Raw genomic sequence first — 72089 nt, forward strand, 5'->3', positions numbered from 1 at the left:
ATTTTGAATTTGAATGTAGTAACCGTTTTTGGCCACATTCTTACATATGGCACCTTTAAACATTTGACAATTTACATTAAAAAAAGAGCAACAAATAGAGTGCAAGAAATAAAGATTAAAATTAAATAAAATAGTACAAAGCCCTTGTTTAAAACAAGAATGACAAAATTAGCTTCTAATCAGAATATCATGATGTTCACGATGATATTGCACAGAATTTCAGAATAAAAGTGTTTGTTATGACTCTAATAAAAACACTAAACGTGCACATATTTATATTGTTTTTCAAAACATTAAATACATTTACAAGTTTGATTCATATGATATTATAATAAAAATATTGCTCACTGTTGCTAACGATCATATTTAGTATCATATTCTGTCTTTAGTAACAGGTAGAGGAAGTCCTGGGTCAGTTCTCACTATAAATTGATATTAATGGGTGAGTTTGAGACGTCTGCTTTATACGTGCAATTTATATGTGCAATTTACGATTATTGGATAATGTTTCTCAATTTCAGCCTTGTTACATTATATTCTTAATGTATTATAAACAGATCATCAACAACAACAATAATAATAATAAATCTATAAGTATTCTCTGTTAAATAGACTCACCCGCTCACAATTCACCAATTCGACCTTGAGTGTCTTGAAAGGCGCCTTAAATATAATGCATTATTATTATTATTATTATAAAGTGGCAGGAAAGCTAAAACTACCTGGAGTGGTCTTCTGCTGTTCGTTCTCCGACCTCAGGCATCAACTGCAGCTCACTGAATATTCTCTCTTTTTTTGGACAATTCTCTGAAATCCCGAGAGATGGTTGTACATGAAGATCTCAGTTTCTGAAATACAGCAGCCGCGTCAACCAATCACTCTCAAAATCACTAAAATGACCTCTGGTTGACCATGTTGACATGCCCTAATGAACTGAGTTGCTGCTCTGTGATTGGCTGATTAGATATTTGAGTTACCAAACAGATGAGCATGTGTACCTAATAAAGTCATTAGAGTTAATCTCATACAGTTTTCTCGTCCTGCTGATGTAAATACTCACAAAATCAGTATCAATCCTTTGGTTAAAATGGTTGTGTCAATGTATTGATGTTTGATTAACATTTTACTAAAAAGCATCTCGCTGCTTTAAGAAGTCATTTAACCTTAAGATAGATTTCATTATGTTATATATTGTGTGTTTACAGTATCAGAGATGGACAGGAGTCTGACGTTAGCCCTGCTGCTCAAATGTAATGTGTTCAGAGTCAAACTGATCATTAGTGGGGAGTTGTTGTGTTGATGGTGATCACATCACACCACAGCTGCCTCATGAAACCCAGCACAGCATCACCCTGTTAAACAACTGCCTGCCTCACATGGTTTCACTTTTCCTTTCACTTCACTTTATGATACGGAAAATGATTTCCAAAGACCGCATTTTAAAATGAAAATGTTTTTTTTATATATATATATATATATATATCTGCAGTGATAGTGGCATAACTAAAGGCTGTTTCCTCTAATCCTTACACACATGGTGAATCTGTTTCCAGGCATCTCTTAAACGTGCTCGCTCTCTCAAGCAGAGCTCCTCCGTCCCTCACTCACTCACTCACTGCTGTGACATTGCTCGGAGGATTTGGCTCTGCTGAAGTTGAGCTGAGCTGCAGAGCAGCACATCAAAGCCCCACCCTCTGTAGGTCCACCAGATGTCCCGTGGTCATTTTTAAACTCACACCCTGCCGCATGACATGGAGCAGTGTGTAAGCATGTAGACAGAGGTGGATGGGCTGCTTGGAAATTAGAAAAGGAAGCCTGTATTTATGAGGTGGTTTGAGGTGCTGTGTTAAGACAGGCTTAGCCGACCACTCTCCCTCTGACAGCCCCGTTTCCCCCCTGAGCTGGGGTGACCAGAGACGGAGAGAGGTGAGGGAGTGAAGGCCTGTCAAAGCAGGTCCAGACCAGAGCTTGGACCTGTGGTGAGCAGACTCTCAGGCAGGTGAAGCAACAAATCACAGAAACGGGAGACGTGGAGCTGCAACCGGGTTCATTTTTGGACACTGTTTAGAAGTATTCCTATATTTTATGTGATGTTGTATTGTTTCTGTATCAATATGGAAACTGTCTTTAAGGGTGCCATATGTAAGAATGTGGCCAAAAAAGGTTACTACACTCAAAGTCAAAATACAGAGGTCTTTTAGGTTTCGTTTTCCGACGTAACTGGCAACCCGTGGTTGCTCGGCAGCTGAGACTCTACTGACTGCAATGATTGGTAGACGGCGGTAGGTGGCGCCACATGCCAAAACATGATTTCAAAACATAAACATGATTTGCAGTCTGCAAAATGTTTTTTTTTATGCAAATATTTTGTCTGTGCGGTGAGTTCAGTTTGTTAAATGAACATTATTCCTGAGTCTCTGTGACATATTAGGAGGATTTTATGGCCAGTTGCTTTAGATTTATTACATAATGCACCTTTAATAATGGTTTACTGTTGTATTTAAGCCCTCAACCACTAGTTGGCAGCAGGTTCTCTCCCCACCTTACACTCCTATTACTAAACAAAAACATTTGTTTATCGTTGCAGTCACCATTGTTGTTACTAAATGGATAGATTTTTTTTTAAAATAGACTATTTTGGGGGTGGGAAATCACAATATATCACCTTGCTTATAGTTTCCCAATATATTGCAAAGTATGGCATCATCAGCACTGTGTCGGGATATGGAACTTATTTCCAGATTCTTGTCAGTAATGAGCCTCAGTTTCCAAATGTGATTTCTTGAGAAAAAGTAAAGGAAACTACTTGAATTAATCAATAAATGCATTTTTTTTTCCTGTGAAACAGAGACAAAGCGCTGGCACTGAGTCAAACTGCCTTGGAGAGAATTAAGGAGGAAGAGGTCAGACACATGTGGTCTTCTCCACACCAGCACCTTAACAAAGCCCCTGCACTGCAGTCCGAGGGGAGCCGCACTTTATATTCGTCTTTCTGTACCTTAGCTCGAGGTAAGATGAGTGATATCCCAGAGCAGAGATCACTCTTGTCCATCCCACACAGCGGCTCTCCTCCGCTCTCTCTCTGCCACAACGTCCAGCCCATGTGAGTCAAATTATTGTAATTGAGCAAGTATGGAGTCGGGTGTGAGGTGATCTCTCTCTTCATGACCTCCTTCCCTCCCTCCCCCCCTCTCTCTCTCTCTCTTCTCTCTCTCAGATATTTCTGCACATGTTGTGAAATGACCAGCAAGCATCTTATATTCTCCCCCCCCCTCCTCCCGTACAACGCTGCCAAATCAATTAACTCCTTTCAAGTCAGATCAAAGGCCCAATACACCATCCAGGTCTCTGTACAACCTGCAGGACAATTAGCTCTCCCTGTGGACAGCGACCAGACCGGGACCGCGCTGCCACCGCTGCTCACGTTCACGTGAAGTAGTCGTAAACAAGGGGAGCGATGGCACAGTCCGAACACTAAAGCTGTAGTGTGTATCTTGTTGTTATTGTCATTATTCTGCCTCTGTTTGAGATTAATCTAACATTATTTATCACATGTCGCATCTTTCATTTCAAAGCAGACCTGACTGAGTTGTGTAAATGGCAGTGCAGGAGCAGAGAACAACAAACAGGTCAGTTTCCATGTCTTTATATCTCTCATTCCGTGCGTCTTTTGTATTTGTTTAGCCTCTTTACACAAGTCCTTCCAGCCTCAACCCACAGTACATGGGTTAAATAATCCTAATGGACACGGTGGCAGCACCACATATGACATCAAACTGATCATACATGGTGGGGGGGTGGGCAAGTGGAGCTTTCGTCCACAGACAGGTGCACTGACCCTGTCCACCCTCGAAGGTGCCACTTGCATTTTATTGGACATTTATGGCTGACCAGCATTTTTTAGCAGCCATCTGGATGCAATAAAGGGCCAGCTCCTGAGCTCTGGCTGCCCAGAGGATTTCCCAGCAACTCCCGTGGGACCTCCGGCTAGTTAAGATGTTTATTAAGCTGAAAGTGGTCCAGTGGGAAAACACAGCACTTCTTAGAGATTCGGGCCAGCAGTTTTCTTGTTAGGTTGGAGCGATCCCCGGAGGATTGGGTTTCTTTTCCTTTCAAATCTCAGAGGGAGGACATGGTCAGTTCACAGGGCACGAGGTTGACCGACTGGTAACTAGGCAAATGAACCCAGCAAGGGGAATGTCTCAGGACCATCAAGGTCAGCTTGGAGTGATTCCCAGAGATGCCTTTTAACAGAGCCATCCATGCAAACTGTGAATAAAAGCGAAACACATCCTGGTTATAGCTCAGAGATAAAGCAAAATAGCCACTGTGGGAAGTTAATACTTTTCCAGGAAGTATCGTGGCGAAGCAACAACAAGAATAATGATAAAGAAAATGAATAAAAAAGGTTTGTTTAAGACAATGTGTTCTTAACAAATGTGTGAAAAATGTATGGCAGTGAGAGTAAAAGGCAACTTCAACACAAAGCTTTTTATTCTGAACTTCTTTGAAGACACGTTTGTCTCGGGCATGTGAAGTTAGTTCTGCTTGGTGCCATGACCTCACTAAGCTCTGCTGGACCTCTAGTTCAAAGCCTTGGTCTTTAGCCTCAGGCTCTCTGCCCTAATAACTTCAGTTAGTCCGTTATCCTTTTGTTTTTCTTCTCCAAACCTTTATCAGCCCCGTTGAACTCAAAGGGGAAAAGTTTAGAAGACAATAGTGGAATTGTGCCGTTTCCATTTGTATCTCTGCTGCACAGCGTGATGGATATTTTCTCCTTTTGTTCTCTCATTTAGTTTTGAACTTCTCGGAGCCAAACTCCAGAGCCTGCGGTGAGCACATTGTGAACCGAGCAGCACATGCAGCCAGTGATGGCTTTTTAGTGCTTTCTGCCTAATGTTCAGGACAGATTAGAAATGTTTGCATGTGACAGATGCTGTCTAGTTCTTCACTATCAGATCCACCCAGCTGCACAACATCTGCTGGATTTCTACCTTTTTTCTCTGAAGTGCAGCCTATTAATGACACACTCGTACATGTGCGCGCGCACGCACACACACACACATCCAGCGTGTTTGCTTGTTTGACGGAGAGGGGAGAGAAAAAATCACACATATAGTTATTTGATTATAAGGATTGTTTTCTGCTGTTTTCTCTTTATTGCGGTGACGTTTATGGAGAACATGTAACGCATGGTTTAGTGCTGATCCTGCACCAGATTCAACTGATTCTCCCATAAAGCACCAGCCAAAGGCGTTCGATTCCTGTGCATGTACTGTATCTATGCAGACACAGACAGACGGACAAATAGCTCCGATTCAAACGTTTTCATTTTTCTCTGCTGCAGCCGCAAAGTATGCGAGCACATGAAATTTATTTACCAGAGACAGAACTTATACATTCCACATGAGGAGCGAGGGCCGATGTTTGTTGTTAATGGCACACATCCTAAAATCATGCTCCTCGCCTCCCGCTGCTCCAACTTCTTCCGTGGAGGAAAGAAGTTGTTTTTATCATCTGATAAAAGGTGACACTGAGCTGTGACAACAACAAATGCCACATTTCCCACTGACATGAGGATATAATACCAGTTTTTTTACATGCACATAAGACATAAAAGTGTAAAAGTGACTTTTTCTACTAAATTAACCATTGTTTCATTCCCATGTGACTCCTCCGTGTGAAATCATGGGCGTGTGTTGCACGTAGACATTTGGAGACAGTGGTTAAATTTTTTATTTAAATGAACCACGCAGTATAAGTCGTTCCTCATGTGTGAACAGCTCAGGCTCACGTGAAGACTCGCTCGTCCGTGAGCCTGAGAGTGGGTAAGTCAAACTGAACCCAAAGGGAGATTCCCCACATCACAGTATAAAAAGGTGTTATTGTTATTGCTTGGATTTCATATCTGTTACCATCTGTTATCCAACTTTGAGCAACCCTCAGGTTTTCACCAAACATTACATTGTTGTTTTATTAAGGCAACGCAGAAGGTAACTTTTTGGGACTGGAAAATGTTTTAGGAAAACACAGAAATATATATAAAAAAAATGTCTTTACAGTAAAATTATTTTAATATTAATTAAAGCAAATTTGAAGGAATTAAATAAATATTTTAAAAAAAGAAAAAAGGTTTGTTTGTATTCAAAGATAATTTGTTAAAAAAAGTATTTTATTTATTTTAACTTATTTTAACAAAATCAGAAAAAAAACATTATAATTATAATTACAAAACACACCACAACAACAACATCAAGACAAATACACAAAGGAGAGAAAAGTAAAACATAATTTGTTCAAAACAAGTAATATTCATAATATATTACACTAGTAAGTAAAAGTATTATTAATGGATAGTGAAAAGGTTTATTTAATAAGACAACACAGGACCAGCAGTGTTTACCTAATGCTCTAGATGTGGTGTTTTATATTTTATTTTTAGTCTCAAATATGGGACAAATATGAAGTTAATTATACAATTTACAAAAGATCCAAACATAATCTAGATTATTGTAAATTGAAGAGTTGTGAAAATAAAAGCCTGTAATGTGTAAGTATAGGTAAACATGAGAGAATATTATTATAATCACTGTTACAGTTTTTAATAACCTGGTGTGACACTATTACACAGTGTGTGTTTTCCTCGGTTAGTGATGTTGACCAGCTTTGCCAGTGAATTGTACTGCCTAATTTGGTCCAGCAGGGGGTGGTGTTGTAATTCAAATCATGTTTTGTTTTTTTTCGCTAGGGGGTTTGCGTTTCAACATAAGCTTGGTTGAATCGGTGCAAGAGAAGAGCAGATAAATCAGATCTGGTGCTGCTCCTTCAGCTTCAGTCAGGTGAAGAGTGATGATATGTTTTCTGGATTTTCCCCTATGAAAAAGGCATTAAATGTAAATTCACTGAAGAAAAGCTGCTTTTAACCTTTGCCAGTTTACATTTCTCATGGCTTTGATTTACATTAGTTAAAATATATATATAGATATATCTCAATATATAACCGAAGAAAATTATGTTTTCCATGTGTGGTTGTGCACATGTGTTATTATTCACATGTTTCCCCACAGTTTCTGCAACAACACGTGCAATGTTCGCTTAAAATATTGTATAAATGTATTTAGATTTGTTGGTGAACTCGCCTCACTGTTCCCTTGTGTGTGTTGGAGAAAATCGAAACTCAAACGATATTAAGTTTGTCCACTGCGGGCTCAAGTCGAAACATTGGGGTTTAAAATGGAAAAAAACAAAATAACTCATACAATCAGGTGATTTCTATAAAAACATATATAATTACATCAATGAGTATATTAAGTATAATAATTATAACGCAATGGACCAATAATGTTGATCATTGAGATCTAATAGAGTATTTTTGAGGTTGTAAATGTTAATTACATGCATCATAAATGTCTTTAAATCATCGTTGTCAGTCAGTAACATTAATAACACCAGGATGTTTTTTATTTATCCTATTATATATACATCTGTGTGTATATATATCAAAGAATGTCAGTGTCAAAGTATCAATACATTTGTCAGTGCCGAGGACAAAATAAAAAAAAAAAAATCAAATAAATCACCCATCAACAAATCTATCCGCGGGTTGACAGTGCTGTATTATAGTCTGTGTTAATCCTCGGGGAGTTGGGATTATCCCGCACTATCATACGTCTGTGTCTGCCTCAGAAGCCTGGATTATAAAAAACAGTACAGTGTGATATAAATATCTCTTATATTTAGCTCATCTGTGAGTTTAAATCACCGTTGTTCATTTTTGAAATGACACAAAAATCAGGAAAAAACTGAGAGGAGTTTAGTTTGGCGTTTTTTCGGCCTGTGGAGCAAACATCACGGTGCGACAATAATATTCACACCACGAGGAATAAAACGCGCTCACACTGAGAGCAAAGACCGCGGGAAGAGCGCGAGTGTCGGCGGTGACACGTGAGCAGTGAGAGCGCGTGATCACCGTAAATCCACCTTTTCTTTTTCTATTCTCATTCTCGAGCAGAGAGGATTTTATTCTGCTGTTTGCAACTTAAATTGTGTTTGTGATTTTATTATAATGAATATAATTATTATTATGACAAGGAGAACCGTTTATATATATATATATATATTTTAAAACAGTCATCAGAAGATGAAACTTAATGAGTGTTTTAATTTTATTCTGAAATATTTCTCACGCTCTTTCCTGGACGAGTGATTTCAAATCAAGTAAATTTGACGATTATTGGAATAAGATAAGCATTTCTTTTCTCCCAAATAATTTACGTTTAATGCGTAACGATTTTACGTATGCAAATATTACACTTCTATACTCCCCCCTCCGCCACATTGACGCAGTGATGATGGAGCTGCAGCCTGAGGCCTGACTGACACATGCAGCTGCAGCTCGCTTGAAAAATGAATGACAACAGCGAGACGTAAATGAATATAAAGAATATGAAGGAGGGGAACAAAAAAAAAATCCATTCTTCATTTTTTTTGATTAATTTAACGAAAGCGTGAGTAGAGTCATTTGGAGTTTATTTACAAGTTTGCAAAAACAACACGTTTTCATATTCAAGGTAATTATAATTAGAATGTAAACATAGGTAATGACATAATATTTACCTTTATATATGTGTGTGTGCGTGTGTGTGTGTGTGTTCGTTTACTATCAATTCTCCGGCTCTTGTTCCCACAAATAACAGTTTTTTTTTAACTTTATATTTCATACACAGCAAGATCATTTATTACCCTCTCTCTTATAATTAGACACCATTTTGTCTCCTTCGTTTGTGCTTCCTTCTCTATACACACAGTCCTTATTAAACAAACAGCAGCAGACACACACACCCACACACCCACAGACACACACACACACACACACAGACACACAGTGATGCAGGAGTGTGAAGGATATTAGTGGAGCATTAAGAGGAGGGAGGAGGAGTTGGTGTATCTTACCTTTCCGATGGACGACACAGTTCTGCTTATACTTACTTTACATTGTTTGACTTTAGGCAGCGGTGGTGTGTGTGTGTGTGTGCGCGTGCATGTGTGTGTGTGTGTGTGGGTGAGCCGCACACCTGCTGCAGCCTTTTCCTCGCGCTGCCTCTCACGGGGCGAGGGAGGGCCTCATTAAAAACACCGCGGGCTCAGAGTTGGCGGATTGATTTATTGAATGAATGTTTGATGTCCTTTTCCACTCACGTGACCCAGCCAATAACTGCTGAAGGCAGGAAGGAAGGAAGGGGGGGGAGAGTGGGGAGAGGCTTTATTTATAATGTTGTTGTTGTGGTTTTTTTTTTTTTAAATGCATTGATTATGTAGTATTGATAGTGTTCGGCTCATAATGCTGCTTAGTGGGGAGATAATCCAATATTAGTGTGAGGCGGAGGTAATTGACCTCACGCTGATAGAAGTGGTGGAAATAAGAGGAGGAGGAGGAGGGAAAAACAGAGTTAAGCCGGAGGTGGATGACTTCATGAGTGGCAGGTGCGGACTCATTTCAACAAAAACAAATGTGTCTAACGAAAAAAGATAGAATCATCTCAATTTTCCGCAGAGTTTCTGTGCACTTTTTCTTTTTTTCCTTGCGTGTGTAGTAATGTGTGTGGTCGTTTAAATCCCGTTTCAGACCAAACAACCAGAGTGCTGTTCCGTCTCTGACCGATAGAGGGCAACGCCAACAATCTCTGCTCTGTTTTTTTTTTTTGTTTTTTTTCCAAATTGGGCTACAGGTCATCAGGCTTGACGCTGCACAAAGGACATCAGAGAGAGCACGCGCGCGCGCGCGGGACTTTAGTTTGAAGGCACACGTGCACGCGCGCACACGTGCACTCTCTCTCTCTCTGTTACCATGTTTACAACATCTGGATATGTTATTGTTTTAAAGTGCTGTATGCACAGATAAATGCCAAATATTGTCTTAATATGTATCATTATTGTTATTTTTATGAGTATTATTATCATAATTATTATTATTATTATTAGTATAAGTATTACTAACCTATAAATCCCTGGCTGCCACGTCAGGATCATGTTAGTCTCACACCTTCATCGTCTTTATTTTTCTGCATATTATTTTTATTGAAATTTACCCACAGTCCTTTTTATTTTTATTTTTTAGACAAATACAATCTACGAACTAATACGAATAATATAATAATAAAAAAAGACATATTCAGTCACGTGTCTTTAAAGCTCCGTGTGTCCTCTCGATATCATTTGGACCTGTAGCTGTGCAGCTTTGTGTTTTAGGATTATCATTTTAATGATAATCTGCCTCTTGCGTGTGATTTCGTGTGATTTTACACTGCACTGTTTCTTTAAATGTCTTCATCGTCATCAAATCATGACGAAAACAGAAGTGATTTTTATGTTATTATTTTGTTATTGTAGGTATTATTATATGATATTTAGACAGACGGTTGTATTTTTTGCCTCAGATCAAAGATCGGCCGATGACACGAGCTGATCTACAGCTGATTGTCCTGCAGAATAATCACACAATATTCACTCTTATCATTATTAGAATAATCATGATTGTGGTTGTCCTTATTGGGGGGGGGGGGGGGTTATTGTTGCTCTTTATGACCTGTTGGCAGCGTCCACCTCAGACACACACACACACACACACAGACAGACAGACAGAGCGCTGTTATCACCACTGATCGCCAGGTGCATCAGCTGAAAGCAGCTTCAGCCAGAAACAATACACAAAAGAGCACAGGGAGCGAGAGCATGCTGTAACACACACACACACACACACACACACACACACACACACACACACACACACACACACACACACACACACACACACACACACACTTTAAATATTATAATGTTATTATAAGGACTTTCATGGATAATGCTTAGATATGCTGTCCAAATTTGGACAGCCTAATGCAAAGCACTATCCACTATAGCCACTTCCTCACAAATGAGTATCTGCCTCATTAGGACCAGGTTTTGGTCTCCATGAGGAGTACTGGTCCTGACAAGGTCAGTGTTTATGTCAGAAAAGGAACCAGCAAATACAAGCACACACGCACTCACACTCACACTCACACACACAGTTGCACCATTATGACCCATATCATTAATATTCAAGTGATTTTTTTTCAACTCTTCTGCACAAAATGTATGATTTTATCAGAGAATATGTTATACGATCAATATAATACAAATCTAACAATTATTATAAATATAATCATAATTATTATTATTATTATACATCTAGGCCTTGCAAATTATCTTTCCCCTCCCTTCTTCTTCTTCTTCTTCTGTGTGTGTGTGTGTGTGTGTGTGTGTGTGTGTGTGTGTGTGTGTGTGTGTGTGTGTGTGTGTGTGTGTGTGTGTTATTGCGCTGCACTCTGCTCCAATCGCATCCGAATGGCGGTGAATGTGGGAATGAAAAAAAGTGAAGCCATGCATGCAGGAGTGGGAGGATCCACTTCGCTTCAATCTCGAACTCGGAGTTTTTGCAGCGACAGAGTAACACACACGCTGCCGGGACATCTACACACACACACACACACACACACACTCACACTCACACACAGATCTGGATTTGTTGACAACTTTTCTCCTGCCATTTTTTTTTTGTGTGTGCGTCTGTGCTGTGTTCTGTGTTACTTTGAAAACACATCTCGCGCCTCCTTTTGACGAAGACATTTTTTTCCTCCTGCTTCGTCCGTCGGCCTGAGGAGGAAGAAGAAGAAGAAGAAGAAGAAAGTTCCTCGCTCCTCTGATCAGAACAGGTGACTGCTGAAGACATTTTTTTATTTCGCTTGTTGTTTTGCTTTGCTTTGTGTTTCCGTGACACAGCAGAAATCATCCTCTCACTGACTCGAGCATCAGACTCCAGTTGGTTTGCATTTACTTTATAGTTCACTTTCTCAGTCTGGGCTCTGTCCCACAGCAGCAGCAGCAGCATCAGCAGCTGTAGTCCTCTCTCTCTCTCTCTCTCTCTCTCTCTCTGTGTCTGTCTCTCTCTCTGTCTCTCTGTCACATTCACAGCTTCGGTCGCTTCCAACAGGTCGCTGTGCCTCCGCACACACACACACACACACACACACACGCTCATCTGAACTCAGCTGATCTGATCCGAGAGGATTTCTCTCTCTCTGTCGCGTCTCACCGTCTTCTTATGGATATTGCCACAGGTCTGGTGTCACTGGAGCGCCTCTCCGCGAGAGAACAGTCCGACACTTGCATCATGCTGGACGGCATAAAACTCGAGGATCACCCGCTGCGATCGGGACAGGCCACGCTCGGAGTCATGCTCGGTAAATGCTGCTGTTTTTCTTTTTATTTACTCCACACTTCCTCCTCCTCCGCCTTATTATTATTATTATTATTATTAGTTTACACTTTATTTCCTGCAGTGTCACACTGTCATTCGTGCGGTGGATGCCGTTCTCCCTGCACTGCATGCCCACAAATTAAAGTCTGCAGAAAATGTAGCTTTGTTTCCATGGTCGTTGTCACAGAAACGTAGTCCTGCAGGACAACTGGACCCTGGATTATAGAGCTTTGACGAGAACCATGAAATTAAAACGTTGAAATGATGACACTTTGGTAGTTTAACTGTGTTATAAAACACACACACACACCGCAGAGCTCTCCTCTTGTTTCCTCGCGGGCCTCAAACTCCTCTTTTTTTTTCTCTTGCAGGGAGCGATTGCCACCATCCGTCCGTGTGTGAAGGATGTCAGCGTCCCATATCCGACCGCTTCCTGATGAGAGTCAACGACTCGTCGTGGCACGAGGAGTGCTTGCAGTGCACCGTGTGTCAACAGCCGCTCACCACCAGCTGCTACTTCAGAGAAAGGAAACTTTACTGCAAACACGACTACCAACAGTAAGAGCAAGCGTCTCTCTCTCTCTCTCTGCATTTCTTTGGTTGGTGTGCAGCGATTTTTAGTTTAAAAAAAGAGAGAAAGAAAGAGAGATTGTGTGATGGCTTTGGCTGTTGGCCTGCAGGCCTCTGTATGTGTGTGTGTGTGTGTGTGTGTGTCGTCATCATCATTCAGCCAGTGTGTATAGTCTTATTTCAAATTTGACAAATTCTGTCACAAATGTGATCAAAAAAATCCTCAACGTGCGAATTTGACTCCATGCTGTCATTTTTTTTCACTTGGGATGATTTTATTATAAAAGATTAACATAAGGTGAAAAATGCACACTTTAAAAATAAATAAATAAATAAAATAACATAAATAATGTTTATTAAAAAAAACAAAACCCCAAAAAAATAGCATGTTTTAATTATGATTATTATTAAAAATAAATATAAATATTTTAAATTTTAAAAAGTTCCTGACAAGTGAGCAGATATATCAGACTGGCTGGATGACGCTCGCATTATTGTTGGGTTAATTATTGTCACCATATTTATATGTCCACCTTTATCTCTGCGGAAGAATATTTCATTTATCACACACGCAACACAAACACGAGAAAAAATCATGCACGCAGGCCGTCACTGTCGGCTTTTTTTTATTATTATTCCGCTCTCTCTCTCTCTGTCATTTATTTGCGTTATTTACACAGGTGTCAAATTAATTCAAAAATAAATGAATTCAAAACGTCGTTCACGAGAAAATGAAAACCAGCGCAGTGTAGATTTGACTTCATTTATTTATTATGAAAATAACGTGGCTGATTGCTGTTAAATGTTAGATTTAATTAATTTTATTTATTTGCATCGAACGGATGTTTTTTTTTTTATTCATATACATTTATTACATTATAATTATTATAACATATATATTATTGAAGGCTATTTTATTTTATTTTGTTGCATTCGGCCTTTATGAGGCTACAACAACTTAAAGGTTCGATTAAAACAAATGATCTTCTTTTATTCTCTCATCTTTTTACCTCATAGGAATTCAGTCTTTATGTTAATGTAGGTTCATTTAAGTACAAATAATTTTAAGTACAGCTATTTGTACACGTGTGATACAACACCACACACACACACACATATATTGTATATATATAGTTGTAAGGGCAATTGTTGTATTGGTCTTGTGATCATTTGCTGAAATGACACAAACACAAACATGTATTTTAAAGTAGCCATAATAAATAAAACCAACACAAAATGTAAATGTTATGAAAGAAATGGTGAATTGCAATAAGGTTTTACATTTTAAAATCAAGCCTTTTTGACAACCTTTTTTTTTTTTTTTTCTTAAATAACTGCACTGAGGTTAAATTCCTTTGCATGACAGCCATTATTGGTGGAGTGAGATAACTGTGTGAATTGAATCAGTGAATTATCAGATATGCTGAATAACACAAGGTGCTGCAGTGTTGATGGTTGCTGTTTTGGCCTGTGAGGAAACTGCTTTTTGCCCTGTGTTTCCTCGTCGCACGAGTGCTTTTTTTTTCATGCTTGTCACTACATTTCCAGCTTTTGTGTTGGGCCTTTTTATCAATTCTCCTTCGGTTATTGGGACATTATGGCTCTCTGCTAGAAACCCTCCAAGCAACAAAGAGTTACATCTATGGCCATGCGTGCCATGGAGCTCTGTGACGGGAGTGTAGTCGACTGATAACAATGGAAAATTCATAGCAGTAACTAAGGGAGACCAGAGTCACGGCGTCACGGCTCAGAGACAGAGAGTGGGGGAGAGGGGGGGAGAGGGAACCTCGTTCTCATGCCTCACTTAGCACTGTCCTTTTTTTGCCCCAAAAAAATTAAGAGATGAAGACAGAGATAAATACGGTGAGGCAGACAGGATCTGTGTTCCTTTCCTGGCCTTTTTGTTTCTGGAACCATATTTGAATTTTCTCTGACCCCCCCCACACCTCCCCCACCTCCCTCCCCATTTTTCCTCTGGTTTCAATGCTTTTAGCTTGTGTGGCAACTTCTAAATCACCCCAGACGCAACAACCTGCTGAGCGCTGTCCGGCTCTCACACACACTTATTCATCTCATCTTTTAATTCTTCCCCAGGATCCCTCTGCCACTTTTTTTTTTTTTTTTTTCTGTCAGGTTAAATAGTGAGCACACACACACACACACACACACACAGATAGATAGACACACACCTATCTTTTTTTTCTTTTGTTTATTCCGTTTGAATTGACGGGATACTTAAAGATGTAATTGGCACCTTTTTGACTTTTATGACACCCATTTAAGATGCATTTGTCAGCCCACAAACTGCTTTAGGCTGCGTGGAGAGCTCCTAGCCATACAGACGTCTATGTGCCTAATTACATTCCTACAGCAACTGATTCATGCCCTGTAATCAGCTCTCACTTAGCTATAATAAATCAAGGAATTGGCAAGCAGTCTTTTTTCACACCTTTGGACCAGGTTTTAAGTGCAGACGGGGGAGAAAAACAATTGTATGCTCTGTTATTAAAGCCCCCATCAACACGGTTCTACACATCCAACAGCATGGTGTTAGCTGTGAGTTTATATTTGCCTTATTTTATTTTCTGCTTTGGAATATTTTTTGACATCTCCCTGAACATATACAACATATACAGTAAATAGTGTATTTTACAGAAGCGGCGGTGATGTGTTTATATGTTATAAACGGAGATTTAGACGTGGTGCAGAATATTTCAGTGCATATCTGATTAGAAAGCGAGGCAGAATGGGCAGAGCTGTCATTTGGACGGGAGCCGTAGCTGTTGAGGAGGAACAAGCTCGAACGAGACGGGTGGTATGTACAAGGTAGAGTGGAATTACACCACCCTCAGAGAGTTTGTTGTGCCCTGGTGTTTGGAGGTCAATTATACATCATTAGAAAGAGGGAGATCTTTTCCCCAGAGGGAGCTTCCAGATGCTTTCAAAGTGGCCATGTAATAAGGCCTATCACTTGACTGAAGTGTTGGACAACACCCCTATAATGGACTGCCTTGTTAGAAACTGCCATGGGCTCCATACACAAACCACAACATTAATTATAATACTATACACCCCCCCGGAAAACGTTGGGGTTCTGCATATGCATTAAAATAGGTATAAAGTTTTATTGTCCATGCAGCGAAATTTCCACGAGTTTCATTTGTCTTATTTTCCACACACACACCAGCTTTCAGATTTGTCCAGATTTTTTTTTTGAATTCACGTGCCGTGAGCAGAATGAAATTCAGGTCATGGCGTGGTGTGTGAGTAGTCAAAAAAAAAAAAAACACAGCACAGCAACGATGAAGCCATAAAAGCAGATCTGCGAGAACCTGTCTCACCCTTGGTGCATGCTGGACGATCCCCCAGTGTGCTGAGAGGTGCTTTTCAGAACTGTTTGTAGTGCCCTCCTGTGAAATTGTTGTTTTTTAATTAGCCGTGCTTGGGACGCTGCTGCAGTGTGTGTGTGCAGGATTGGTGCTGACGACTGGGTTTCTGTGTTAGCTCACCGTGTGTGTGTGTGAGTGTGTGTTTTACTCGCTCACTCACTCCCACATGGCCTGGCACGTTGTGAACACTCATGTATTATATTTATATATATATATATATATATATAAATTTAAAAAAACGAGAAGAAAAGATAAAAATATGCGGCGCTTTGTGCTGAGAAGCCAGTCGATATTTTTTTGCATTTTAACTCCTCATTCTTGCTGTAGCTCCGTAGGCTGATGTGTGTGTGTGTGTGTGTGTGTGTGTGTGTGTGTGTGTGTGTGTGTGTAACTTTTTCTATATCTTCCTTTTCTTTTTTAAAAATAATTCTCCCTAAAAGGATAAATATGTGTCTTTAGCCACTGCTCTTATGTAAACAAAAGAAGACCTCTACAGAGAGACAAATCTAATGGTAGAAACACTGAGCTGGATAATATTGCTTCAGCTTGCTCAGATTTTTAGTGCTCGGCGAGGAGCTATAGCTGCAGTTGGCCTGGTTTCTTAGTAAGGAAGTATTGGGTTTTATGTCAACATGGCCCGGCCTGTCCCAGCAGCAGACAAGGATGCATCATCTGTCATTTCATGGTTTGCTAACTGTTCATTCTCCATTACATTGTGACCCATTAATAGACTTGTTGCATGTTTGTTTTCTCTGTTTTTTTCCCTCAATTTCTGACTCCCACATATAAATAAGTGCTAAATATTTGATTAGCACATGTTGTCGTGCAGCTCCTTTTCCATAGAAATCTTCACTGTTTGCTGTTTGTATTCTTTTCCCCGTTTTATGCTCCCAATACATCTTAGGAGAAAGTAGCTGCATTATTAAATCAGGTGATTTCACAGAGGTTTATTTGTATATAAATGTGTGTGTGTGTGTGTGTGTGTGTGTGTGTGTGTGTGTGTGTGTGTGGGACAGTTGGGACACAAAGCACTTTGCAGGACACATAGAGGCTCAGCCACGGTAAATGCCCATCACCACTTTAGAAAGCCAGACTGGTGGCAAGGGATGTGGAAAGTCGTCTATGTGGCTTTGTGCGGGGGAGCTGTAGAGCAGGGGAGGAGAAGGATCTGCACAGGGATCTGCCTGGTGTGCTCACATTACACTGGATGATAGTGGAGGGGTGCAGAGGAACTCAAGCATACAATTTGTTGGTAGCCACAATTTAACCTCATCTCCTAAAGCTGGCTGTTAGGTAGCCAGTGGGACACGTCAGTCAATCGGGAATGCTAATCAGTGATGGTGGAGAGAAAGCCTTCAGCTCGACTAAGCGGAGATTTTCATTACTGGCTCCAAGTCCCCGGGCTTTCAGGTTTATTTTCACAGCACGACAACTCTTCATAACAAAAAAAAGGAAAGCGACCACAAACCATTAAATGCAATTTACAAATTAGATTTTGGCTAAAACTATGAAATACTGCAAAGTAGCCAGCTGAGAAATACAAACACCGCTGAATGTTTTCAGTTTCAATTTGCTAGATTACATGTTTAACTCTGGCGAGTGAAGTTTTTCTGTGGCTGGATTTTTTGCTCAATGATTTGCTGGTGACGGTGACGCATTTCTAATCTTATTCCAGATTATCTTTATGTCCCCCTCTCTGCTTCAGTAGTTGGGAAGTATAGCCCACGCGTGTTTCTTCAGGCAGCCCTTGGTCAAACACGTATGAGAAATTGAGACATGGCCTCTGCTGCTGGCTCGCAGTATCGCTGCTGGGCCCAAACTGTGAATATGTGATCCCACTCTGAAATGTTTTTCCAACACGTAGGCTTTTCACAGATACACTAGAGAGGACTGGCATCATAGTGGCAAGTGCTGCATTCAGACTGTTGTGTGCCCAAGGCTTACTCTCACACTCTGGTTCCACATTCAAGCTGTACATGGGAATGGGCAGAGAACGGTGTTTGTCTAAATACACCCAAGGTTTTAGAGAGGGTGTGGGTACACGTGTGTGTGTGTGTGTGTGTGTGTGTGTGTGTGTGTGCACTTGCTTCCTTTCTGCTCCGTTCTCTTTTTGTCCCTAATCTAAGCTCTTTTCCATCGCCTCACATTCACTATTCTTTATTTATTTTATTTTTGCTACATTTCAGCCACCTCATCTTTCGCAAATGTTAGCGCTACAGGTTTTTTGTACACACTGCAAAACACAATTTTCTTGTGTCTTTTTTTTTTTTTTATTATTTTTAAAACCTCTTTTAATCTTCATCAAATGAGATTAGTCCCCAAATGCTATTCCTGCCCAAAGTGACTGAGAGAGATTTGCACTTTTATCATTAAGTGTGACACTAAGCTGGTCAGAGCTTTGTCTTGAATGGAGGGTCTGACGGAAACAGGGGCTCCTAATCCTTTTATTTGTGTCAGGCCCAGAAACAGGGAAGAATGGGGCTGGGGTGGGACAGGGCAGCAGAATGCCACGGCCCTTAGTCGCCTCCAGACCCGGCCTCCACAGCCAAGTGAGCATGAGAGTCATCTTATGTGGTCTGTGCACTCAAGCGGGCCTACGTATACCCACACTTTGGTGCCATTTACACTAAAGTATATGAACATGTTTGCACCAACACATCGCACAATCGTGAACACACAAAAGCATCCTCAGCAGACAGATACACACACAAGCGCAGCGATACCTGGTCGCAACAGAGCATGCGTCCATCTATGTATTCATGGACTGCACTAGCGGGAGGTTCAGTCTAGGATGAGATTAATAAAGTGTACCGGTTCCCTGGTCGAGGTCCAGCACCAAGGCTTTTGTCTACGACTCATATCGGGTTGTGGGGTTTTGGCTCCTTTTGTGTGTGCACCCTTGTGGTAATCCATCTCCAGCGGGAGTCCCCCGGGGCACTTTATTTACTCATTCAACTGTTTGGAAGTCTGTTAGACTGCAGATCAGATGCAGTGAGACCAATGTGATTACTTTAACCAGCACTTGCAGATTCCTGCCCAGCTTCTCTTCTCATCCTGAGCTGGTGAGCTCTGCAGGTGGGAGAGAGGCAGGGTCCAATGCGCGCTGGCTCATCCTTCTCTGTCCGTCCTGTTTACCAGCCCGGGTTGAGAGATCCTGCCCAATATTCTCTGTTATCGAAATTCTGCATGAGGCTCTGAAACCTCCTGTGCCCACACACTGTAGAGCTGACTTGATTCTTTCATTATCCGTGTGCATTTGGGTTTGTTATTTTCCTCCCTTGCATCGCGGCAATGCAATTTTTAAAATTGGCTTTTGACAGAATTTGTTTACATTTGTCTGGTCCCATTCTCTCAATGGATCATAATTCAGAACTGTGGCAAGTGTGTAAAAACGTAAACATCTATGTTTAATTGCAAACAATGTGATGGATTGGGTTATCCATTCATCAACATGAAGCCAGAACTATGTATTTGGGGCTAACCCCCATGTTAAATCACTGCAGGCTGTCAGCCTATCTGAATTTACTCTCCATCTCTTCCCCCTGGCGTAGCTGGGGAGTATTGTTGCGATCAGCTGCCAGGACCAGCATCTACAGCCAGAGCTCCCTTAACTGACTGTTTAGAACCAGCTGCTGATTGGTGATGGCTGTCTTGGCTCGGAAAATAATGCCGCACGAAAACAGTGCAGATTGAGTTTCTAAATGCCTGACTCACTCCTGTCCTCTCTGACCGGCCCCCCCACAGCAGGCCAGCATGATTTGTGCATGAGGTCCCGTGACCCATGGAAGCTTCAAAAAGCAGCGAGGGGAAATATTTGGATGATCCTGATGGGGGAGTGAAGCCCGAAGGAGGGAGGCAGAGATGACGGGGGCTCGGTAAGTGCAGTGCTGAGCTGTGTAAGGCAAGGCAGATGTTGGAGAATCTGCAGTGCAGCCCGATGACAGGGGAGTATGAGCCGAGAAGTGGACTGCCTGCCCATCTTCGACTCTTAAGCCTCTTTCATACTGAAATTATTGAGTATATCCTTGACTTTTAAGTCCGGGTGAAGCTGCTGAAAAAGGTGATTAACACCATTGTCATTGCCAGTGGTTGGTCTGTGCTGTGGTATATTTGTGGTGTGTTTACTATTTTACTTTGGTCTTTCTTTAAATTGATTGTTTAGATGAATAGTGAAATTGGGGTAATTAGTCCCAAACCAATGAGTCCCAAACTTCCACCTTCCACGAGCGTTACTTCTGGCACACACGCACGCGTCGATGCATCAGTGCATCAATGCATCAATGCAAGGCTTCTAATTCACTTTTGAACAGAGCGCCGTCAATAATTGCCAAACTGCATTGTGTGTACCTTTTGCATCGTGCCGTGCACGTTCATTTTCCCAAGTCGTCGTGCAGTGTGCAAATACAGGAGGAGCGCGGGCTAATCAAATCACACTCGCGCATTTAGCTCAAACTACACAGCGCAATCAACAATGGTGGACACGGCGTGCATCGCATCACCATAACATTAGCAACTCTGCTAACCGATAGCCGCCTTCAGCACCAACTGTCCTGTAAAGTGAGTTCGCCGTTAGAAGACTGCTGTCTTGTGGTAAGGTGGCAAACAGCGGAGCAAACTGTGCATGTAGATTTGGGGAGAGTTGCAATAGAAGAGAGGCATTTTATCATCAGGTACCATGCCATGATACTGATCGTCTGTGCCCCACCCCCTGCTGCACATCCCCATCCCTCTCCTCTCCCTTTACCTTCCCTCTGCAGGCTGGATATTAATATTTCCCAGAAAGCTGCTACAATACGTCTTCTTAGGAAATTCCGCAGCTCCTGAACACTGCAAAATGATCTGGTGTCTGTGAAAGGGATTAATTGCGAGAGATAAAACATTTTAAAAAAAGTGGGTTTTTTTTTGGTGCATTTCATAGTGCTCTCTCGGTGAAAAAAAAAGGTGTTGCTGCAGGTGAGAGCTGAGTTGTTTGCTCCATTCGTCTAAATTTCCTCAGTATTATTTGTCTCAACCGCGTGGCCTCGCAACACATTATTTATGCACAGAGTCAGCCTCTGGTGCCAACTCAATGGAAATCCAATTGAACATAAATGGCTGTTGTAGGCCAAGGCTTAATGCAAAACCCAAACTCAGCAGTTAAAAAAAGCAAAGCTGAGGTCTGAGGCAACTTTAATCAGTCTTTGGCCTCTATGCCTGTCACTGCCTCCTCCTGAGAATGGGTGGGTGGACTGACCCCCTGGGTATCTGTCTGCCTTAACGTTAGCCCTGCAGGCCTTGCCTTACAGGGGTGCGTCATCCCAGCCTCAGGCCAGAGTTGTGCTCTGAAACCAGAGATCCAACTCTGTGTTGTGATCCCAGCTGGAGAGACAGCTCTGGCTCTGAGCGGAGCCCTGTCGCAGCGTGTAACCGGGGTCACCGGTGGCCTCTCAACCTTCATCACTTCACTGTGCTTCTGCGCCGCACCGACCAGAACTGCATTATTTATTGAACCACAGTCTTTGCTTTTATTCCCAAGACTCTGTCTCACAACAAATATCAGTGTACGGTATTTTTTGATGTGGCCATGTTTTCAGTTACATCAGGCTTTAGAGGTGAAACGTCTGTACAGTTTTCCAGATGCATTTTTCACACATGCCATCATCTGTTTTGTCTATGTCTATGGACGGTTTCAATCTTAAACTTTAATCTGTGAAGAAACCAGAGAATCAAGGCTACACTTTGAGTGTTTGTGGTGTGAACGTGTTTTCAGCAAGTTTATCACATCTTATAGCTGCAGCTTTGCTTTACATGTAATCACATTTTTGGCAAATACTGCATGAATATGTGTGTGTGTGTTCAGTGTGCCCACTTGTGAATATGTGTAGTGGGTCTGATACTCGGCCAAACATTGGACATGCTGTTGGCAGGCGACATAGTCTGCGGATTCTCCTCTTGGTTGTGCTGCTCTGGAAGCAGAGAGTGATGCATGCCATCCAAACCACCAGTCTCCCCCCACCTCTCTATCATCAGCCAAGCGGCCCACTCCCTACTCTCCTTACGCTCCTTTCCCTGGGCCCCAGAGCCTGAGCTGTGGCCTGTGGATGAGTGCTACATCCTGGCTGTCAGCACAGGGGTTAGCTGGGGATTGGACCTGTGGTGGAAGTGCAGTATCAGGGCCTGTCTGTCAGCTCCTCATTCCACTTCCTCCCACCCCTCAACGAAGGCTGCAGTCAGTGGCACAAACATACGCCAAGCTGCATCCGACTCAGATCTCGGGCTTGAAAATGAAAGGATCCCCCTCAGAATAGGCATATTCATAGCCTTGCCAATGAAAAGGGGTTGTATAAAACCCTTTAAGTGCTCGAGTGTTGTGTTTTTAAACAGACCGCAAAAGCTTTGACAGATGGTTTACTATTTCACCCTATTTCATTTCAGATACTTTTAACTGTTGCTTTCTGACTTCCAAGAAACAACTACTCAACCACAGCCTGTATTTGCATACAGGTACAGCTCCCTTACTACCATATTTTCTAGCGAAAACCACTCCCATATATCATGTTGATTAATGACAACGAAATGTCAGTCAAGATATTTATAAATCTTATGAGCCATATATTTTTGGGGGATTTTTTTTACATATACACGGAGCCATGGTCTGTCTGCGGATCACATTATCAAATACACACATAGGTACATACATGCTTAGCTTAGACACACACACATGGACACACATCTGCGCCACACATGGTCACAGACAGGCGTACACATGTTGGAGGATTTGTGACTATAATCAGATTAATTGGTCCATCTCTCCTTGGAAACATCACATGTGAAGGCCTCTGGTAGCTTTCAGCTGGATGCTGCTTACACTAACCAGAAGCCAGGCAGCAGGCGCAGGGTCAGCAGGGTCACAGCGTGCTCTCTGGCATAAGAATCTCTTTATGACTTACATGTTAGAGAAATTATTACAGCACCTACAGCCTCTCTCTGTCTGACACAGAGGGAATGTTTATCCTTTCTTCTCAACAGTTCCGCCTTATTTAAGCTGCACTCTTCCTGGTTAAATTTGACAGAGAGCAACTATTTTTTTTTTTTTTTTTTTTACAACATAAACATGAAAGTTAGTGTTGCTTGGCAGAAGCCTCTGCCTCTTCAAAGATGGGGGTAAAACATGCTTGGCCTCTGCAAAGAAAATTATTATAAGTATATTAACCATAATCTTTGTGTGTTATTGGTCGCCCACAAGTATGTCTGTGTGAGCTACTATCAACACACACTCTGCCATTCAGGATTTTATTATCATACTTTGCTTCAATACATAGAAATATGGAATCCTTGTTTTTCAAACAGTTGTATTTAGATATCCACTGGTGTTGTTTTTTCAATGCCAATGCCACTCTTTACAAATTAGATTTTAGTCGTAAAAAAAGTTTAATTTTAGTTTCTTTCAGTTTCATAATAACGAATGATACACAAAACTACTAAACTTCAATAAACATCTATTGAGCAATATTAACGTATAATAATACAAGTACAAAACATTTGTTTAATTAATTAATTAAAACACATTATTGCAAATCAACATCATTTATAAGATTTTTGAACATTTTAGAATTCAATTTTTTTGCTGATTAATGAAATATTCGTCTGACAAAAATTGGCCCAAATAATAGGCCAAATCAACTATTCATATTAATAATTTTGAAGTTTAATAATTATTATTATAAAAAAAAAAAAAAAAAAGCCTGTGGGTCACGTGCGAGTCAGTTAATGTGAACCACAGTTACTTGGACTGGATCTTCTTAGTCCCCAAATGACCCAAAAAACAACGTTTATGACACAAGTGACTGTCGCTAAATCTGCATGAGACGCAGCAGGGAGCGTTTTGTTGATCCATTCATGAAGAGGGAGTTCATGAATGGGTCAACAAAAACGCTAAATGCCAACGATGTTTTTTGTTTAAACAAACTGTAATTTTATTACCATAACCACGTGTATTATATCTAACACTAATTTTTGTTATATACCAGAGACCCCGATCTAACTCTAACCCTGTATTTACCAAATGATGTTGTGCCCCACCTAACCAGAACTTTAAATATCATTGACCCATATATATATATACAAATATATATATATACTCCATGCTCCATGCAACTCCATGCAGAAAGGCCCTTGTTCCAACTAGTTTAAGAGACGTTAAAAAACAACTGTGAGTAATAACTGAATGCATAATTAATGCATGTATTTACATTACATTACATTACATTATGTAATGCAATTCAAATAAACATGTTGGGTATTTACAGTAAATGTGTGCATGGATATACCTGAGAGGGCTGTTCAGGGGCATCAGCCAAAAAAGTTTGGACACTGCTGATTTACAGGGCAGAAATCTGATATTTAAGCACACAACCGCCGACTTCCTTTGAAAAATAGTGGCAGAAGAGTGATGGCATGAATTTAGTTCAGTGTCATTCACTTTAGTCCTTTCCAAAAAGGAAGTAGGATGTGGTTTATGGAAGACAGATATGCAAATAGTGTGAGGTATGCTGTCAATCGCATAAAAGAGACCCAATTTGTGTTTGTATGCTGTGCCTGATGCAAGATGAAGTCTGCACTGACACTAAAAGAAAGGCTAAAGCCAATCCAATCCATAAAAATATATTTTGCAAATATTTTTTAGCCCGACTCTGCTTTTTATTTAACATGTTCTGGTACTAATATGCTCCGACACGCCCTACACAGCCACCACCAGTGTGAAGCAGTGGTTTGGGGAAGCCTGTGGTTCTGGAGCCAGAGTCGGAGTCATGCCCTGCCGTCCCACAGAGATGACAGGAAGATAAGAAAGAGAGGTGGCCTCTCCGCACAAAAACAATCCCACCAGGAACTAACCTAACCTGGGGAAGAGACAAAGGGCTTCTAGACTCTTGTCAGAATCTATCCTCACTGAGAAGAAAGAAAATAAACAGTTATTTCTCCTGCAACAATGAACAATGCTAACTTGAAGACATTAACCACGCAGTGTAGCCTCCAGACTCAACTATAGGATACTGTTAATACCCATACTACATCTATACAGCAACAACTGTCCCTCTATGTCACAGCTTTGGCTTTGTGGTATGTCTTTCTCTCTCAATCAGCTGCCTCAGAAATAAGGGGGGTGCGGCTAAGTGTGGGCGACAGACTCTTGGCAGACTCACACTCTGCAGTTATGACTTAGAAAAACTGCTTATAGTTTGCAATATCTGCGGCGGCGAAGCAGAAAGGTAGCCATTTCTTCCAGACGATTTCGTAATGAGGGAACCATAGGGAAGAAGAAACTTTGAGCGGTTTTTGTGGAAGTGGCACTAACACAAGGAGCAGCGGCATTAAAAGAGATTTACACCCTCAGCCCTCAAACACTTTTCTTGTTCTCAATGGTTCCTCTCCTACAGATATTTCAAGGAGGTAATAAACTGCGCGGACAAAAATTGGAGTGTCTTTGAAACATCCCTCATGGGCAACAGAGCTCCATCACTTACATCACAGTGCTTTGTTATTTGCTGTTGCAGTTAGCCTCTCTCTGTTAGCAGTGCATGGTTGAAACCTGGATATTAGGAGCAGTTTGTTGTTTATTTCAAAGAAATGTTGCGTAGCGTACTATAATTTCTCAAGTAATGTGCTCTCCCAAAGGGTAAGTCAGTGAAACATTTATCTAATCGCAACTGGTGCTTTTGTCATGTGGTTAAGGCCTAAAGCCTGTTTTCCCTGACGATTTAGTTCTTTTGAAGCTGTCCACATGGTCCACAATGAGGCCCTGCACAGTGTAAGATGTCATACTCCCACTGTGCTGACCAGCATACTCCATGGGCCTTGATGTGCCCATAACATTTAATGGTACTTTGGCAAATGCTAATGGAAACTCTGCCTTTCCTTTGCCTTAGCAATCACATTTCGTTCCCTTCTTTCTGGTTACTCTTCGTTTTTATTTAGCATAATTGTGCATTTGTGTCTTTTACATAGTAAAATCCAAACTCATGGCTGGGAGAGAAGAGGGGGGGGGGAGAGTATGCATTATCTGCTAATTATTAAGATTAAGGGATAAATAAACCAGAACGAAAGGGAACATTTGTCTTTAGTAGGACACGGTTCCTGTTGCGTTCCACTACCCCTCAGCATGGCTTTGTGTAGTCTTGCTGGGATGGCAGAACATCACAGATTGTTTTTTTTTTTTTTTGGATGTGGATTTGGGACCTGGGCCGGGTAAAGTACTCAGTAGGAGGGGGTAGAGGTGGAGGTCATGCCCTGGCACGTTTAGTGTCCTGGTGTGGGGTGAGGAAACATCTCGACCTCAAGTTCAAGAAGAAGCAGCCTGTTTCTGATTAGTCACTCTGATCTGCAGTGATAAACAATTCCTGCGGTCTCCTGCTCACAGAGACATCACTGGCAACGATTGAGTGTCTGCGGGTGGTTTGTGTGTTTGTATGTATGCTCAGACATGCAGTGATTGAATATGCATTGGAATTTTTTTTTTTTTTTTCCCCTACAAATAAGACAGGGATAACAAGGAATACTCAGTGTGAATTTGGATTCAGCAGATTTATATCGGTGTCCATAATAATGTCCTGGTGAAGTTTAGATGACATCAAAGTTGTGATTTGAGATCAAAACGCGAGGGTTTGTGGTGATTTTACTGACAAGATATTCACATGATTAAATGGCAGAATTATGCCAAGTCTACAGCCTCAGCAGAACCAAAACCATAAACCAGAGCATGATGGAGGACTTTAAAAATATTCCACTCAAAGAGCCTGTTGTCCTCTTTGCCCTTGCTGCTAACTGGCAACTTTATCTGTTGTTGCACTTCCGCGCAGATGCTTGGCATCGAGCCTCGCGGTGATAAAAACGTCTTCAGGAGGTAAGTGTTTATGGTGAGAATCCATAAGGTTAGTAGGATCAAAGCTCTGTTGAAAGGACATTAAGCAAAGAAACAGGAATAATAAACAAAAAACGGCCAGTCATACAGTCAGATTTATGACGACGAGAGACCACGTCAGGGAGAGGCAGATTTCTGTCGGGCTTTTTTTTTTTTTTTTTTTATTACTGTGAAAAACAGCCTCCAACAAAAAAAAACCAGGGCCTGTTAAGCAGAAAGAACAATAGCAGTGAGGAGGAGGCGAGGGAACGTTTTTTTTGATAATACATACATATATCTTGTTTTTGAGGTGCTTTATATTTTTGTATTCTTTTTTTTCTGGCTCATTCAGTACTGGAGACATTAGCTTTGGGCTTGTGTGTGTGTGTGTGTGTGTGTGTGTGTGTGTGTGTGTGTGTGTGTGTGTGTGTGTGTGTGTGTGTGTGTGTGTGTGTGTGTGTGTTATGTCTTACAGGGAAAATAATTGAGTGTCAGACAGGAGTGTTGTGTTGGCTGTTTGGCTCATCTTGTTCTCTCTCTGGCACTTGTCCTCGAGGAACGGCTGATTGACTTGGCTGTTTTAGCTGCGTGCGCTCTGAAGTGCCCCTCTGAACCCCATTCCCAACCAAATTCTTCAGCACCACTTTACACCGTGGGCATAAATAACAGATCACTTTCACTTTTTGACCTCAGAGAAGGTAAACCAATGTATTTGTTTTAGCTTAGTTTTCACACGCGATCACATTCAAATCTGGGGGGGGTCACTGTTGTTTTTTTGACCTTGGGCAAGTTAAAATCTGTATTTTTGTTATTGTTTTGTCTTCTTACTTGTTCACATTCAGATCAGGGAGTACACCTGGGCCTGTCACTCTCGTCCTCTTCAGTCATTTGCTTGAGGCTGCGGCTTTAAGTGGGAATTATTACTTGAGAGATAAGTATGGAGATAAGCTGGTCCTTGCCAGTAAGATGTATGAGGTGTCTGGCCAGTGTGAGAGGTGCACCTGACCTGGAAATGAATGGTGTGAAGGTACAAGTGCAGCACATAAAGCCACTTTTTCATTTGGCCCCTGTCTCACAAGCTCAACACCCCAGATCAGAAATATTAGTAGGTGCAGACAGTATTGTATTTTTGTGGGATTATGAGATTCTTATCAGGTGTTTAGGTTAAAACATCAGTGAGTTATATGTTGCAACATTAAAATGTTAAAGTAACATATCATATTACTTCTGTGAGTGTCTAACCCTCATCCACGCATTATTAATATATGATCATTTTCATACAGTCCCTAAATGTTGTGAAATCTGAACACAGAGTATTTTATCTGACATAAACACTGCAGTCAGAATTCAGTGATCACATTTTATTTCAGCTTAATTATGAACAAATACACAAGTGCAAAATCAGAGTTTTTTTGTTGTTTTTTTCATGAAAGAGAAAGTGATTAGGTTTCTGCTTCAACAAGGTGTGTGGGAGAAACATTCCTCCTGCTTGGTATGTTAATTCACAGCTCCAGGGTTTGGACCTTTCTCCTCTCTTTCAAGTTCCTCTCCACATTCTCCCCATCAGCTGAAAAACTGTGGCTGCTGAAGAGCTTTTATTTATTAGACAATCCTTCACATGTAAAAGATGATAAAGTTGACATGTTACATGCAGCCGCCACTTTTGCACGTTAAGGAGGAACGCGTTTTTTAAACAACCCAACAAATTTGAGCTTTAAATTTGATGACAGTTCACATGCCAGAGAGTTTGCTCATTGGACAGCTGCCAAGACACTAAACTGGATCCAGACCATATCATTATGATCTTACTAACAGTGTCAGTGAAGCAAAGACCTTACAGGATTATTTAGTATTTACTTATGTCGATCCATTCTTTTTTTATTTAATCTTACAAATCGCTTCAATTAATTTCTAAACGTGACGTGTTTGAGTGCGTGTGAGCACATTTATTTTCCTCTCGTCATTGTCAGGCAGTACACTAATGTCCAAAAAGGTAACCCTGCTGTTACGACTGAAGTGAGCACTGGTGGTTTGACCTGCCCGCACAAAGAGTTATAGGTGGCCCGGTCAGCTTGTCAGTCAGGTTGGGTGGTTTTTTAATCATTTCATCTTTGCTGGGGGGCTCTCCTGAGACCCCAGCAACGTTTAGCAGTCTGCAGCTCAGGACCGCGGGGCTCGTCTAAGCCCTGCCCGTATCCGAGCTGCCATTATTAGCTCTGCTCTCCAGAGCACGCCGCTCATCTGTCCCCCGAGAGGACCGCTGAGAAATGAAGCGCAGGCTGGGCGCAGCAGCAGAGGGCCAATAGCCCGACATGGAACAGTAATTACTCCATTGATATTCCTCGCACAATAACACTGTCATCTCTCATTTGCATAACCTTGCTCGGCTGGCAACAGCAGATGAATGCATATGATCTTGTCAAGCAGCACCAGGACTTGAGCTGGCATTTGAGTGGAGGCTGTTTTTCCTCGTCCTTTCTAGGTGCCAGTTTTATTTCAAACACACGGGATAAACAGTCGGATGATGATTAAGTTAGCACAGAGAAACGAGAGAAACCACCTCTGTACGGTTGTTTTTAAGCTCTTTGTCACGTATTGAAGTACAGAACAGAACAAAATGGAGAGAGGAGGCCGTGGTGTTAAAGGTTTGTAACGGAGTGTGTGCATGTGTGAGTCTGCCTCACAGAGTGTGGAGGGGGTGGGGTCTCAGTAGTAGATGTCATAGGGCCCTGTCTCAGTCCTTGGTAAATGGTCATTGGTCATAGGCTGTCTCCCCTTTATTTCTTTTGCTCTCCTGCTCTATCCTCCCAGGTCTCCCACTGGAGCGACGCCCTCAGGCACTGCATCATTTATTGCTGTCAGGAGTCACAGGGGAGGGGGTGGAGGTGGCTGGTGGTACAGGAGGCGGCAAGGCGGGGAGAAGATGTGCTGCAGAGAGAAGGCAATGTGGAGAGGCAGGCACGCTAGACTGTCAAATCTCAGTCGTTGAATATTTAATGGAGCCTGGAGTGTTTATTTAGTTAGCCTGTCGATTTTTACCGCTCTGTCAATAGCGGCTCCTGTGTAGCCTGCTGATGATCTTTAGTGTCTCTTCCCCCAGGAGAGGCCAGGCACTAAATGCAATTATGGATTTTCCTGCACCGCAATGTGTTTGATATTTTTACTGATCTAATTTGCAATCTGGTAGTTTATTGTTTGGCATTTTAGTGGCGCTCAAGTGGCGAGGCAAATTTGATTTCCCCTCATAATTCTTTATAACTTCATTAATGCTGTTAGCACATTGGCACGGGTCTTAAATAAAGAACGAGAATCATCCAATGGATGAATGCATTCCTCAATTTATTGTCTCTGTGCCCCATTCTTTTTACCGATTCTGGTTCTAATTAAAAATCATCCTAGTGGTGTACTGTCTTTGTGAAATATGAAATCATAATCCTATTTAAATAGCTCCCTTCTCAGAGGCATCTTCGACCGTACAGCCCGATTTGTTGTGGGCAAAGAGAGAGAAACAGCTTTCTTTCAGTGGCATTCAGCGTCTTCAGAGACAAATGAGGGTATTAGCGGCAGAGCAACAAAAGTAACAGAAGCAAAATAATGCGGGTGATTGTCTCGGAGAGACGGCGCCGCTCCATGAGTTTCAGTAGAGCCGTAGGATTTCTAGCCCTATGACGGATGTGTTAGTTAGAGGGGCAGCATTAGCTGTAATGCTGTTAGCATGTAGCTGTGTGAGTGATGTGCTAGTTAGATGCCCAGCAGTAGAGCTAATGGTGTTAGCGTGTTGAGCCTTCAGAGGGATGCAATCGGTTAGGCTGTGATGGATGAGTGTCGTGCTGTGGAGGCCTGCAAGCCTCCTCATTCGCCAAGCTGTCAGCTTCTTAAGTGGACGTGCACAATTAGTGCTGTAATCAGAGACTGCTTAATCTGATGCTAGTCTTAGCATGCAGTTGGAAAAATGGCTTATGTAGCTTAGTGGTGAGTGAATGATGACTGCTATGAAGAGAGGAGTCAAAGCAGTGTAAGTGAGAAGAGGCTGATACGCATCTCTCCGATGCATTCAGTGTTCCTGCAAACGTACAGTCAGTCGTACATGATGCTGAAACTCGATCGAACTTCCTCCCGTGTTTTTCAGGTCAAATAAAATGACCCTCAAAAAATGATTGAGCGTTCTGTCATCGCCGTTGTCCTTTTGCCGCTGTTGACTGACAGATGCTGTCATGAGTCACAGAAAGCAGAGAACACATTCCACTTCAGGGGTAATGAGCAGGGCACATTTCGCATCGAAGCACAGGACATACTCGCACCTGAACGCGTCTCCAAAACAAACAGAGGGAATATTAAAGGCATCGCAGGCATTGTAGCTCCGTCTCTATGATACGTATGTACGTACGTACGTACGATCAACGAAACCTGTTCTCACTTGGCCCTGTTCTCAGACACATATCAGTTGTCACTGGTCACACCATCAACCTGGCTGCTGCTTTGATGAGGGCAGCCGCAAAAGAGCAGCATTAGTATATCATATTCATTCTCCTTTGATCTGACAGTTAATTGGCATCTTAAAAATATAATTATTATTTTTTATTGTTTGTTTGTTTTGGCCAAATTCAACTATTTTGTCATCAATTATTCTTCTGTCAATTAACCAATCACACATTATTTATAGGTTGGATGATTTGAAATGTGATTACTGATTATTAAGAGGCAGGGTTTGAGTGAGAGGGATGAAAGGTTTTGAGGTCTTTATAACAGAAAGACAATACAATTATCTTATTTATTTAAAACTGAGAACATGTTTAGACTCTACTATAATTCCATTTCCATTAGCTATGAATTATGAGACATGTATTGTTGCCATATGTGCAAAAGACATGTTGCTTTTATTTGCAGTTAAAGTCCAGTTTGAAAATTATTTTTCTGAAAACATTCCTGACGACATAGATCCCCTCTCTAATTGAGGACTGTCCACAAATCAGCTACAGCTTTGGCCCCTCCCCGTTTGTCTTTGCATCATGTGTAGTTTCAGAAGAATACCGTCTCTCTGAACTATAGCTCTTAATCACACGAGCGACGACGAAACATGTTTGTGGCCCAGCCGTGTGCAAATAAAATCCATCGTCCTTATCAGCTGAGATGAGAAGCAGAGCAAAGACAGAGGGAGGATCTCTCTGTGAGCAGGGAATGTCATTTCTCTGCAATAGTTTATGATTCATCCCTCCACCTTTGACTAAGTAATGAGGGATGACAATTAGAGCAGGCCATGGGAGTAGGTATCAAAGGGCTAGAGATTCCCCTTGGCAGAGTCGGGCCTGTCTGAGTGTGCGCTCAGCAAACTGGATCCAGATGTTGAGGTCTGTTCTGCCATAGGCTGCTGCCACCGCTGCTGCTGCTGCCACTGCTGCTGCTGCTGCCACTGCTGCTGCTGCCACTGCTGCTGCCACGGCCACATAACAGCCTCTTTCTGCCAGGCAGCCAATCTCTCACCCTCCGAGCTCGCAAACATGACAGGAGTCTCCCCCCGGTGAGAGCCTTGGACAGAGGCCCATGGTCCAAATAAAAGAATTCCACCCCATGGCCCGTGCAGAGCCAGGGGCTGCAAAGTATAATTTCTTTGCATGCTGTGATTTATCTAACCCTCAGTTTGTGTCTCTATCCCCTCTTTGTCTTCCCTCGTACTTCGGTGCTGTGTGTGCCTCTCCCTGCTTACTGTGCATATGCACTGGCTGGTGGAGGTAAAGCGACGGTTGTGTGTGTAAATAGACTTCGAGGAGGTGTAATACATTTGCACATTTACAAATTGACCGAATGCCAACAGATAAATATTTGATTGATTTATTTTCGCTTTAATTAGTATCCATTTTTTCTTGTACATGTAAAAAATAATCCCCAGCTAATAAATTGTATGTGTCTGCTGGTGGAGGAGGGGGGGGAGGGGGGTCAAGCCAAGGAGGTCGGGTGTTGTCAGTCAGCGTGGCAGCTGAATCAATGGCTCGGTGTGGCAGAGAAAAGACCAGCAGAGGGCTATTGATATGTTTAACAAATTAGCCGCGATGACGGCAGGTGTGGTTGTGAATGTGGCTCTGGGGTCAGCTCGTCATATGGTGGCTAACAGACATGATATTGCTGCATGTCCTGATCTCTCAATTCCCTCACAATGGCATTAGGGGCACCCCAGGGAAATAAAGAGTCCCACTTCCCTGTCCCCAGTGCTCTTCAAATTAACTCCCCAGAAGGTTAAGCTCCTTGATTTATAATTATTCAAGCCCGGCACCATGCAGCACCAGCCCTCTCCATGTCCACTTCCCAACCTTTCTCTCTCTCTCTCTCTCTCTCTCTCTGGCACTTCTCCTGAGTGGCACTTGGCTTTTTGTGGGAAAGCCCAGGAATTAGATTAGCTAAGCCTGACCTGTGAATGTACAGCCAGATGATAGGAGCGGGATTGGACTTGATCCCTGCCTGTCTAGCTGTCTCTCTATTCAATCTAGCTGTCTGTCTCTCATATGGCATGTTATTGCTTGTGAGTGTCCCTATGGATGAGACATTTCCAGCCGCAGCTATTCAGCAATTGCATATATGGCTCTCAGAGGAGCGGCCAGTGTCAAGAGTACACCTCGCTTCCATGGACATGATTTGAATGATGTGAGGTGTGATTGGCCTTCAGTTTCTTCCTTTGTGGGCTTGTGACAGTCTCAGTGATCTTTTGCCCATTAAATAAGTGCACGCATCAAGCTACATGTATGGGCACAGGGAGGAGGAGGAGAGTCTTTCCACAAACCAGTCTCCTACACTTACATGATTGCAGTTCGAGTATTATTTTTTCTCTTAATATCTATGATCTTAAGAAGAATTTTGGTGGTCAAAACCAATGCACTCAACTGCTTTTTACAGCAGCTTCTTTTTCAAATAAAATGCACCATGATTATCTATGGTTTTTCAGGCACGAAGTTCACTCAGATTCTGAATTTCACTGGGAAGCATATAGTCAGAGTTGGGGGGATGAAGCCTTAAATGGTTACGATCAGATCATGTGGTTTAAAAGTATCAATTTAACCTGTATTTGCATAGCCATTTGTTTACCGAGTCACAGAACGTGGAAGTTACTCCCCAGACACAATACAAACACATGTTTAACCTCAGTGGTTGTAATTGTGACCTGCTGGAATTACACCAGAATAAGCACCCGCTTTACTGAGGCCTTGCAAAAATCAACCCGTAATAGTTGTCACAGTTCTCAATCAGCCATGGTCTTCTGTGGAGAAGCCGTGTGCCTCTGAAGTCAATTGGGTTCCTCTGGAGGCTGAGGTAATGTAATGAGGGACCACTCTGGCTGCTTTCTCCACAATCACATAATTAATCTCCTGATTCGACCACTCACCATGTCATGACATATACCGTCGTGTTCGCTGCATAATGGTGAAGTGTTCGGCGCTTCCCACATGCCTCTGTTTTGGAAAATGGTTATAAAGCCCATTCCTGTGCAGCCTGCAGAGGGTTACGCACAAAACAACACTCCCTTTGGGCCCTATTAGGAGACAAAGAGAAACACACACACACACTTCTCAAGCAGGTATACCCTAATAATATGTCGGCAATTTAGATAATGACTGGGAGTGAGATAAACTGAAGTGTGTATTACAGGTAATTGGATCTGCAGTGTGTTGGCTACCTAAGCATCTATGGGGATGGTGTATTGTGTGCTTACAAGGGCCACAAGGAGATGGACTGTCAATGATAAGTATTGTAAGACTTTCTAGCATATGCAGTAATAGTCGTCAGAGCGTAAAGTGAATCACAACAGGCCTCAGATATCGGGATCTGGACAAAGCTGACTTTACAGAATTTCTCCTCCATGGCTTTCATGAGCACGCCCGGTTAGTTGAAGGATGACAAATTCAACACTCAGGGCTGTCACAATGATCAAGTTGGGTGGTTTTTTTTTTTAGTTTTTTTTCTTCCTTTGCTCCGCAGAGAAACACAGAAAAGTTGGAGCCATAATGAGAGTTGTCAAGCGTGTGAGGTGAAGCACAGGAGGTGGGAGAAAAGGTGCCTTTGCGGACTATCAGGGCTGGATCTGCTTGGCCTTTAAAGAGATTACCTTGGCAGTGTAAGGAGCAGCTCTATCCATAGGGTTTAGAGGGGAGATCGGCCAACCAGCCCATTACCAATACTACAGAGGACCTTCACAAGCTTCATTAATAATCCGATGATGAATCACTACTTTAATTGGACCTTTATAGCTGTTGCATAATCCCAAGTCCCATCTTTTCATCTGGGTTTGTTTTTCTTTCACAACAATAATAATTGATTTAATTTGATTACATTTGTGTTACTAAGTTCATGAAGGATGCTGGGATAAGGATGGGATTATGGCTAATGTGATGCCTCTTTATAGAGTCCTTCCTTTCGCTCAAACTAGTTAATTTGCAGTCTTTGTTTATGTCCATATGGTTCAAAGATCTGTCTGTTTTAAGACTACACACAGCGTCGCATTTTTTCCCACTCTTAATTAGATGAGGGATGGTCTAATTAAATCAAATTCATTATCCTCAGCTCTAGAAATCAAGAGGCTCTATTGGAAATAAGGTTAGGCTTCCCCTCATCCATCATCCACTAACTAACCAATTTACAGGCCAGCCTTTTGCATGAGGCATTATTACCTTGTCATAAACACTTACCTTTAAAATCCTCGAATCAAGCCATGATATGCTAAGCTTTTATCACATTAGTTTGTGCTACTGTGTCAGCCTCTTTCTGCCTAAGATAAAGGAGGCCCCGCAAATAATTATATTAACCACATAAGGCCGAGACAGTGCAAACGACTGCTATTTAAAGCTGCCTGATAATTCTGTATAATTAAGACATAGTACAGTTCCTCACAGAGAAGAGGGGTCGAGGGCTTTTTCTGTGATGAAACAATGAAAAAAACAAAACGGTGAGGATAGGAAAAATATACTCTTTGTTTCACATTTGCACCTCAGTTCTTTAGTCTGTAGCTTTGGCTGCAGGTGAATCCTAACATCGGCTGTGAGTCACTCAGCATCCAACTCTTAACGAAACACAAAGAGTGTCACAATCGTTCTGAGCTCAGCTGATCTCCGTCATTATGGCTCGTCTCTGATATTACTAATGCAGAAGAGGATTAAAATTCTTTACTTTAATAAACCGTCGCTGCAGTGCTTCACCGTCCGACTCCTTGAATATTTATACGCGATTATTGCCGCTTTACCATGTGAATGGCGAAGTAAAGATGTTAGACTGCTCCAGCTGAAAATTTATAACAGTCTACCATCAGGCCACAAGCCCTCTAAATGCTGCTCGGTGTTGGAGCCATATTCTGAAACACATGAGGCCTGTCCTCTGATCTGTGTTGGAAAGTGAATTAGTAGGCTCCATTCTAAAGCCAGTGATGGCAATGGGTTGAGAGCAGTGATTTGTTGGCAGTGTATATTACAGCCCACGGTCAGGGAGGGAGGGATCAGAGAAGCATGTGTGTGTGTGTGTGTGTGTGAGGGATAGGACAGGGGGCCTTATCACTCAGTGTTTACTCACAGTAAATTGAGTTGAAATAATAGTCTTTCTCTGAGGCCAAACAATGGAGCAGGCTGCAGGCTGAGGGCTCAGGCTGGTGCAGAGCTGGCCTGCGCCACTTCAAAATGAAAGACTGAGCCCGGGGCCATGGGGAGGAGGCACGGCGGGAGGGTGTGCGGGTGAGGAGAGGGGACACTTTTTTTTTTTTTTGTGGAAGGCTACACCAGTAGCGGAGCGGACACCCCTCTGACAGACACCTGGGTAGGACAACGGGGAGTGAGGAGCGTGGAGAGCTGTGGGGGAGTGGAGCGATGAGGCCTCAGGGCTCTGTCATTAGGGTCGGTGGTGGAAAGGAAGATGACTACCCTGAGGACAGAGGAGCGACAGGTCCCCGTGGGACAGACACTGTAACCTCTCATTTCCCCGGGTCTACAGCGTGACTGGTGGGACATGTCAGTCCGTTAGCCCCCCCTTTGCTTCGACATGCTCACATAACCTCCGGCTACGGGTGAGCGGCAGGAGTCTAACCTGCAGAGAGAGCGAGATAAAGCAACAGAGAAGCAGGCTGAAAGGGAGAGGCGTAGACGGAATATTCACAGGGCGCGCGGCCGCTCTGATGCCATTGTTTCTGTGCTCGTGTGCTTCAGCTGCACCTCAGCTCTGCCTCTTCCCCTTCATTTATCATTCTGCGACATAAAGTGCTGCAACAGCATTATAGAAACAGCTGCTTTTTTCAGACAAGCAGAGAGAATGGCCTGCTCCTCAACACACAAAAGGCACTGCTGGGCCTGAAGAGAGTATAAAATTGGAGGGTGAATGCAAACCTTTTTTCCTTGCTGAGAGGCCTGACCACGGGTGTCACTGTGGCAGCAGACAATGTCACTGTGACTGAAGACAAATAAAGATCCATATCGGCCTCGTCGCGTGTTCAATGAGCGGCAGAGGCACCAGTGCGATTGTTCCTGTTCAACAGCCAAATGTGCATAACTACAGCTGCTGCCGCATTGCACTCTCTGAAGAATTCATATGAGGCTGTTTAAGCACGTCTTGCACGTATGAATCGTCCGAGTCAAAGCACCTGTATCTCAGCACAGCACAATATCTGTTTATTGAGTCATGAGCTCAAAGAAAAAGGGAAAACAAACCCCCGTCAGTGCTCCTTTAGGGGTCATAACACAGTCACTGAAGGACTGTGGTAAGGCCACTGTGCTGATGAGAAGTCTAAGTGCCGCAGGGAAATGCAGATTTGCTGTCAGTTGGTTTGTGGAGAAACCAGACGTGCCGTGCCATGCATCACCGTTCTATTCTGTGCCTTAAAGGCTCCACGTGGAGAAGAGGGAATTTTGCTGAACCTGTTCTCTTCCAGCTGGAGAGATGAGACCGTGCACGCCGCCAACCACATGACAGAGAAATGTTCAGTTTGTGTGTGTCTGTGTGTGGGTGTGTGGGAAAGACAGAGGAGAGGACAGAGAACAATCAGAACAGGCATCAGACAAACTCCTCTGCCAGACCTCCCGGGGCAAAATGCATGCTTGAATACTTGAAGAAGACGTGAACTAAATAGTTTCACAGTAACATTAGCTGCTTGGATGCAGAGAGAATTTCCCTTTCAAGATTGAACACACAAACATGTGCATGCACAGCACAGGTTGCAGCAAGTCCAGACAATTCATTTATTGTTCTTTTAGAGTCATTTGGCCCTAGTATGCAGTGTTTATTGTGGAATAATGACAAAGGTCCTGTACTGCAGTTTTCTGTGTTTTTAAAACTACTTTTCTTCTAGATATAAGTACAAAAATAACTGAAAAAATAAATAGTTCAGCAAGATTTACTCAAATTATCAAAGATAATAACTACATGAGTGTTTTAATTTTCCATATTATATTGTTTGATTATTGCATTTGAAGTAAATCTGTAAAGTAGAAACTTCAATATAATCACTCATCATTCAAAGTCTTCCGGGGTGTTTTTGATGTCAGACTTAATCTTGCATATCTAATGTTTCCTGGCATCTGACTCATGTTTTCATAACTCCGTCTTCTTCCTTTTCTCTTTCTTCAGTGTTTCATAACAGTTGCGATTGTTAAGTAGCCTCAGTATAACGCGCTCTCCTGTCCAGTCCTTCTTATCTGAGTTTGTCTTCACAACTATCTCAATCTCAATTATTATTATTGTATTATTACATTCAAATTGACTCTCTTATCAAACCAAATGGGAGCAAATGAATGGAAAAATACAAATATTCATGATATTACCTTTCTTATCCTCTGGACCCAAACCCCCAACCCCCCTCCCCCCGCAATTTGTAGGTGGTCTCAATAATGTAGCTGATGGTCTTTAGTGAAACAGCAGGATTTTGGTTTGCTCTGTGGTGTCTGTGCGCCCCTCTGTCTGTTTGACACATTCCAACACTGCACTCCTCTCCAAGGCTCCTAACTACCAGCCAGTTGCCATGGTTACAGCCATACATCCATGCCAACCCCTTCCTTCACACTCAAAGACATATTTGTTTGGCTAGTGTAGCTACATTCCCGACAAAAAAACACAGCTTTTTAGCATAACACCTGCTAATCTTGGGATTTAGCTCTTTCAAGAGGGTTTGCTGATCAGAAATTCAAATATATTATGTGAATGCTAATCTGAATGTAAATCCCTGGCCCCCGGGTCTTAAAGCATCTTGTCTTTCAATAACAATGTTTGTTTTGAACAAACACACACATTCATCCCCCTTATTGAGATCTATTCCCCCAATAACAATAATAATAATAATATAATAATAATAATAATAATAGTAGGTGGAGTTATCTTTCACTATGTACGGTAATTTGAAAGCACTGCAGGTTTTGATGCTTTTAAAGATGCAGATTATTATCATTCTTCTGTTCTTCCCATTTCCAATATCTCATTAAGGTCTGTAATTTCAAAAAAGAAATATCTGAAAGAGTTGGATGAATATTGTGCTGAGAATTTGCGGCAATGTCATGCACATATTTTATTCTTTTGTTTTTTTTATGCTATTTTCCCATGTTTTATCTGCACAGTTGTGGTTCCACGGCTGGATGTGAGCACCTGCAGCAGATGAGTGGGTGTCTGCTGTGTGTGTTTCATTTTGGAAAAAATAAATGCAAAGGAAAAAAAAGATACGATAATGAAAACCTAAACATATGCTTCCCCCTATCTGATCAGTTAAGGTAGTGTCCATTATTACACAGTGCACATCCTCATCCAGTCCGCCTGGCGTTCTTTTTGATATCTCACTTTTGTCTTGGTTGAGACACAAAGACAGAGAATCAAGAGCAGCAGGATCACAGACACATTGATTTGGCTCATGTGCGCAGCGTCTAATTCCCGGTTCCCTCACATTCTCTCCCTCCAAACTAATTTTGGGCTTAGAGTGAATCTCTGTTAAGTAAACAGAGTCCCCCTTATGCAACCTGCGTCCACCACAATGATCTCCAGCAGATCATCGTCTCTGCCCATTAAAACCATCGGCAAACACTTTACTTTCACACCAATAGATTGAAGGAAGAGAGAAAGGGGGGGGGGGAAACACCCAAGTGTCCTTTTCTTATTATTTCCCAGATTGTCTCTCTTTCGTCTTTTCTAACTGTTAATCCAGTATCTTTCAGTGCTGGTAAACTCCTCAAGATGGACATTGCTTGGTTCAGGGTGGAAAGGGGTCAAGCTCTATTGGCCTCTGCACAGAGCTGTGGAATTTTTCATTAGTGCACAGCTGGGTCACAAGTGGCTCCAAAGCCGTCTTAATATTGTGTAGCCCACAGATTAGGAGCGGAGAAAAGAAGCCAAAGCAAGATGCTGTCCTCCAGACCCTGTCTTTGCATATTTGCAGACTTGTGCTTTAGAGCACCTCATATTACTGTTTGTTTTATTTCTTAGACCCAGAGCCTCTGGGTCAATAGTAATTATAAAGCCCTCCAATCCAAATGTTGTTTTTTAACCATTCCGGCGCTGATTCTGAAAGATGAGCCCATTTATTTTCCTACCATAAAGAACATTACGTATTACGAGCGTTGATCCGAGCTTCTCCTACTTTTTTTACCTCATGATTTGAATCTTTAACTGTATTTGATTTATTATTATTTCTAAAAAAAAAAAAACACGTAAACACCTTGATTTTTAGTGACCGCCTAAATCAACCTCTCCATTCAAAGAAAATGACAAAAAAAAGCTCAAGTGATCAATCCTGTGTATCTGTGCGCAGTTATAGCCCACCGCGGTTCGATAACATGTGATAGCCATTACGCTTATTGTAGCCATCATTCTCTTTGCTTTCCCAGCTCTTTCAGAAGCAGCAATCACTCACGACGGCACATCGAGTGAGCCGAGCCCTTTAACGATGAGCTCTGCTCCACCTCGCGCACACTAGCTCACAAGGGGCAGACAAACACACACGCGGAGAATTATTGAAATATATAAAATGGCCATGCATGGTTTTAATAGGAACTATTCAGGCCTTGGTCCTTTGGCTGCTGTAAACATTGTCACATCTCCAGCAGTGGCGAGGGCAGACAGCGCTTTATATCAGCCGTGTAATTCTCAACATTATAAATGATTTGTTTAAGGATCACATCAGCTTGAAAACAAAAAAAAAAAAAACAATGATCATTTGCTCACTGATGTTACGGCTGCATGTGTGTGTTTGTTCTCAGCTCTAAAAACTGAGCCTAAATGCGATGTTGCACTCATTTTACATCGTCAGGAACAGCAGCTGTCCAAACAGCATCATGTGTGCCTGCCTGCTTATTCCTGTATTTAGATGTGTACTTAGCCTCCTCTGCTGCCCAATACACTGTCCTTTCACTCCATGAGCTTTGTTCTACCTGTGTGGCTGTGGAGGATTATTTCCATACTGTTTTCCCCAGTGAATTATTACCTGATACATATGAAGCAGGGGGAAGTGATGACGCTGGAAGTTCATTGTTTTTTTTTTAGCTTTGTATGAATTGATTATAGTTTGCATTATTTGTTTTTCACCATTCACCCAACCGTCCCAGATGATAATAATTTATTTAAACGGCCGATGTGTAAGAAAATAAATGCAGCTTACTCGTGTTTTGCAGTCAGTTGGGATGAACTACGTTTGTCTGACGCTGCATTTGAAGTGTTGAGCAATCTGTGACGCACACAGACCCTGGAATGAGGTCATTTGAATAACGATTGAGGGGTTAGGAAATCTTTGTGCAACTGTGTGGTATAGTGTTATGTACAGATATGCTTGGGATGCCTGCCTGCCTGCCTGCCTGGCCAGGGACCCGTCTGAGGAGATGCTGCACATTCCGACACATAGAAGCTCACACCGCCGCAAAAAAATGAAGTGGCCATATTTGTTTCCACAATAGCAGCCGTGTGGGGAGCGAAAATCCTGGAAACACTTAACTGTAACCAGCATCTTTTTACACATTCACTATAGCTCTGCTCAACGGCGATTACTAAGTGTGTTCCCTCTGAGATATAGGGCAGGTGCATATGTGTACAACAAAAAACAGTGTACACATCCCAGCTATTATCTTCGCTGTGCCAAGTGCAATCAGCTCGTCTCCAGCTCCTCCCATGTGAGCTTGAAGGCAGCCGGTGATGCACTTTCCATGTGGGGAACAGTCAGAACCCTGTGGCCAGAGCTGTGTGATGAAGAAGGCACCTTTGGGCCATTAGTGGAGTACACATCTCCCGTTAATGTGTTTTACTTTTACCTGCTGGGAGTTTAATTAAAAAACAAAGAGCCTCAATTTAAAGGCCATTATTATGCTAATGTAGTAAGCACGAGATGGTGATTAAGCAGCTTTTAGAGCTGACTGGAGTTGGCCCTTGGGAGCAGAAGGATGGCACTTTTTATTTGGCTTCATTACTCTCTATGAATCTATACTCCAAAGAGAAACGCTGATACTATGAAACAAGGTCAGCCACTGAGATCAGTTATGAAGACGGTGTTATCACGGCCACTTGCACTTTACTATTCGTGCAGCCTGCAAGTTTGTGTTCACCTCCCTCTCACAGTGGAAGAGTCAGTGAGAGTTCATTTACATAATGCACACCCATTGTAGTTAAACTGAAGTGTGACTTTTAGATATAAACAAATGCTTGTTACATTCAAAACATTTTAAAGGTGCATTATGTAATCAATCTAAAACAACTGGCCATAAAATCCTCCTAATATGTCACAGAGACTCAGGAATAATGTTCATATAACAAACTGAACTCACCAACAACAACAGTACAGACAAAATATTTGCATTAAAAACAATATTTTGCAGACTGCAAATCATGTTTATGTTTTGAAATCATGTGTTGGCATGTGGCGCCACCTACCGCCGTCTACCAATCATGGCAGTCAGTAGAGTCTCAGCTGCCGAGCAACCACGGGTTGCCAGTTACGTCAGAAAAACGAAACCTAAAAGACCTCGGTATTTTGAATTTGAACGTAGTAACCGTTTTTGGCCACATTCTTACATATGGCGCCTTTAAGATTAACATTGTGTATGACTGAAAACTCAAAGAAGCTTCCATTAAAAAGTTTCAAAAGTGCATTTTGTAGCTCAAAAACCCAGTTGTTCAGCCCCTGTGCTGCTGCTGTATACACACACGATCCCTCAGTCAGGTCTGATAGTGTTGACATGGTGGACGCAGCACGCTAATAATGCTATAATGTTTCTAAAACTTCTGTCATCAGTTTAATCTGGGATTATCTGAATTCGAGTTGCTTTATGGTCAATGTGAAGTGACTGCTGCTTGCTTCTACAACAGGGTTTCTCACTGCCCTGCACATTTGAGGTGTTTCCTTGCTCCAACACAGCTGATTCAAATGCAGAGTGGTTACCAAGGCTCTGCAGTGCTTGCTGATGAGCCGATCGTTTGATCTCAGGTGTGTTGGAGCGGGAATCATTTAAAAGACGCAGGGCAGTGAGTCTCCAGGACCAGGGGCCCGTTTCAGAAAGCTCTGAGTCAGTTACTCTGGCAACATACTCCGTGAACCTAACCGGTTCGCTGGCAGCTTTTATTTTTCCTGCTCTTAAGTTGAAGCCTGCAGACTGGGGGCAGTGGCAGACAATATGGTCTGTCCAGTTGATGTCAAGGCGCAGATACTCCCTTAGCAAAAAGTAGTTTATTAAAGTGCACTACGAGTATACCTATTTATACTAAAACTGAGGCAGTATACTTGTAGTTTACTTTTTATATACTATATTTATTTATATACTTAAGAATAGTATAGTGAAGTATACTTGGCTTGTACTGAAAGTCTGAGACTACATTAATACTAAGACTTACACTTACCACTACTATACTATACTAAAGCTTATACTGTCACAAAGTACTAACACTTAGTATATCTGGATCCAAGTACAATATACGGTCAAGACATTTATAAACTTACATGTTCAAGATCATATAGTGCTGTAAGTCGCTGAAAGCTCATAAGTAACTGTCATAAAAGTAGCATTTTTGTTTCGATTGAGTTATTTATTTTTGGTTCCAAAATTTTTTGCACTTTTCTTTGACCTATTTTTCACACTTTAGTTCTCAAGTTGGAGACGCTATTTTGTTTATATTTTTACAAGCAAGTGAACACTTTTCCTTTACCATTTTGACAAAGCAGGACTTGATCTCGGAGAGACTATTATGTTTAAATTTTGTTTTAATAGTTCTCTATGAACTACATTTTTATATTACATCTTCAGTTGATGCGTTTGCTGCCTGTTGGGTTGCAACTGTGCGCACAAACACACATCAATACTTGTTGAATAAGTGGAATAATCAAGAGCAAAACATTTATCTTTTTCTATCTGTCTGCTTTTTTTTATTTTTTTTATTTTTATTGTTTTATATATGCTCACTTTCTGCATATGCATTCATTAATATCTTCAACTCCACTGGGGAGAAGTAGAAGTATCGAGTCACTTTTTGCCATAGTGAATCATGTTATCTGTGTTCCATTGATGATGGCTTTTTATATCCTCATGCACGAGCTTCACTCAGAGTTACTTTGACTCAGAGTTGATTGAACTAAGTGTTATTTACCTGTTTTGAAACTGAAAACTCAGAGTTTGACAGTTGGTCAACCTCGAGTTAAGGTTTTAACTCAGAGTTTGTTGAACCTGCTGAGAAGTGAGAGGACAACAGGACCAACCATACATAACAAAGCAATTTTCCTGACGTTGAGACACAGTTGAAAAGGTTTACTTCGGTTCGCGTGTGTGCGCGCGCGTGTGTGTGTAGCGAAACATCTGGGCATCAAATGTTTTCCTTTTTTGACCAAAGCTCTTGATACTGTTGCTAAGAGCCAATTTTCACATACTGAGGCGTGTCGTCCTGTGAGCTGCCGCTCTCTCAGACAGATCTGTTTGTTGTCATTCCAGACAACAAACAGAGCGAGATTCCACCTGAACACGCCGTTCATTAAAGGAACCTGATTGATTAAATGCTTTCATGTTCATGTGACCACTTGAAAACAATCAAGTGACACAAACATCTGCTTTATGTTTCCACAAGTTAGAAGATTTTGATTAAATTAGATCCAGATAAATATTACTTACTCATTTACACCTTTGAGTGCTTGTTTGTGTAATAGCTAGTAGGAAACTAAGCTAATCTGCTGCACTTATATTCACAAAACATATATATATTCTCATTTAACTGTCAGGGGAAAGTGCATTTGCTCTCACATCTGGTCTAAAAGCACAGAAACCTTATCGTATCTGGGCTCAGATGTGCCTTGTATCCCAAATGTAGCCTGGAAAGGAAAAGAGGGGAATATTGAGGAAATCTTGAGCTTGCAGAGTTGACCGATTGCTCCGTGTGCCCCGGAGGCGCTGGTGTGACCTGCCTCCTGGGCCTCATCGCTCACCTCAGCAGTGATTGGCATGGCCACAGGTTTCCTGCCCAAACACGAGAGCCCATCTTCAAAGTAATGGCTTACAGCTGCTGCCTGGATAATCCTCATCCCCTCTCCAGTCTTTGATGGGATGTGGTGACATAATAGCCCAGGCTCTTCTTCCTTAAATTGTTATGGTATTTTCTCCAAGTGTTCGATAGCAAAAGAGGAGTAGGTGAGATTGTTGCACGTGTTGCTAAATGTAGCATGATTATCTCGAGCCGTGAGCAGCTCTCTACTCTCCCCCTCGGTTCCCCTGTCTCTCCTATTCTTCTGGGTTTCTTTTATCCCACCCAGTCCTCCCGATGCTTATCACTGCGGCAGAAGCATTAAATGTAATGTCTGTTGAAGGGAAATCATTGGCAACATGTGGTGAGAGCTTAAGATGTTGTCACACTTTAAGTTGCCTGTAATCTGTTCAAAGGGAGAGCACGTAGTTCTCCAAAGTGCCTGGAAAAAAAGGAGGGGAAGAAGAAGAAGAAGAAGAAGAGCAGCAGCATCAGAGAGGGCAAAGTCTCTGCGCTGCACTTGGCCCCGGCTGAAGTGTTCATCAGACAAATAAGTGTCGGTCCCTGTTGGCTTTTGTCTTCTTCTTAGTGTTCTCGTTGTTTTTTCTTGCATTTGCTAAAAACGCAGCTCTGTAGCATTTCAAGCCTCAACAGTGTCATAATCTGTCTCAGGGAGGGAGAGACAGCCATAGATAAAGTAAGAAAGGACAGACAAGGGATTACAGGTACGTGGACACAGGATTAAAACGAGGGATGTAATGATTCCTGTGGGAGAGAGCGGTATGTGCTGAGACGGACTCTTTTTTTCATTTATGAGTCCAGTTCTGGGGAGGCCTGGGTAAATATTGACATTTCTCCCTTCTTTAGATGCGGCCATTGATCCACACAGGAGGGTCTCATCACTTGATCTGTGCGCTCAGGTGTGGGAGGAGGGAGTCGCGTTGTTGTGCTGGTGGTCCTCTTTGTGGTTGTCTTTTATAAGCACACTAGCTTAAAAGGTGCTGAGCCTGCCTCTGCGACACTGGGAGTGGTGTTACCAAGAGCAGCTGATTGTCCACAAAGTGGATTTTAGGTGGACACAGGTCTTAGTGTGATGGGTCACTGGGATCAAGTAGAGGCAGAAAGTAGTAAATGATCTCCTAAATCACGTCAAGTGTGATTCCAGTTGCACCGACAGCTTCTTTTGATATGGTTGATGTCCCGGTAGAGGTTTGCAGAAAGCTGTGAAATCAACTTTCCCCCGTAATCTCATCAGCAGCCCCTGTCCGTTTGTTTCGCTATATATAAAATCATCATTTACATCATCTTCTCGGTCTCCGTTGGCGTGCTGGCCCATCGGCCTGGCCCTCAAACCACTAATCAGGTAATGCTGGGGAGGCTGAATGGCGTGCCTCCCCCTGGTCAACCTTCACTGCTCACACAGTGGTGTTGTTTTAAAGAGCATTCTTTAGGCGCTGAACTTGGAAAGGTATTAAAGTGGGATTAGGCTCCTCCACAATCCACTGCTTGTGTCATTCAGGGAGTTTGTGTTCTCCTCTCCCCACAGCCACCTCCCCACTCCTTCTCTGTTTGATTGTGGCGAGCCGCAGGAGTGGGACTGACTGTGCCTTTCAAAGGAGAGGGGTAGGGTTAAATCCCTAGTCCACTGCTCCCTGCTAATTCTCCTTGTTCCTTAGAGAGGGATTTACTTCTGCTGCCAGCTTCTCAAAGGCCTTCTCTGCCCATCCGAAAAGTCGCCGTTGCCTTCCTGTGGAGGTGTGGTTGCCATAGAAGGGGCGTCACGCATGGCTATTCCATCTGAACCCTGCTGAGAATGGGGACCGGGGACTGAAAACAGGCAGAAAGTCCGGATTAGACCAAAGGACAAAGCAGAACAGGAAGATTCCAGAAGGGACGAATAGGAATTACAGCAGCAAAAATAATGCAAAGTGACAGAGAGGGGAAATAGAAAAATAATGGCTTACAAGATTAGACTCGGAGAGGAGAAAGAAGAAAGGAAAGAGGCCTGAATGAAAATGTTTTCATCGAGATGAGAAGATTTAAAAGAGTGGTCGTAGGTGAATGCGGGAGTTTTGGACATATCAAGACCGCGTTAACAAGTAATTTCCTCAACTTTTTTCCCCCTCTTTCTTCACTTAAGCCGGCAGTCATTAGCTAAACATTAGAGTCAGAGTCGGGAACTTGTCTTGACAGATTCATCACCTCTTTTCCTTGATCCCAGCGTGTAACGCGCTAATCCCTCTAAAAACTAGAAACAAGTCCCTGAATATTCAGTTTATCTTTGCCGTCATGAGCCAAAGTGAGATTTTTTTTTTTTTGCTCTTGTCTTTTTTTTTCCTGCAGCCAAACATGGAGGTTTGTTTAGAGGAGAGATCCGGGTTGGCAGGTCACTTAAAGGAGGAACCAGCTTGTTTGAGAAACGTGCCAACATTTCTTTTAGCACTGATTATCCTTCAGTTTGATTTTTTTTTTTTTTTCTGTGGTTGAATAATAATAATTATAATTACTATTGTAATAAATGAAAGATTAATTGACTTTATGACTGCTACTTCTAACACATCTGTTGCATTACTGCTTCATGGTGGTTAAACAAAAAACAAGATGCTTTCGCTAACATGTTCTGATCCCAGCACAGGTGTTGATTTTCATTACAATGAATGAAATGAGTCAAATAACCAATCAATTCTTTGAGATGTGATTAAGACGATCTAAAATACAGCCCTGCTGATGCTGCTCTGATGAGCACTATCACAGTAATGATTCAACAAAAAGCACACTATCTAGTTTTCAGTGTGCATACAGCTGCTCACACACATGCACGTGCGTGTGTGTGTGAATGCACACACACGGCGCTGTATCGCCGCTCAATCAGCACCTATAACGACATTAGCATAACAAAACCTTCCTTTGGTTTCCCCTTCTCTCATATTTATACATTATATTCATCACTATCGCTCATCCCTGTCCCTGAACCAGCACATGATGTCAAGTGCTCCTCTCACTGCCTCCCTGCCTCGCACAATGAAATAGATGTTCACCACAAATAGATAGGCGGTTGCCAGCTGTCTTCCAGACCAGGGCAAACAAAGAGGCCACTAATAAATCCAGCTTTAGAGGCTGGACAAGATCAACCACACTCCCTGTCTTCTTCAGTGCAACAGAAGATGAATTAAATGCCTCTCAGTCACCAATAAAACAATGCAAACATCTTCCTGAAAGGATATAAAAGAAGATGGAGGTGTTGTCTAGGAAATGGTGATAGAGGCAGTGTTGCACCATCACGGCATGATATTAAACAGTAAGATGAGATATGGACAAACTCGAGGACAGCCCAGTATAGTCGGCAATGAATCACGGTCTCTGATATGGTATCTGATGCATACACAGTACTGTGCTTATGAAAGAAATGTAAATTGCCGGCAACGCTTTATTAGGATAGTTCAGTGGTCACTGCACCAGGATCAACCCCTCCTGATTTGTGACAGGGTTTAGGTTTAGACTGATGTGGGGCACATCCGAGAATTTTTAACAGATGAGCTGCTGCCAAAGGAGTCACCTCACTGACTGCCCACACGATCAGCCAAAAAACCCAGTGGTCAGATTTAAGTTATCCAAATAAAGGTGTTCAAAGTGTGACTGTGACTATTAACTGTCCAACAATCACTGCACTAAAGCTTCAAACAGGGCCGTTTCTAGCCGTTTGGGGGCCCTATGCGAGATACTATTTGGGGGCCCCTATTTTTTCAAATTCAAGGTAGCGATTCCTAACTTTTTCTGATGACCCCATAAACACTTACATGCTTTGCAAATAAATGCATAATGAATGCATCCAATACATGCAAATAAAGACTGGTACTTTTGATTCTCAAAAATATAATAAAATATGAGTCTGAACTTGCAGTTTGGGGGCTCCCAGTGGCTGTGGGGCCCTATGCAGCTGCATAGTCCGCATATAGCAAGAAACAGCTCTGGCTTCAAATAGAAGTGAACAGGAATTTAAATGACCAAAACATCGGAGTATTTTTTTTGTTATTACACTTAAATCAAAATATTGTTCTGTCGTCCACACCTCTACAGTCAACCCTCTTGTTTTCCTGCAGGTTGTTTGCGACTAAGTGCAGTGGCTGCCTGGAGAAAATCGCGCCCACGGAGTTTGTGATGCGAGCTCTGGAGTGCGTCTACCACCTCAACTGCTTCTGCTGCTGCGTGTGCGACCGTCAGCTGCGGAAGGGCGACGAGTTTGTCCTGAAGGAGGGTCAGCTGCTGTGCAAGTTCGACTACGAGAAGGAGAAGGACTTGCTCGGCTCGGTCAGCCCCGATGACTCAGACTCAGGTGAGCCCCTCTGCACCCTCTCACACCAGAGTGACACCAGCACCACTGTGTTATCATCACATGGCACCAGGGTGTTGTATTCTGTATGCTCTGTTCCATTACAGTGGTAGCCAACATAGACATCCTCCAAGATGGATCACATTGGTTGCAGTACACTGTTTTTCTCAATATCGAACAAATATATTCATTTGTCCTTAAATGAGTTGCCAGACATGACATTTTTCGTTTTCTCTCATGCTGTAGAAACATCTTAACATTAACCGAACAGCTTATCAGTGGCTCATTTTATTGCAATCTAATTCAAACGGGGAGTCTCGCTTTATTATACAGTAGGAAGTGGAAATAGGACGGAGCCAAGCCGCCCTGTATTAATGGCTTTCCATGCGTGGGCAGGATCTGGTTCTGGAAAGAATTAAATCACTGTATCATGGTGAGTGACAGAGGGATTTGGGGCCTTTCTACAGAAACCCTTATCAGCTCTAGTCTTCCTCGCCTATAGCTTCCACACACAATGAGGCTTCTCGCCAAGCCTCACTGTTCACTACCATCTGGCTCACATTTAGACGTGCACAAAAGCAGGGAATTTGTCAAATACATCTGTGCCTGTGTCAACTTTTGTCAACTTGTGGGAATATTTGCTTTGCCTCTTCCTCGTTTCGCTCGTGTCCCAGTGTCTCGCGCCAGCGTGTCTTTTGTTGCACGTCTCTCCGTTTCCAAGATGGAGGAAAATGTTGACTTGAACAGAGGTTAACCTCAGCATGTGGCAGCTGAAATGTAGGTTTGGAGTGGAGAAATGTAGATACATATCAGAACCAGATGACAGGAGACACTGAGCCATCTTGCGGGTGCCTCCTCTTGTGACCACAAGACCTCAACATCATTAAGGTTCATTAATGGCACGGCTGCTTCTGATTTGGAAACAATTGTTTTTCATGAAAATTGATGTTGTTTTTATTCAAGCGTTTGTTGATGTACGTTGTGTTTACGCAGCACCACAGAATCCAGCCACTGTTTTTTTGTGGCATATTTCAATGTTATTTTGGTTGTTTAAACATGGAAGTAAAAATCTTTATCATTCTTTATAAATATTCATAATTGTAGATGATCATAGTATGATCATTAATTGTTCTTTATGTTATGAATAGCCCTGGGAGAGTATTGTGTGCATAGTTATTGTTTGTGATAAATGCAAAAAAACATTTAAAAAAAACCGACTGATTTCAATCTATCAAAAAAATAAATATATAAACCTTACCCCTAACCCTAAATCTGGCAATCCTTATGCAGTATTTTTGTCATCAAAACGGAGAATGCATTTCTGATGTGTACTCATGTTGTACTTGTTATAGTATTCTTATCAGAGATTGATTTAGTGTAAATCAGACAAATCTGAGAGCAATAAATTACGAGTGACACGGCGTCCAGTTCAGTGACAAATGTGCATATTTCATCGTGCTCTCCAAGCAAGAGCCTCAGACTTCTGTAAGTCTGATGTGGCCCTTTTTTTTTAATTTCTTTTGTGATAAATTGATAAGAAAGTATGAAAAACACATGTGCCTCCTTTGATTTTTGCACTTGTGTTGTCTCCTGGAACAGGGAAGGGTGGAAATATTTTTTTCTTTATCTGCGGGGCTGTCACTGACGAGAAAAAACAGGGTGTAGTCGGTCCAGGCTTGTGCTGATGATAAAGGAATACGACTTTCTCTGCAGAGAAAAGTGACGATGAGGAGTTGGACATCAAGCCAGAGAAGGGTATCGGAAGCCAAGGGAAGGGGGATGATGGGAAAGATCCCAGGAGGCCCAAAAGACCACGAACCATCCTGACCACTCAGCAGAGACGGGCCTTCAAGGCCTCCTTTGAGGTGTCTTCAAAACCCTGCAGAAAGGTAAGACTAATCTGCTACGCCTAAAAACCTTGGTCTTTATTTCAAATTCTGAACATATGGAGATTTAGATGCCAACCCCCGAGCCCTACAGTAGTTTCACAAATAAAATTCTCAAATTAAAAAAAAATCTCCCCCACCTCAGAGAGTAGCTTTGAAGTGGGCGAGCAGCTTTCTGTTCTGTGTTAACTGAGGCAAGCTGGTGTAATGCAGCCGGCCTGCACCAAAGGACATACTGAGATAGAAGGGCTGCCTCTATAGCCCGGCTCCTGCACCAGGTCCAGAGCTTTGAAGAAGCAATAATCCAGAAGTGCATTCACTGAAGTAAAAAAAAAAAAAGGCAATGTGGTCGATTTGTTCATGGGGTTAAGGAGAGTTTTTGTTTGAATTCTGCTCAGGTGAGGGAGACGCTGGCCGCCGAGACAGGACTCAGTGTTCGGGTGGTCCAGGTGTGGTTTCAGAACCAGAGAGCTAAGGTGAGTACAGCTGACACTGCATTAATTAGACTTACTGTCCTCATACAAGCAGCCTTGATCCATCTCAGAGTCCAGCTCATAAATCAACCACCAACTATGTGTGTTAAATTTATCACAGCATTCCTTCCACAAATGCATTTAGAGGAAAAAAAAAGAAAAAAAAAAAGAGCAAGGAGTTGCAACTCTAGCTCACTCGTGCATCAAATGTCTACACCCTCCCCTTTTCTGATTATTATCTCGTGAAAACCTTTGATACTTGATAATGAAGTGCACTCAGATACAGATTTTTACGCAGTTCACGTGAGGGTGAACAGCGAGGAGCATCCTTTTTAAATTAAAGCGTGCATGTTAGTTTTGGGAGTTCCTCACGACTTTGACTCCTTCGTTTCAGATGAAGAAGTTGGCAAGACGACAGCAGCAACAACAGGAACAACAGAATTCACAGAGACTCGGCCAAGGTACGGTTACTGTACACGTACTGCAGACACACACCAGGAGCTTTTTGGCTGTAGAGTTTTCAGAAATGCTCCTTTCAGTGTGCGAAATACCCATTAATAATCGGGGGGTCCCCATCTCCCATTTGTTGTGCAATACTGTGTCACCACCCCAGGTGCTACCCTGCAGTATTGGCTATCTTCCCTGTCAAATGTGGGCTTGTGTGGGCCTTTTCCACAGCGCCATTTGGAAAGCAATGAATTAATACATTAAAAATACACAATTAGAAATAAAATTATTGACATTTTGTCTGGTTAAAAAGGACAAGAAAGCATGCAAATTGTATTATGTATGTAGATCGTATAAGTAAAGCTGAAATTACAAAAATCTTCAGGAAAAAAACATGCTTTCCAATTACACTGTAACATGCCTCAAATTTTGCATTTGAGGCTTTCAGGGGGTCTTGAATGTTATTCAGGGGGGTCTGGGGGGGTTAGACCCCCCTGTATTTCGCACAGTGGCTCCTTTCCTTCACTGGGATTTTTAAAATGTCCCTGTGTAAATTATGCAACACTGTTCAACACTGTTTGTATGAACTTTAGGGAGTGAGAGAATCTTTGATTGTTTGTTATTGTTCAGTTCGATATGGAGAACATATCTCTGTGCTCTCCTAAAGACATGATCAGCAGGCACGACGTGACTTTGTGACGTCGCAAGCAGAAAACTGCCACACCGACACTACAAATTGTTAGTGAAAGCGAAGGCGTTTTTAAATGTCATGAAACATGTCTAACAGTGTGCTTTTAGCAATGTGTTGTTTGTAAAACCACACTACACACGATACAGAGAACATAACCCAGCAGCCAAATAACTAATAACAGATTTGGAAGAAAAAAAACGTCACTCCATAAACAACAACATTTTGCATCAAAGGGGATTTGGAAGCCAAAGCAAACGAGCGGCAGACGTCGTCTCACAAAAGCCACAGAGAGGGAAAGTGCAGCTTGAGGAGTGAAGCCCTGAGAGCTTTGGGTCCGTCTCCACACTCCGTTTTGCCAAGAGCTGTGTTTGTGAGGGGAATTATGGGGAAAGCCACAAGAAACACTACTGTAGGTTTCCACGGAAATGATTCGTCTTAATTGTATTGTGTTGTCTGTGACTCAGAATCAGGTGAGCTTGTGGACTCATTGTTGATGCTCTCATGATCACCGCCCCAAATCTTTTTTGTTATTACGTTTCCTCTAATGATAAACTCTGCTTCCTGCTTCCCGTTGCTTTGCAGAGGTAATGTCCAATCGAATGGAGGGGATGATGAACTCCTTCACACCGCTGGCTCCGCCGCAGCAGCAGCTGGTCGCCATGGATCAGAATGGTTACAGCACAGACCCGTTCCAACAGGGGCTCACCCCCCCACAGATGCCCGGGGACCACATGAACCCATATGGTGAGCATCCACTAACTCCCACCCCCCAAAAAACACCCACCCCTGCTCTCACAACACACACACGCCTGTCCCTTGATCAACCTCATCACTCCCCAGTGTGGAACATGTGCTCAGGCCACAGCTCCTCTGATTTAAGCAGCTCACAGAGACGTAGCAGCGCCGATTCTCCTCCCACCTGAGATAACACAAGCGTTCTCATAAGCTATTGGCTTTTTAAGTTTTTCAAATCTGTGCAATATGATTAGAACTCCCCGCCCCTGCCGTTCGGAGACATGACAACGTTGTTGATGATGTGTTTTTTTTTTTTTTTTGCTTGAGATAAAGTGAAGTCCCTGCAGTGATTGAGGGCTGTGTGAGCTAATGAATCAGGACGGGGGGGAAACAACAAGGCTCAGATTTCTGTGTGATACAGGGAAAAATTAAAATGCAAACAGAAAAATCAGTCAATCAAGTGTTCGTCCACAGGATGTAACTAGAATAACACATTTCAGAGTGATGTCCTCAACAAGCCCCAGAGGGACCATTTCCTCAAGTTCATAACTTCCTTATAATTTGCCTCCATTTAGTTCTTCTCGGTAGTAAGAACCCGAGTCCCTGGTCTCATCACTCTCCTTTGGTTTGGGGAAAAGAACAATATTGGCAAGGCATTAAAAGATATGTCTCAAAACACTGTCCCCATTTTGTGCAACACTATCATTAAGATCCAGAGTGTAATAAAGTTAACTATTCCCTCCAGAGAAATAACATTTTGAGGTTTTATGAAAGGCGTAAACACTTGCTATTAACCAGATCTTTTAGGAGGGTGCCCCTTGTTTACATGCTCCCGCACAGACCACAATTGTCCCAGGGAGGGCAGCAAAAAGTGAGCTTTGATGATATCCAACAAAACAGTTCTCACAATTGTGATGACACACAACAGTAGTTTCTCCAAGTGACTATTAGTAATTATAATTTCCCAACGCTGCTGTAAATCTCAAATACAAGATTGCGTGGAATTCTTCGTCAGAGCGGGGCGTTGTTATTGTGTTTTTGTTTTTATTTTTTTATAACGACACCGCTACCAGCAGATCCTGATCGCTGATCTCCGAACACGTTCTCTTCACAGGTAACGACTCTGCGTTCCACGACGTCGACAGCGACACGTCTCTAACCAGCCTCAGTGACTGCTTCATGGCGTCGTCAGAGGTCGGCTCCATGCAGGCCCGCGTGGGGAACCCCATCGACCGCCTCTACTCCATGCAGAACTCTTACTTTGCGTCATGAAAGCGAGGAGCCGACGACTGCATCAGCACAGAATAAACTGCCCAATCTCGACCTGAGGCTGCAGCAGCAGCAGACCGGGAGTTTCTGCACAAACAAACACGGACACGAACAGAAGAAGAAACACCTCCTCGCATCGCAGTAGCTCCTGGTCATGTGCGCACGCTCACTCAAAGATAGTAAAACCACTTGTTTCAGGACAGTGCAGATTACATGGGGAATAAAATACTTAAGTATCGTTAGAGATTATTTGGTCAGATTGCTTAGGAGATTTTACTTTTTAGTAGATATTGACTCCACTGATTAACACACACACACTCAATCTGAATTAGTAAAGTGCATGATCAGTTGTAAACTAAAAGGTTTCGCCCCCCCCCCCCCCTTCCCCCTCTACGGTAACGATGTGGTGTCTGGACTGCTTCTTCTCTACACTACATGGAGTTCCGTGTTCACCGTTAGCATTTTGATCACTTTCAATAGGTTTAGATATTGTGTTAATAGTGAATAGATGCAGCATGTCTGCAAGAGTGACTGTACATTTGTGTAAGTATGAGAGTTTGTGGTGAGAATGAGCCGCTTAGAGGCGAGAAAAACAGTGGATCATTTTGGTGGATAACCGTAGGATCAGTGAAGTGTAAATACTTTCCCCAGGCAAATTGGATGTGCATGTTAAAAATGGAAAGCATTCTATTTATTTAACTATAACAGGCTCTTGAAGGTACATATTAAAACTGAAAAGCTTTATTTAAAAAGGAGAGCATTTTTTTTTGTTTTTGTTGAGCAATTAGTGAGTTCATGAGTATCACGACTCATCTGTACGCCTTTTTAATATTAACCCCTTGTTGTTGTTTTTCCAGCCAAGCTGTAAATGAGCAATGTTGCTATTTATTTCGTACAAACCATAAAAACCTTTTGTTGTCATTATGTGCATTCTCAAAATGTTAAAAGTTGCTAATTGACCAAAGTTGACTGGTTTGATGAATAAACAATGTCCTTCTCCTGATAACATTAAATAAATGCCATTCAGTGATCATTCACATTGCAAATATCACCTGCTTCAGTGGCTGTGCAGCCTCAACTCATCCCATCACACAAGGGAACTTGTTATTATGGTATGTAAGGATGAAGTCTGCGGAAATGCAAGAAATGCGGACTGCAAAAATAGTCCATATTTTCCTAAAATAAATCATTGTGGATTAGTATTAACATTTTTAATACTATAATAATAATAATCATTTTTAATACAACCTTTATGAGCTTCACCGTTGTTGAAAAGCTTTCAGAAATGCAGCGTGTGTGCCAAATCTTATAAATGTGGCAAAGATCCCATTTGAAGAATTTTAAACTTTATGTCAAATTATAATATTAAATCATTAAAAATGAGCATGCCAGCATTTTTTTTCGCTGTGAGCAGGTTATCACGGTGTTGGTGACGACTATAATAAAAATGTGCGCACACATCCTTACAGACTCACAGAGCAGTGAGTGTGGCTGTCTCACAGAGCAGTGAGCACATCCTGCTTATTGACCTATTTCTGTTTCGGTATTTCAGACATCAGAGTACATTCATCTGGGTCCTGTAGCTGTTCCAGTGTATATATGACATGTGTGCGAGAGAATGAGGACGCTGAAGCAGAAAACCTGTACTCGTGCAGTGAGGGTGAGGTCGGAGAGAGGAGTTCAGGTGACATACCAGTACAGCTGCACGACTGCAGAGTTGAGCCCCACCTATCACCTCAGGGCTTGTCGGGCGGTTTTTTGGAAGTACCATCTGGGTGCTCCTTCATCTCTCCTGACAGCTTCTCATTGTGGCCAGGCAAGCTTCCACCCACTGTCTGTGTAGTAATGCGATCACGCAGATAAACATTCATGATGTTTCAATGTCTCAATACACAGTCCTGATGCCATATTTGTGAGTTTAACAGTCTGTGTCTGTTAAACTCACAAATTGTGATATTACGCTTCAATGTGTTTGGGTTTTGAGGATGAGTAAAATGTGGTGTATCTACTATGCACACAGTTTTGCACAGCTAATTAGCTGCAACGACATTAACTAACATTAATTGCACATTTTAGGCCTAAATTTAACCAGTTAGGACCAGGTTTTGGTCTCTATGATGGGTTTATTTATAAGGATTTTTAAAAGGTAACAAAACTGCACACACACACACATATCATCATCAAGCATAATATGTATTTTTTTCTATCTGATCCTCAATCTGACAGCCAGGTGTTGGACTTGTTGGCAACGTTAAACTGCCATTTATCTTCACTTGTCATAGCAGCAGGCGAAAAATCCCTAGAAGCATCACGCAGTGACATCACAGCCGTCTGGAAATGAGATGTGATTAGGTATGCATGCGAGTGAAAACTGGAGAAAAAAACCCAAATGACGCAAAATGTAATTTTTGCTTTGATTTTTTTCCCCCTCCTTGCCTGAAGTGACTTCAGGCGAGACATGATGGGGAAGGTGCACGTGCAGATGAGCAGGAAACAGGAAGAATGGCCTCGTCGTGTATCTCTAAACGAGGCGTAAAGGACAATGAGCGTGTGTGTTTCAGCTTTCTACTACGGCGTATAATGTGGATTAAAGTGTGAAAGATGTGGAAGACTAGAGTAAACACACGCGACAAAGACTCCCGTTTACAGCAAACATCGACGGGGTTTTGACGCGCGTATGCTGTGTTTGCACGAGAAAGATAGCACAATTGGTTTAAACCTCTCCCTTTTCAGGGATAGGCCAGGTGAGCTTACACAGAGGTGTCTAAGGTGTAGAGGAGGACTGAAAACCCTCTGCAAGAATAATCTGCATGCTATGTTTTCTAAAATATGGATTCATCTCTGTCCACTACATACATCCATGTATCGTATACAGTTAAATTGCCAAAAATGGGGGGGCCCCTAAGCAAAAATACCCAGGGGGCCCTTCCTTCCAACCAGTGTTCATCACCATTATGTTATAAATAATCTAGACACCAATGAAAAATGTATGAGTTCAGAATATTTTTATTTTTTTTCCGAAATGAATAAAATAACCTCGTAATCAAAAAAGTATGTGAAAATATAAATGTAGAGAACAATACAATACTGTAAATAGCTTTTAAAAACTATATAAACTTAGTAAAAAAAAAATACATTACACTGTCAAGAACCCACATTATAAAACAATTTAAATATATAGAACAATAAAATACTGTAAATAACTGAAAAAAAACCATATATAAACTGAGTAAAAAAGATATGCATTACACTGCAAATAATCCTCTTCATTTTCCAACTTGCACAACGATAACTTCACACGGGTTAAAGTGAGGTGGGGCCCCTTTAGGGAGGTTTCCTACTGAGATGTCATTGCAAATCGCCCATTGTTTTTTAAGGGGGACCAGGATGCGGCTGGTCACTGCACATTTCAGTAAAAACAGAGTGTCGGGGGCTCCCTATCAGCTCGGGGGCCCCAAGCAGTTGTCTGCCCTGCCTGTTCACAAGCTGCGCCTCTGGGCGTGGAACAGATGACACCAAATGTTGCCTCATCTTAGATGTGACAAAACTATTTCATTCCATTTATGCTTTAGGAAACAGGCACAGATGATCCTCTCATTCTGATGCTGTAATTCTGATACTGCAAGAATTTGCCTTCCTTTAAATATGGTTGGCCGTAGATTCATTTTACCGAACGTCTCGTGATCCAGAAAGCGAATAAATATATTTCACAAAGTTTTTTTTCAAAATGATCCAGGACTCTGCTCCACTCAGGCTCTGTGTGCACAGTATTAGTTGGAGTAAAAAACACACACATTTAAATTCTATTCTGCATTGATACCTCCACACTCCACATCCTCGTCTCCTTCCGTATTTCCTCTCCTACGTCCTTCGCTTCGATTCAACGAGTGAATCAGACTTATGTTGGTGCATGTTCGCTGGCACTCGGGCGTGAACAAAGGCCAAAGACGACTCTTAAGAGGCTGAGGTAAGCGTGGCCTCGATAAGAAAACAGTGACTGTGAAACCGGAGCTGCAGACGCACACATGCACACAGTCACAAAGAGTTAAGAGTCAGCCTTCAGTGAACTGTTCACACATTTAGTCTTCTGCCGTTCTGGCACCGCATAGGAAATGAGCCTAGTGGCAATATTTTCGTTAGATAACCAAAAACCGTGAGTTTTCACCTTAGACACAATTGGAGTTTTGTGAGTCGCTGCTTTTTTTTCTTCTCCTGCCCGACCCATGGAAAACATGCAGGGCTTAACTGTTTTATTTGAGCTAATTTGAAATAAGACTCTCTGCTCAGTTGCCCCATAAAAAAAACCCTGCATGTTCTGGGACAGTAGCAGAAGAGTGGGCGACACGTCAGACAGTGAATTTACAGTTGTTGTAATTAAACAGATTTTCAAACAACTATTGTTACACAACTATGGGTTCAGTACTGTATACGTTTCTTCTCATGATTTCCCAGAGTTCACATGAGTTCACGGTGAGTCCCCACAGGGATGGGGGGGGTTGGTGCGTGGGGTGGGGGTGGGGAGGGTTTTGTTTTCAATGGGCATTTTCCAATGGCGCGTGGTTAATTTTTAAGAAAGACTTTTTAACCAGTGTCTGACACACAGTCTTTGAGCCTGAAGGGCTTGTGCATAATCAAATGACAGACTATATGCTGTGGTTTGGACCATAGAGAGGGGTCAGAGCCAAACATCCAAGCGTGCCCTCACAGCGGTGTCAGTCAGCAGCACAAAACACTGCCGCCGCTGTATGAGCCATTGTGTGAATACTGCAGGTCAAGCATAGATGTAGTAACGGCGGTTTACTGATACTCTGTTGAGTCCACAGTGGGAGACTACACTGAAATACCACAGTGCAAACTTTAAACCCAGTGCATTAGTTCTATACATTTTCTCTCTGTCTTCTCTGATATCTAAAACTGCTGATATTGATGCAACTGCTTTTCTTCACCTCCTACCTTTGTTGCAGTGCTGGGAAAAAGGGTGGTGAGGGATTCACCTCTCAGCGCTCAGGGCTGCAGATAGAGCCTCTGATAGGACTGAGTAATCCCCACCACTATTGGAGCCCCATCTGTTTTGGTTTTCATTTTTCTGCATTATTAGTGCTTATTGGTACATGGCCTAGGAATGCGGCCACAGTGTTTGAAGTCAAGGAGGAAGGTGATGCCAGGGGCATTAGTTTAGGGGAACGATGACCTCAAGGTCTAACACAAGCCAGCACTCCTAACCTCCAGGAGCCTTTCCCTTGATGTTGGAATCCAAAGTCCTGCTCTCTCTACATTCTCCGACACCCTGGACTCTGCAATTTGCCAATTCATCTGGTTGTGAGATTTCTAGATGTCTGAATATCTCATAGTGTGGCAATAAATAGAGACAGCCTTCATTGGCCAAGGTGCATTTTATTAGCATTTTATTTACATATACATATGTTCATTTAAAGGTGCATTATGTAATACATCTAAAGCAACTGGCCATAAAATCCTCATATAACAAACGGAAGTCACCAACAACAACAGTACAGCCAAAATATTTGCATTAAAATAAATATTTTGCAGACTGCAAATCATGTTTTGGCGCCACCTACCGCCATCTACCAATCATTGCAGTCAGTAGAGTCTCAGCTGCCGAGCAACCACGGGTTGCCAGTAACGTCTGAAAACGGAACCTAAAAGACCTCGATATTTTGAATTTGAATGTAATTTTTGGCCACATTCTTACATATAAGCAAGTGAGACTGAACTTGTTGTTGTTGTTATAATAATATTAATAATAATCATCATCATCTTTTCACACATTTTTCATCACATTTTTCTCCACAATGTTACAAAGAACTTCATCAGACAAAAGCAAGATAAGATGAGATGTGAAGTGGTGAAACAAAACCAAAGATCGGCACTAACATTCATGAATATGAAGATACTAATTTCTCTAAATAACTATAATGTGACGTCTTAATCAAGAAATAATAATGTGCTTTAATATTTTTCTGGGTTTTAAAACAGTAAATTTGAACATTTACAGATAACAATAATTATATTATTTTAGCGTTGAAAATATAACTTTGTTTAAAGCTCACATAGAGTGGTGCTGTTGCACATATATGTTAGTTATGGAGGTCTACTTACATACATTAACTTGTTTTTATGGTCAAAAACCTCCTAGTTGCTGTAAACGAGCCGATAGAAATCCTCTTTTCTGACGATGTTCCCCAGCCGCGATATTTCAGACTCAACTCTCACACCCAGAAGACAGACTGTTGTGATTGGCCAGTACCCGGAAGTTATTCTTCTTCTGCGGTTCAATGTACGCAACCGGATGTGCCCGGACTAGTGCCCGGAGCAGGAGGATCGGTGTTTACGTAACCGGACCGGGTTTTTTCAGAGATCTCGCTGAGCCTGAGATCACAATAAAACACAGCGTTCTCCGCAGTGGCTGAACTGTTTGTTTAGAACCTTCAGGACTTCTTAAACAAGGTAATGACGCAGATACACACCTTGGGTGATGCTCTAATCCATTTGTTGAGCACTATGGAAAGAAAGAAAGAAAGAAAGAAAGAAAGAAAGAAAGAAAGAAAGAAAGAAAGAAAGAAAGAAAGAAAGAAAGAAAGAAGTACAGTTCAGTCTTTGTTATAGAACTTTTTAAAAGGCTAATAAGGCCCTAAAAGAAATTAAAGTTCAAAAAAACATTGTAATTATCCACAAAGTGAATTTAGCTTTTATAATCAGTGTCAGCTGCGGGCTACATAACAGCGTTATCGTACCTATTAGAACAATCATTCAGTCCTTTAACTGTAGCTCATATAAACATGCAATTTTGTCATTCTCCTTTAATTAGGACTCAAAGGCAACATACATCAATCCAAGTGTACTCATGTGAAGAGGGATTAGTAATTAGCACTGATGTGTTTATCAGACCATAACCAATACTTGTGAGTTTATAATTATTCCCTGACTTAGGTCATGTTCTGGCAGGTAGACAACGCCAGCACTGACAAACTGTTGTCCGTGGGTCTGTGTGCTGTGCTGTGCATTTGTCAAAGAGCAGCAGAAACACATTACATGTGTCAGTGAGGCAGATAAGGGCAGCATCGCATCAGCCAAGAGACTTGGAAAAGAGTCTGCATTGTAGTTCAGGTTACTATTTACAAATCATGTCAATAAAGATCTCCTCTGTAGAGATGTAGGAAAAATCTATGAAATAACAGTATTTTTCTGTAGAACTTTGAGCATTGTCACTTTATTAAAAGTGTTTGATCGTAATAATGGAAGAAAAATCTGTAAAATAACAGTATTTTTCTGCAGAACTCTTAGCATTGTCACTTAATTCAAAGTGTTTGATCGTAAAAACTTGGGAAAAATCTGTAAAATAACAGTATTTTCTGCAGAGCATTTAATGAAAATTTCTGTAAAATGAATGTTTTTGGACTTTATTTTACTTTATTATTACTGTTTTTGTTTGGCGGTAATTTACCATTTTTTTTTACATTTTTTTTTTTTTTTACAGTATAACCAATACTTGTGAGTTTATAATTATTCCCTGACTTAGGTCATGTTCTGGCAGGTAGACAACGCCAGCACTGACAAACTGTTGTCCGTGGGTCTGTGTGCTGTGCTGTGCATTTGTCAAAGAGCAGCAGAACACATTACATGTGTCAGTGAGGCAGATAAGGGCAGCATCGCATCAGCCAAGAGACTTGGAAAAGAGTTCAGGTTACTATTTACAAATCATGTCAATAAAGATCTCCTCTAACAAATGTTTACGCCTCTTCACGAAATAAGAACTTTTTTTATCAGCGTCGTCTGAAAGTTCGAAGTTTGAAATCACGAATAACTCGGTTATTTCCCTCCTTCCTCCTGAATGAGTCTGGGCGTTCACAAACGTTGCCTCTGGATGAGGGGACCCAGCCGGCGCAGGACACAGCGAGCCCCTGGGCTGTGTATTTAAGTCCTGGATGTTTTCGACAGAACTCACCTGTGAAGCGGATAAATCACTGCTCAGTGTAGCCTCAGAGTTGAGGGGGGACAGTAAATCTGAAAGTCAACAGCCAGTCAAAGCTAAACCAAACGGTTAGGAATTCTGTGTTTGGCACATTTACCGCACACTGTGTGCACAACTTAACGTATAAGCTTAATGACTACAACGGTGAGCTTTTTTAGCCTCAATTTGCGAATAAAAATTGCTAAAGCAGTCTCTTATATTGCCCTTTTGTTTGTTGATATGAATTCAATCCAGTAATTTCCAAAGATCTACTCTTATATAAAACGCTAAATCATTATCCGCTAAGTGCTTCACTGGCTATTGCACGGAGATTATCTAATGACCACTGGGCCACATTTGACCCCAGAAACGACCTGTTCTAACTTGATAATCGGTATTTTCAAAACACAGAGGTCAGCGCCGCTCTGGCCTGATATGACCCGACATGATTATCGGTTCATCATGGCGATTACAATCCATATTGTTAGATATGAATATCATTTGTCAGCTGTGCCTCTGTGTCCAGAGAGAGCTGCTCCTCTAATAGAGCTTTGATTTGGAGTGCATTGATTATCTTCATGCTCTCCTTCATTTAACAGCAGACAATCAGCCTTTGTGCACAGAGCGGGGTGTTGTTGCCGCGCTTCTGACACTTTTATTATACGGACTAAAACGGCTCCGATAAAGCGCAGATGAGCAGCCTCCTTCTTCAAAAGGTTAGTAAATTTCACCATATAGATTTTTCGGTGTCTCCCTCAAATGTCATGGCTTAATTATTAACCGTGGGGCCATTTTAGAGCGAGATTTGCACTTTTACAATATTGTTGTGCCTGGTGAGGTTAAGTGTTCAGAGAGCAAGGAGGACCATTGTCCCTCCCTGTGCATGTAATGAAGATGGATTTAGAGATGAAATGTTGGCTGTAATAAAGACAGCGTGACCTTTAAGGCCTTTGCCATAGCTACAAAAACATGTTGATGCTCTGAGCCAACAAATAACAAGCGTTCACATTTTAAAACAGGTTTTCACTCAGTGTGAATTAAAGTGAAGGAAGCTACAACTTTATTAATCTTTATATATATATATTGTCTTTACTTTAATTGTTTGATGAGAGTAATGTTTCTGTTCCGGTTCAGAAACCATTCTGGATCTATAAATTCTAACTCCAGATTATAACCAGTCACGAACACCAAAGGCCACGACCTCCCCGTGTGGCCGTTATGAGTAAATATTGATTACACTGCAGTCAGTCAGCTAAGTGGAGCCACCGGAGCAGAACACAGCAATGTACTGTGTTGTTTTTTTTTTTTTTGGAAAAGGGAGCAATATCTGGCCTAATCCCATGCCACTGCACTTCTCTCTGCTGTGCACATCAGCATGTGCGGCTCCGTGTCGGGCTCGGGTTTCTCTGGGCTCCTGCTCGGTGCAGTCGGAACCCTCACGGCAATAAAACCTCCAGAATCTCAGAAAGTCCTCGTATAGTCGGCGTTCTTCTGACTGACTCCCAGGATGGTATATGTCAGTGTTTGAGTTCACATGTTCCTCACATGTTCCTCACCCCCCCACCCCCCCCACCTTCACACATGTCATCAGACTCACCCGTGGCCCGGCTCGCTCTCGACTTCCTCTGCTGACAAGCGAGACGCGACCAGCGATCGGTGGCACTGAGCACTAACCGCCAAGCAGGAGCCTTGAAGCGCAAGCATAAGTAAAACTCTGTTGTGAAACAGTTCCTTGTTGCCAAAGTCATGATATGGCCTGGACTGTGGCTTACATTTGTGAGAGCAAGTATTTGTGTATATCATTAATCCGTAAACACACAATCATGTGTGAATAAATGAGTCTGTTTTTTTCTGCCTGTTTGCTTGATGCAACTCGCAGAGGTGGAAAGTAACTAAATACATTTACTCAAGTTACTGTATTGAATACTTTTTTTTGCGTATTTTGTATTTTTTTAAGTACAATTTAAAATCAGGATTTTGTATTTTACTTGAGTACGTATTGACTCAAGTATTGTACTTAGTTGTACTTAGTAGAGTAAAAATAAAAATTCAGCACAATGAAGACCTACAGGGGGAAAATATACACCAGAACCAGACGAATGATGATGTGATTAGCAGCAGCACTGGAGCATGAACATAGAGGGCGTGGCCAAAAGTGACGTAATATCCTGTGTCGCACCGGGCGTGAGCTCCAAAATAGTTTTGGATTTCTGACCCCTTGTCATATTTCTACTACGCTCACACCCAACGCAAAGTAACTTTTACTTAAAGTACATTTCAAATGAACTACTTTTTACTTCTACTTGAGTAATATTTCATCGAAGTATTGGTACTTTTACTTGAGTATAATATTTTTGTACTTTTTCCACCTCTGGCAACTCGCGTGTCTGAATGGAAAAGACTATCACGAGTGAGCTCAGCTTAGCAGAAAGACTCCAAACATGGGGAAAACAGCTGGACTGGCACTGTCCAAAGTTAAATTATTAGAAAAATACACAATAATATATAATCATTTGTGGTTTTACAAGCCACTTGCGTGACTATCTAAGTTCCTTAAACTTAAAGGGACACTGCGTAGGTTCTATGGGTTTATATGACCCACAATCCACTTTTTTATACATATTATGTGCTCCTGCATTGTCTAGTCACTGTATAATAGTTTTTGTTTCATTTTCGTAGTGTTTCAAAAATGTATGTAAAATAACCGCTGTTGCATAGCCACTGTTAGCAGCGAGACGGCATTTTTCTACCGGAGCCTGTAAGGACAAACCCGTAAGGACAAACTCTTTTTACGCGTTTAGAATGGAGGACCAAACTTATTGTACAGCGGATAAAGGAACACCAGTACCTGACTGTACGCCCGAGCCACGGAGAAAGACGACGGGGACGACATTTGACCGGCTGAGGATACCGTAGCACTCAGGGAAGGGAGGGGGTGAGCAGAGGAGCAGTTCGTTGTTGTAAATTTCAGCCTCTCCTCTAGATGTCACTATAAACTACTTACTTCACCTTAAATGTTGAGCAAAACTAGCAGCTGTAGCCTTATACTGTATTTCATGGACAACTATGATCCTCTAAGCTAACTCTTAAACGTGTGTTTTGTCGTATCCTGTAAGTGTAAATGATGATACAAATGTCAACGTATTCTTGGAGAATTTCATGCCACACAGCAGCAGTGCTGGTGTCAACCTCACCGCTGACAGAAAGGCCTGATCTTTCTCCTCTGGATGTTTGGGAACTGGAGGCTCAGGAGGACGCAGCAAGCCCCGACAGAGAGCTGCCATTGCGCACAGCACAAACCTACCCACAAACCATTGCCTGTGGCTTGCCCTTTGAAGGTGCATGTCTCTTCTTGACATTTCTTGTCAACTTTCTTTGGGAACATTGGAATTCATCCTCTCGGTCCAACGTTTGTGTTCAAAGTGTCCTGGAATGATGCAGAATGTACAAGTATAAGCGCTGATGATTTCTTTACTCTCTTTGCCGCCTGCTCCAGCCTTGACGGGGGGGGGGAACATGGCACATTTGTGTCACTGCGGCAATTGGAACAGAGCGGCATTAATAGAGCTTGCAGGATGTAACGCAATTAACGCATAAATATGCAAAGCACACCGAGGTGCCGCTGCCGTGCTGTGTACGCAGAGACAGGTGCCAGCCATCTTTAGTGTTTAAAGCAAAGATCCTCCAACAAATGGCATCACGGTGATCAGAGTGGATTAACGTGTGATGTCTGCGAACACGAGCTCGGCCGTAAATGATCGGAGACGGCGAATCACCGCAGCAGCAGGGAGAACAGCTCACATTGAAAGGAGCGCTCCTAATTTCAATCATGAAATTGAACGTACACATCCTTTTTTTTTTTTACTCTTGCAAACTGAATTAAGCTACTTCCTGTTCCTGTTACATTACCTGTAATGATTATCATCTGCCCTGTAATTATATATTTCTTTGATATGGAAGAAGGTGTGAGAAACACACACACTGCATGTCTGAACACAGAGCTTTGTTAGCTGCGAGGCAACTGCAACAGAAAGCCAGCATGTTCCACATAGTGAAAGCTGACAGAGTCCTGTCTGTGGGAGACATTCTGGCCCTTTTGACACGTCCCATCTTCTTTTGCGAGGCATCCACTCTCTCTTTCATCACTTTCATTCTTTGCAGGCTTGTGTTCAATTTGGCTGATTGAGCGGGCGGTTCCATGCCGCTGCCCCGGCAATTTCTACAGATGTACACAAATTGTCAGTCAAGGAGTGAGTGTTCAATAATATAGGCCCTATGCCCAAGGACCTGTAGGCCATTACAGGGCCATTACCAGTGAAATCCTTGTCTGGACAAGTGGAGGGAAACTAATGTGTGTGCTGTGACGAAAAGGTTCTCATTGTGAGGTTTTGCTTTTCGAGAGTAGAGCAGGGGAGATCGGATCAATTGCAAATTAAGCTTGTAGCTCTCGTCATTGACAAAATAGTAAGAACAAATGTGTTGTTTTTCAAGGTGAGTTTCCAAAGTTCCAAATAAGTTCAAAAAAATCCCACGTCGTGAGTCAAAGGTTTGTTTTTTGCAGCCACGGTGAATGTGAACGCGTCAAATTTGCGTCAAGAAATGCTGCGATGTAGACAGCTGCTGGCAGTGAACTGTGAAAATGATGAGTTATAACTGATTTTTTTAAATGACTACACATCCTGTGAAATGTTGTACAATTATTTCTGACAAACTCAAAATGTTCAATAGATCATAAAGATAGATGTCCAGACAGACAAGCGTAATTCTGGACGTCCACATCTGTCTTTATTTTCTTCTGGTTTTTAAACTGTCCATGAAAATGTGTCGGGTGTTTCTCGGTGCACCCACGCAACCCCTTATAAATTAACTTTCATATTTTCTGTGGGAATATACTGTGGTCAATGGTAAATATCTCAATAAACAAATACAGTAAATAAATAAATAAATCACACGAACAAGCAAGCAGCAATTATCATCAAATGATGAGATTGATTTAAAATGTTTCCAACATTGTGTAATCAAAGTTAATCAAACGGAACAGCGCAGCAACAAGAAAATATGTCTCGACGCTAAATGACCGTGACATGAAAGCGTGTTGGCGTTCACTCCTCTGCGCTCGATCGAGGGGGAGGTTTCTGGTGTCTTGGATTAATTAAGCGTAGGAACTCCCAGTTTGGGGAGCTTAGCGTGTGCAGGGTGATGTTTTCTTCACAGTTTTTTTTTCCACAGGGATACGTTTGCACTCATCTTTGATTGTTAACCCCGCGTGACCTCTCCCTGGAGCCGCTCCCCACTTCCACCTCGCTGCTCCTGCTTCTCATTAGAGCTTGTCCACTGGCCTGAGTGGGCCTAAGCAGGCCAGCACCCCAGCCACTGACAGTTAGTGCCACAGAAGATTAATGTAGATGGATAGAAATTAAATAAACAATTGTCTATGAATAAATAACTGTGAAATGAGAATAATATAATATTTAGTTCTATAGTTTATATTTTTAGTATTTCCCTGGATTTGTCTATTTTGACCTTGCTTGTTCTACCTGGTTATATTTATTTATTTGACATATCTCTTCTTCACATGTTAGGCTGTAATTGTTTTTAAACTCTACATTGGTCAATAAACTTAGCTTAGAAAAGGAAATACATGTTGGGTCACTGTCAGATTAGCATACATCAATGCATTTTATTGAAATCATACATCAACTAAAATACTTTGTCATTGCAATAGACCAGGGCCTCATGTGGCTCTTCAGTCCCTCTGCAGTGGCTCCTTGTAGTGATGATTTTTTATTTTATTTTCATGTTTTTTGACACTTTATTGTAGAGATAAAGGCGGATATAAAAAGCGTTTTGATATTTTGTGCATTACATTAGATGTCTACGTCAAATGCGATATTAAAAAAACCTCCTCAAAAGCTGTTAAATTAAAGTAATGTGTATATGAAGAAGTACACAGTCGGATTCCTGTACATTTTTAGATCCATGTACTTATGCCAGTCAGGTTTTCTCAGGCATAAACTACATACAATGGTAATAAAAAGTTTTCTTTTTGTAGTTATAAAATGTCATAAATGGGCCAAACTGTAGTTCTTTAAAAAATAGTATATATGTATATACAGTATATAAAAAAATTGCATGATATTAACTTAATTTTAAGAGCCAAATATATTTTTTTGTGGCTCCATTTTAATTATATTTGGGTGGAGAAGTGACAGAATGGCTCTTTTCATTCTAAAGGTTGCAGACCCCTGCAATAGACCAAGCAGAAGAGAACTGATTTTAATGGCTGGTTTTAATTAGTAGCATATTGCCTTAATTATACTTATAAATATATGTATTTAAAATGTGTTGTTCCTTGTAGTTTGAATAAGAAATGGAAATGTCCCTGTGACCAGCAGAGAATCTGCATTAGCTGCTTAAGCCACATGAGATAAAGTGTTTTTTGGCAAACATTTTTTTTAACAAGCAAGGTGACGGCTCTGAAATCGCAGCTGAGTCATTACCCCCCCCCCCCCGCATTGTTGCTATCTCTGTGTATGATGAGACGCGAATGTGTGTGACCTCCCCGAGACGGCACAAAGGGCTGAATTCAAAGCAGGGCAACCAGAGGCCAAGCTGGCGGCAGGCCCGAGTTTAGCAGCACCAGCCAGCCGCCACCTGCATACTGCTGCTTGCCCATGTCTCCCTGGATATGAACCCCCACACACACCGACCCTCCCCGACTCCATCCCTCACTGCTCTGACAAGCCTCATCTGCATCCCAGTCATATCCTATACTCCTACTATCGGCCCCGTCCATCTCATCTGTCCATCATGCAGCCTAAATTCTATGTGACAGCAACACTGAGGCCTCAGCTGTGAACGCTCTGTTCACTTTGTCACCGCTCTGTCACAAGGAAGATTTTCACATGTGACACAGATACTAATATATGCACTTGTCTTTCTTTCTTTCTTTCTTTCTTTTAAATTCTGATTATTATTATTATCTTTTTTTATTGTACTATCATGTCTACAGATTTGTTTTGTATCCTCAAGGATTTTTCTGATTTATAATTATTTTATAATAGCTTAACCCATGCTGTTCAAAACCCTGATCATCTTCTTTAGTTTGAAAGTAGGGAATTGCATCACTTGATTGATTTATAAATGTGATTATATATATATATATATATATATATATATATATAGGATAAACACAATAAAATTGCATGATGCAGCCACATTTCTCTGTGACAACTTTGACACATATTTCAGCTGCTGATTCTGTGCAAATGTTTACGTAACGTTTATCCCTCCCTGAGAATGTGAGTTATCAATGACGCTTTGATTATTTGCCTTTAACCTCTCATGTTTTCATGCACAGCTCAAGTGTTTCTCCCTGACTCACACACTCACACACTCACACACTTGTGTTTATCTCTTGGTTCAATAGTGCCCCCTGGAAAAGAGTTTACGTACTGCAGTCAACAAAGGTGGAAGTGGATGTGAAAAGATGGCAGCTCACAGCACCGGTGGTTTAGTCCTCCAGTCCACATCCACTGAAGAGAACAGTGACAGACAGTGGGAGCCATTTTGGGGCATATGAATGTCACAGTAGCTGTTTTACCACACAGAGTGTAACACAAGAAAATGTATATATAAGAAGGAATATTTTAAGACCTATAAGCATGTTATTATTATTATTATTATTATTATGGTTAGCATACTTGCTAACAACAAAGGTTCCCTTCATGTGCCGTGTTTTTCTGTCAGTCAAGCCGGGGGTTTAAATTTTCACCTTATTATGATCACTGTTTGCAATTCATTTCCCGTCAAACTGAGATGTCACAACCCACATGACCTTTGCCCTTGAGCAAAAACAATATGAAAACATTGAGCTAGGAGGACAGCGGAGCCAGACGGAGAACACTGGGATGCCAGTGCCAGACAATAAAAGAGCCAAACGGAGGATGGTAGAAATTCTCCTCCCAGCTGTAGACCTTGTCGGATCCCTACCCTGAATTCCTGAGCTGTCTGGAGGAGCCCTGAGGGCCGAGCGGAATGGCAGGGAGCATCGCGGGAGTCTGTCCTGTTTCTGTAAGCCAAGGCAGGGGGTTTGAGGATAAGTCATGGAGGGGTGGGGGGGTGGGGGGGGCGATAACAGTACATTTTTGACCCCCTCGTGATCCTGGTGTCTCTGCCACGGCGTTGGATTCATGCCACGGCATCGGCGGTGCTGTCTGTTAGATTCATGACGAGACTAATTCACGGGCTGGTTGTGGGCGACAGTGTTTTACATCGAGTATCAGCTTCCAAGGTGGACTAATGGGAAAGTTCGCGGAAGGTTAAAGGGTTAGTGTGCTTTACTACTGCTCTAACCTTGATCACCTAGGTAATTCGGAGGCAGAGAGGGGACTGAGAGCATGCCTGGGGCTGCGAAGGTGGCAGAGCAGTGTGTGTGTGTGTGTGTGTGTGTGTGTGTGTGTGTGTGTGTGTACACTGCATGCATCTTTTTGAAGAACAAAAAATATATAAATGACAGGAAGCGAGAGGGGCCGTTTATGGGTGAAGACTTGGTTTTAGGGTTAGGGTTAGAATTGGGTTTAGGTCAAGGTTAGGGTAAATTACGTTTATGAGAGCAGTCATTACATTTTACTGTACAAACGTGTGTGTTCTTGTATGTGTGTCTTTGTGAGGACCAAAAAAAAACGTATATAACCATACGGAGTGAGGACACTTTGGCTTGGTTTAAGTGTT

General features: G+C 42.0%; 1 protein-coding gene across 1 annotated transcript; it reads left to right on the forward strand.

The window, feature by feature from the left end:
- Positions 1 to 12142: 12142 nt before the first annotated feature.
- Positions 12143 to 55387, forward strand: lmx1bb (LIM homeobox transcription factor 1, beta b; the record flags this gene model as incomplete). Its single annotated transcript, XM_083903295.1, has 8 exons — positions 12143 to 12281; positions 12670 to 12856; positions 49654 to 49886; positions 51597 to 51772; positions 52168 to 52245; positions 52637 to 52703; positions 53963 to 54124; positions 55230 to 55387. 8 exons carry the CDS (start codon positions 12143 to 12145, stop codon positions 55385 to 55387), a joined length of 1200 nt encoding a protein of 399 aa, XP_083759421.1.
- Positions 55388 to 72089: the final 16702 nt, after the last annotated feature.

Source organism: Microchirus variegatus (genome assembly GCF_963457635.1).
Source record: "Microchirus variegatus genome assembly, chromosome: 16".
NCBI classification, from domain to species: Eukaryota; Metazoa; Chordata; class Actinopteri; order Pleuronectiformes; family Soleidae; genus Microchirus; species Microchirus variegatus.